The sequence below is a fragment of the Helianthus annuus genome, chromosome 14 (assembly GCF_002127325.2).
Source record: "Helianthus annuus cultivar XRQ/B chromosome 14, HanXRQr2.0-SUNRISE, whole genome shotgun sequence".
In the NCBI taxonomy this organism is placed as follows: Eukaryota; Viridiplantae; Streptophyta; class Magnoliopsida; order Asterales; family Asteraceae; genus Helianthus; species Helianthus annuus.
Window position 1 is genome coordinate 155,764,349 of NC_035446.2, and position 72,089 is coordinate 155,836,437.

General features: G+C 36.2%; 4 protein-coding genes and 4 long non-coding RNA genes across 13 annotated transcripts; 2 read left to right on the forward strand and 6 right to left on the reverse strand.

The window, feature by feature from the left end:
- Window positions 1-18,532: 18,532 nt before the first annotated feature.
- Window positions 18,533-20,840, reverse strand: LOC110904523 (probable low-specificity L-threonine aldolase 1). Of its 3 annotated transcripts, none has more exons than XM_022150361.2 (10): window positions 20,704-20,840; window positions 19,994-20,441; window positions 19,815-19,926; window positions 19,676-19,726; window positions 19,505-19,576; window positions 19,278-19,410; window positions 19,130-19,188; window positions 18,958-19,058; window positions 18,775-18,841; window positions 18,533-18,698 (listed from the first exon to the last, which is right to left on the reverse strand). In XM_022150361.2, exons 2-10 carry the CDS (start codon window positions 20,434-20,436, stop codon window positions 18,657-18,659), a joined length of 1,080 nt encoding a protein of 359 aa, XP_022006053.1. In that variant the 5' UTR covers window positions 20,437-20,441; window positions 20,704-20,840; the 3' UTR covers window positions 18,533-18,656. The 3 variants fall into 3 exon arrangements, with proteins under 3 accessions (XP_022006053.1, XP_022006055.1, XP_022006054.1); XM_022150363.2 differs by lacking the exon at window positions 20,704-20,840 and adding an exon at window positions 20,519-20,687 and having other exon boundaries at window positions 19,994-20,438; XM_022150362.2 differs by lacking the exon at window positions 20,704-20,840 and adding an exon at window positions 20,519-20,670.
- A 4,678-nt stretch (window positions 20,841-25,518) lies between these two features.
- On the reverse strand, window positions 25,519-26,529 carry LOC118486739. The gene is made up of 2 exons (XR_004879699.1): window positions 26,288-26,529; window positions 25,519-26,100 (listed from the first exon to the last, which is right to left on the reverse strand). It is a non-coding gene; the product is annotated as an uncharacterized LOC118486739 (long non-coding RNA).
- A 1,433-nt stretch (window positions 26,530-27,962) lies between these two features.
- Window positions 27,963-29,110, reverse strand: LOC110906144. The gene is made up of 3 exons (XR_002573697.2): window positions 29,007-29,110; window positions 28,653-28,924; window positions 27,963-28,107 (listed from the first exon to the last, which is right to left on the reverse strand). It is a non-coding gene; the product is annotated as an uncharacterized LOC110906144 (long non-coding RNA).
- Window positions 29,111-30,717: 1,607 nt separating this feature from the next.
- LOC110904522 lies at window positions 30,718-35,247 on the reverse strand. Of its 4 annotated transcripts, none has more exons than XR_002572588.2 (6): window positions 34,880-35,246; window positions 34,217-34,446; window positions 34,055-34,119; window positions 33,910-33,990; window positions 32,599-33,793; window positions 30,718-31,296 (listed from the first exon to the last, which is right to left on the reverse strand). It is a non-coding gene; the product is annotated as an uncharacterized LOC110904522 (long non-coding RNA). The 4 variants fall into 4 exon arrangements; XR_004879700.1 differs by having other exon boundaries at window positions 33,910-33,917; window positions 34,032-34,119; XR_002572586.2 differs by having other exon boundaries at window positions 33,910-34,119; window positions 34,880-35,247.
- A 2,026-nt stretch (window positions 35,248-37,273) lies between these two features.
- LOC110906143 lies at window positions 37,274-37,896 on the reverse strand. Its single transcript, XR_004879701.1, has 3 exons — window positions 37,827-37,896; window positions 37,574-37,745; window positions 37,274-37,307 (listed from the first exon to the last, which is right to left on the reverse strand). It is a non-coding gene; the product is annotated as an uncharacterized LOC110906143 (long non-coding RNA).
- A 2,803-nt stretch (window positions 37,897-40,699) lies between these two features.
- On the reverse strand, window positions 40,700-42,451 carry LOC110906142 (histone H3.v1-like). The gene is made up of 2 exons (XM_022151407.2): window positions 41,699-42,451; window positions 40,700-41,335 (listed from the first exon to the last, which is right to left on the reverse strand). Exons 1-2 carry the CDS (start codon window positions 42,398-42,400, stop codon window positions 40,700-40,702), a joined length of 1,338 nt encoding a protein of 445 aa, XP_022007099.2. The 5' UTR covers window positions 42,401-42,451.
- A 319-nt stretch (window positions 42,452-42,770) lies between these two features.
- LOC110904520 lies at window positions 42,771-47,355 on the forward strand. The gene is made up of 10 exons (XM_022150360.2): window positions 42,771-43,063; window positions 43,148-43,238; window positions 43,307-43,411; window positions 43,528-43,605; window positions 46,065-46,120; window positions 46,345-46,402; window positions 46,513-46,632; window positions 46,716-46,811; window positions 46,919-46,990; window positions 47,104-47,355. The coding sequence occupies exons 1-10, from the start codon at window positions 42,963-42,965 to the stop codon at window positions 47,164-47,166; spliced, it is 840 nt and encodes a 279-aa protein (XP_022006052.1). The 5' UTR covers window positions 42,771-42,962; the 3' UTR covers window positions 47,167-47,355.
- A 16,078-nt stretch (window positions 47,356-63,433) lies between these two features.
- On the forward strand, window positions 63,434-64,837 carry LOC110904519 (phosphoenolpyruvate carboxylase kinase 2). The gene is made up of 2 exons (XM_022150359.2): window positions 63,434-64,329; window positions 64,410-64,837. The coding sequence occupies exons 1-2, from the start codon at window positions 63,540-63,542 to the stop codon at window positions 64,463-64,465; spliced, it is 846 nt and encodes a 281-aa protein (XP_022006051.1). The 5' UTR covers window positions 63,434-63,539; the 3' UTR covers window positions 64,466-64,837.
- Window positions 64,838-72,089: the final 7,252 nt, after the last annotated feature.

Genomic DNA, 72,089 nt, shown 5'->3' on the forward strand with positions numbered 1-72,089 from the left:
TTTGGAAAAGCTCTGACCGACCAGCCTCTTCTTCTCACTAAATCTCAGATTTCTCTCAAACCGGTAAGTATTTCGCTCTAATCCTTGTACGTTTTTGTTCATTAATCGATTCTCCATCTTTCTATCTTTCAAAATCTGAATTTCATCCATGAAATCACCAAGATCTAGGTGTTCTTGAGTGATGTCATCATGGTGTTCTTGGTGTTCATCAAGAACTTCATGTTCTTGACTTCATTCAACCATGAATAAGCTAGATCTAACCGATTTCCACATCAATAACTTAAAATCTACCTAAGATCTTAACATTTCACGGTGGAAAAGGAGTGGAAGATGGGTTTTCATCTATCTTTCAACTCTTTTACACTCAAACCGGTGAAAACGAAGCTTGAACCGATTTATAAACCATCCTAAACAAACACATGGTTCAAGATTCGGGTTCTACCGAGAGATATACCGATTTCGGGTTAAACGTTAAACTTGGGTTCCAAACCGTCTCTGACCGAGTTTGGGTGATTCCTGCTCGAGTCAGTAGACTAAGTAGGGACTTCAGCTTTGTGGTTCAACTCGTAGTCAAAATATCTCTAAAACATCAACAATCAACGGGAATAACCAAGTGTTAAGTGAAAGGTTAACCGAATCGAGAAGCTGGCCGAACGGCTAGGCTGTTCGATCGAACAGCCCAACCGAACGACTATGCCAGCCGATCGACTAGGCTAACCGATCGACTAGCACTTAGTCCCACAAACTCATGAAGTGTAGTATTGACGAGGTACTGTTCGATCGACTACGCCACTCGATTGTAATCATTACTGCTCGAATCATGAGATACTATACTTCAAAACACTTAGACCTTTCGAAACATTGGAATGTCACCGATCGAGCATGCCAACCGATCGAGTGACATATTTGAAAACAATGAAGTGCTAGCCGATCGGTTGGGCTAACCGATCGAACAGCTGTTCGATCGGCCAACCTGAAAGGTAGTGCAAACCATCATACACAAACACATCCTTCACATCAAAGGAAGAAACAATCCACTTGAAGGAACCAGCCGATCGAGCCAGCCGACCGATCGAATGGATGTTCGAACGGACTTTCAAACCAATCGAACAGCCCACTCGATCGAACTGCTGTCCGATCGAATGGCCTACTCGATCCAAGTACATTGTTTACTTTTCCGCGTTACTCATCGTTGTGTTATCGAACTATTCAGGCTAAACTATTCTCAGTGCTCCCTTCAATCCACAACCAACCACTGTGAGTATACTCGATCCCTTTTTGCTTTCAGCACTTTTGGGTGTTACATACGTAGTCTATCAAATTCACAAACAACACAAACTATTTGAACGCTAACCTACTTGCATGTATTACTTGTCTAAATGATTGCTGTTTATTATGTTTACACGTGGAGTGCTATCTGCCTGCTTTAGCAACGTAGTACTATAGTTTGGACTCAGCACCCGTTCACACGGGGGTTGCTAAGGACAATTACTTGCATGGATTACGGTGGTAATCATGTATCGCGAACTGTCTCGGACAGTCAACTCGAAGTCATTGGTATCGATGGTCCCATGTTGATAATTTACATGCATCGTTTGCCCTTGTGTACGTGCTTGGTTATGCGTAAACTATTCGAACTTTATATGCTATATCAAACTTGTGTACTCACCTTTACATTATATGTATTGACTTTTATTTTAACGTATGTGACAGGTGTTTAAGCTACTAGCGTGCTAGGGAAGCGAGGCAATAATAAGCTTCTAGGAGCCTGTGACCTTAGGACAGTGTCCACATACCTGCTCCAGGGTCATAATTATCTGTAGATCTTGTACTGGCACCTGTAGTCAGTAAGATTTGCAGTTAGTCGTCTAGAAGTCTTAAAACAATATTTAAATTCGGTCTGTAATAATTAAACTTGAGTTGTCGGAACAGTTCCCATATTGTTTAGCTGATTTCTATGATAACTTGTTATTGTTTGGGACACGGTATGGGACGTGTTATATAACTGAATTGTATGATAGTTGTTGTGGAAACTTCTGAACAATCTGTTTCGCTCAGTGCCGCGCCCCGATGATTCCGCCATCGGTTGGGGTGTGACAGATTGGTATCAGAGCCATAACTATAGGGAATTAGGTTAGACACGATCTAGTCCGGATCGCTGTCTTAGAAACCTAGACTATAGTTAGGAACCAAGAGACCAAGTTTATGTGCTTATTTTGTGTTGTTTCCTTCTATTCTATCATTACATCCGAACTCCGAGCCAAATTTTGTAATTTGGACGGGATTAGGAGTGAAACCCGCGAATTCCTGCCTAGATTACAAATTTTGCCAATTACTTTGTGCAAATTTCTATCAACAAACGGGGGAGAATTATACCAAATCAGGGCTGAAACCCTTAATTTGATGAAAACTTTCCTCTAAATTTTCTTAAAACAAGGAAGAGATTGCTGAGCTAGGGGTGAAACCCTAACCTTGGCAGTTATTCCAACTTTAATTTTATCTCGCCAAGGCAATTGACGGACTCCAACGACCTGAACTCACGAGTATGACCTAGAATGCGCATGCATAATGCCCAAGAATCGAGGCAGGAACATGTCCCCTAGAGTCGAAAGTGACGACAAGTCAACTGTGAATAGTTAAATTGCCATGGTTAGTCAAAGTCTAGTAGCCGCAGACAATCCATTTTCCGATTTTGAGTGTTGTTTTGTTGAATTTATATGATTTACCTGTTTACGTGTTTTAAGATTTGTTGGTTACTCCATTTGTTATCAATCTGCGTGACCTTTGTTGCTATCCTATCTCGATTCAAATCCCTGTTGATGTGATCTAAACGAAACCAGTGTGCTATGCTACGCTATACGACTAAGATAGACGATACAATGTGGTGCTATCCGATACGCAAAACGAACGGCACTCGACTTGTGGTTATAGGTTTCTGTTTTCTGACTACCTCTGTGATAAAATTGCGTACGTGTTTAGGAAATTAAGTGCTCTATTTGCTTAATTGCTTATGTGCCCTAATTGCTTCTGTGCTTATGTGCCTCTATGATTATGTGCTTATGTGATTATATGTGTTACGTGACGAGAGATGCGACGTGATTCTAAGCTTTAGAGATCTAAGAACGTGTGAGACTCGAATTCGTTGTGTTGAGCCTGTGATGATGTCTATTGCAGACCATGTCGTCATCTGGACAACCTAGATCACGCTCGCGTCTTACCCGCCAGGAGAAAAGAGATCGACGTCTGGCTGCTATCATCTCTAAGACCGTGGCGAAGGCCGTGAGTGAGGTTTATGAGAACGCCAGCAAATCATCTGAGATGTCACAAGCTGATGCTCCGAAAGAATCCAGCAAGACTGCTTTTAGCTTCAAGCAATTTAAGGCATGTGGGCCAAAAGAGTTCACCGGCGAGGATGGTCCAACGGCTATGTTTCACTGGTTTGACTCGATAGAAGTCACCTTTCGTCAAAGTGGATGCCCAGATAATCTCCGGACTCTCAATGCTACTGGCGTCTTCCAGTCCCGTGCTTTGGACTGGTGGACTGCTGAAAGAAACAAGCGCGGAAACGACGCAGCCTATGCTCTGTCATGGAAGAAGCTGAAGGAAATCATGATCGAAGAATACTGTCCCTCCCATGAGCGTCATAAGTTGGAGGATGAATTCTGGGGTATTAAACAAGACAAGGGTGACAACGCCGGTCTCACTGCTCGCTTCAAGCAGTTAAGCATCATCTGTCCAGACCAGGTCAAGACTCCCGACATGACCATCAAAAAATACATCCGCGCTCTTCCTGACTGTGTAGCGGATTTTGTCCTAGCTTCAAAGCCCGCAACGATTGAGGAGACCTACCTGCTCGCCGCTGAGATTAATGACAAGCGGGTGAAGGCTGGTTTCTGGGATAAGCAAGTCAAGCCCCTGCATCAAGTCACCGCCGCATCAACCGACAACACCACCACTCAAGCCTCCAAGTCTTCGAGAAGAAGAAAGAAGAACAAAAGTTGCGCTGCCGCAACCACTGCTGCTCCACTACAGTCTGTACCAGCCCAACAGCAACAGCCACAGCGTTCAGCGCCAGTGATCAATGCGCCGCCAGCGAAGCGTGCGTACACCGGCCCCCACCCACTCTGTGCTACATGTTCTTATCATCATCCGGTGGGTGTGGCCTGCCGTTTCTGTGTCCACTGCAACGTTTACGGGCATTTCACTGCAAACTGCCGCTATGGTCCTCGTCAAACGCAAGCTCAAGCCGCTGTTAACCAAGCCCTGCTACCTGCTCCTCAAGCTCCTCAAGCTCATCAAGCTGCACAGGCCCCGGCAAACAATGTTCGGACCTGCTTTGCATGTGGTGACCCTAACCACTTCGCAAACCGGTGCCCGAACAGGGTGGTGAAACAAGAAGCTCAACAACCCCAGCAACAACAACAGCAGCCTCAACAACAAGCCGCTCACGCCAGAACTTTCAACATCAATGCACGCCAGGCTCAAGCTGATAACAACGTGGTCAATGGTACGTTCCTTGTGAATGGTATATATGCATCATGTTTGTTTGATACTGGAGCCGATAACTGCTTTGTGTCATTTGAATTTGAGAAGCTTCTTAGACGTAAGCGCTCTTATCTTTTGACACCCTTCGAAGTAGAAATCGCTACCGGAAGAACCATTGCTGTCAATTCTGTGCTCCGTGATTGTACTCTCGAGCTCAACAATCATATATTCCCAATTAATCTCATTCCAATGCAGCTCGGAAGTTTCGATGTCATAGTAGGCATGGACTTTCTTCGTGAAAACCGTGCTGAAGTTGTGTGTTCCGATAAGATGATTCGTTTTGTGCTAGCTAGTGGTGATATTTTATGTGTTTATGGTGAAACTACTGCAAAAGATCTCAAGCTCATGTCCTGTCTTCAAGCTCGCAAATATCTCCGCAAGGAATATCGAGCCTTCTTGGCCAACATTGTTGTAGCAGAGACGGACAAGAAAAAGAAAGTTGAAGTCAAGGATGTTCCTGTTGTCCGAGAATTTCCTCAGGTGTTCCCTGATGATCTTCCTGGATTACCTCCTAGTCGTGATATCGACTTTCGAATCGACCTTATTCCAGGAGCCAACCCAGTGGCCAAAGCTCCGTATCGACTCGCTCCATCTGAGATGCGAGAACTCTCAAACCAACTCCAAGAGTTACTTGAAAAAGGCTTCATTCGCCCGAGCACTTCTCCATGGGGCGCACCAGTCCTTTTCGTCAAAAAGAAGGACGGGTCGTTCCGAATGTGCATCGATTACCGGGAATTGAACAAGCTGACCATCAAGAACCGATACCCCTTACCAAGAATCGATGACCTGTTTGACCAATTACAAGGTGCTCAGTGTTTCTCCAAGATTGATCTACGTTCAGGCTACCATCAGTTGCGGATTCAGGAGGGAGACATACCCAAAACCGCTTTTCGAACCCGATACGGCCACTACGAATTTGTTGTCATGCCTTTTGGTTTGACCAACGCACCCGCGGTCTTCATGGATCTGATGAATCGCGTGTGTAAACCGTTCTTAGACCGTTTCGTCATTGTATTCATCGACGATGTCCTGATCTATTCCAGATCGAGGGCCGAACATGCGCAGCATTTGCGATTGGTTCTCGAGTTACTTCAGGGAAACCAACTCTACGCCAAATTCTCCAAGTGTGAGTTCTGGTTAGAGGAGGTTCAATTTCTGGGTCACATTGTGAATAGTCGAGGTATACACGTTGATCCTGCAAAGATTGAGGCAGTCAAGGGATGGGTTACGCCAAAGACTCCGTCAGAAGTTCGCTCTTTTCTCGGATTAGCTGGTTACTATCGGCGATTCATTGAAGGATTCTCAAAGATTGCTGTACCACTTACCTCCCTTACTCATAAAGACAAGCCTTTTGTGTGGGGAACCGCGCAGGAGACTGCTTTCCAAACCCTCAAACACATGCTGTGCCATGCACCAGTTCTTACACTGCCGGACGGAAGCGATGACTTCGTTGTCTATTGTGATGCTTCAAACCTTGGACTTGGCTGTGTGCTCATGCAACGAGACAAGGTTATAGCTTACGCATCTCGACAGCTCAAAATCCACGAGAAGAACTATACAACCCATGACCTTGAGCTAGGCGCAGTTGTCTTTGCCTTAAAGATTTGGCGACACTACCTGTATGGTACAAGGTGTACGATCTTCACCGATCACAAGAGCCTACAACATATCTTTAACCAGAGAGAACTCAATATGCGTCAACGCCGATGGGTAGAACTTCTCAACGATTACGACTGTGAGATCCGTTATCACCCGGGCAAGGCGAACGTAGTTGCAGACGCCCTCAGCAGAAAGAATTACGTGATAGGTGTTCGAAACATCCAGGCTCAGTATAACCTCGAAGCTCTCATCCGCGAAGCACAACACGCTTGCTTTAACGAGCGTACGTTGAAGAAAGAACGAATCTATCACGATGGAACTCAGCTCGTGAGCAAAGCCAATGGGATATTCTATTATCTGGACCGAATCTGGGTTCCGAAGAGGACAGATTTGCGAAAGATCATCATGAACGAAGCCCACAAATCCCGATATTCCATTCATCCCGGTGCGGACAAAATGTACCAGGACCTTCGCTACAAGTACTGGTGGCCTGGGATGAAAAGGGATATTGCTCTTTATGTTGGTAGCTGTTTAACTTGTGCAAGAGTCAAGGCTGAACACCAAAGACCTTCAGGCTTACTCGAACAACCGCCGATACCCGTATGGAAGTGGGAAAGCATAGCTATGGATTTCATAACTAAGCTTCCGACCACGCCATCAGGTCACGACAGTATTTGGGTTATAGTCGACCGTCTAACCAAATCAGCCCACTTTTTGCCAATACGAGAAGACTATAAGGTGGCCAAGCTAGCCCAAATCTACACCGACGAGATCATTAAGAATCATGGTACGCCTCGAGACATCATTTCGGATCGCGATGCTCGGTTTACATCGAGATTGTGGGAAACTTTTCAAGCAGCTCTTGGTACGACGCTGAATTTGAGTACCGCATTCCACCCGCAAACCGACGGGCAGACTGAAAGAACGATTCGTACTATTGAAGACATGCTCCGTGCGTGTGTTATCGATTTTGGTGGTAGTTGGAGCAAACACCTACCATTGGTCGAATTTTCGTACAATAATAGCTATCACTCCAGCATCGAAATGGCACCTTTCGAAGCCTTGTATGGTAGGAGATGTCGCTCGCCTATTGTATGGCACGAGGTCGGTCATTCACAATTGACTGGGCCCGAGATTCTGCAAGAAACGACTGACAAGATCCACCAGATAAGGGAAAACTTGGTAAAGGCCCGGGACAGACAAAAGATGTACGCCGATAAACGACGCAGGCCCCGCGAATTTGCAGTTGGCGACTACGTGCTCCTAAAGGTATCACCTTGGAAGGGAGTAGTCCGATTCGGCAAAAGAGGGAAACTTGCGCCTCGATTTGTTGGACCTTTTAAGATTCTGGAAAGGATCGGTAAAGTTGCCTACAAACTCGAATTACCGGAGGAACTCAGCAATGTCCACCCGACTTTCCATATTTCAAACCTTCGAAAATGCGTAGCCGACCACGACGCAATAATACCACTCAACGATCTTCAGGTCAATGAGACGCTACACTTCGTGGAAAAGCCTGTCGAAATCATGGACCGACAGACCAAGCAACTCAGACGCTCTCGCATTCCTATTGTAAAAGTACGATGGGAAGGCAAACGAGGCGCGGAGTTCACTTGGGAACTCGAAAGTGACATGAAGGCCAAGTACCCGCAGTTATTCAGATAGATCTGAAGCATCAAATTGGTAAAATCACACGGCGATGTACGGTTCTCGGCCTAATTTCGGGACGAAATTCCCTAAAGGAGGGGAGACTGTAACACCCCGTGTTTTCCAAAAGTCAAAGTCAAAGTCAAGTGTTGACTGTTATTGGAATTAAAGATTAATAAAGATTAATTTCATTTTAGTTTCATTTTGATTTTCGTATTATTTGGAGTAAGTGTTGTATAATCAAACTAATCGGACGATAATCGAACTGTGAATCAACGACCGACTGTGAATGATAGGAAGTAACAACGCAATAAAGCTAGTCAATCAATAATCAAGCTAGTCAAATCAATCATCAAACTCAAGTGTGGGGATTTTAGTACTTTTTATACGTGTGTGTGTGCCCTATGTGTTACTTGTGCATGTTTACTTTTATGTTAAAGTGTGTGGTGAATCAATCAAATCAATCAAGACTCAACGGTGAATCAAACTCAATGGAAATCGAACCCGAAATGGTTGTAAGGATGCTTGTATGTTAGATATAATAGTTGAGACTAAAAGTAATTTGATTAGGAATTCTATCATTCTCAAATCATCGTTCATCGAACTCGAAATATCGAAAATCGTCGCGAAACACTCTAAACCAGGCAAGCCGATCGAACAGGGCAACCTGATCGAACAGGCAAGCCGATCGAACAGGGCAACCTGATCGAACAGGCTAGCCGATCGAACAGGCTGTTCGATCGGACAGCTGCTCGATCAGGGATGCTGTTCGATCAGCTGACCCTTTCCTCTTTTAGAAGCCTATAAATAGGGCTGTCCTTGTCAAACCTTCCACTTTTGGAAAAGCTCTGACCGACCAGCCTCTTCTTCTCACTAAATCTCAGATTTCTCTCAAACCGGTAAGTATTTCGCTCTAATCCTTGTACGTTTTTGTTCATTAATCGATTCTCCATCTTTCTATCTTTCAAAATCTGAATTTCATCCATGAAATCACCAAGATCTAGGTGTTCTTGAGTGATGTCATCATGGTGTTCTTGGTGTTCATCAAGAACTTCATGTTCTTGACTTCATTCAACCATGAATAAGCTAGATCTAACCGATTTCCACATCAATAACTTAAAATCTACCTAAGATCTTAACATTTCACGGTGGAAAAGGAGTGGAAGATGGGTTTTCATCTATCTTTCAACTCTTTTACACTCAAACCGGTGAAAACGAAGCTTGAACCGATTTATAAACCATCCTAAACAAACACATGGTTCAAGATTCGGGTTCTACCGAGAGATATACCGATTTCGGGTTAAACGTTAAACTTGGGTTCCAAACCGTCTCTGACCGAGTTTGGGTGATTCCTGCTCGAGTCAGTAGACTAAGTAGGGACTTCAGCTTTGTGGTTCAACTCGTAGTCAAAATATCTCTAAAACATCAACAATCAACGGGAATAACCAAGTGTTAAGTGAAAGGTTAACCGAATCGAGAAGCTGGCCGAACGGCTAGGCTGTTCGATCGAACAGCCCAACCGAACGACTATGCCAGCCGATCGACTAGGCTAACCGATCGACTAGCACTTAGTCCCACAAACTCATGAAGTGTAGTATTGACGAGGTACTGTTCGATCGACTACGCCACTCGATTGTAATCATTACTGCTCGAATCATGAGATACTATACTTCAAAACACTTAGACCTTTCGAAACATTGGAATGTCACCGATCGAGCATGCCAACCGATCGAGTGACATATTTGAAAACAATGAAGTGCTAGCCGATCGGTTGGGCTAACCGATCGAACAGCTGTTCGATCGGCCAACCTGAAAGGTAGTGCAAACCATCATACACAAACACATCCTTCACATCAAAGGAAGAAACAATCCACTTGAAGGAACCAGCCGATCGAGCCAGCCGGCCGATCGAATGGATGTTCGAACGGACTTTCAAACCAATCGAACAGCCCACTCGATCGAACTGCTGTCCGATCGAATGGCCTACTCGATCCAAGTACATTGTTTACTTTTCCGCGTTACTCATCGTTGTGTTATCGAACTATTCAGGCTAAACTATTCTCAGTGCTCCCTTCAATCCACAACCAACCACTGTGAGTATACTCGATCCCTTTTTGCTTTCAGCACTTTTGGGTGTTACATACGTAGTCTATCAAATTCACAAACAACACAAACTATTTGAACGCTAACCTACTTGCATGTATTACTTGTCTAAATGATTGCTGTTTATTATGTTTACACGTGGAGTGCTATCTGCCTGCTTTAGCAACGTAGTACTATAGTTTGGACTCAGCACCCGTTCACACGGGGGTTGCTAAGGACAATTACTTGCATGGATTACGGTGGTAATCATGTATCGCGAACTGTCTCGGACAGTCAACTCGAAGTCATTGGTATCGATGGTCCCATGTTGATAATTTACATGCATCGTTTGCCCTTGTGTACGTGCTTGGTTATGCGTAAACTATTCGAACTTTATATGCTATATCAAACTTGTGTACTCACCTTTACATTATATGTATTGACTTTTATTTTAACGTATGTGACAGGTGTTTAAGCTACTAGCGTGCTAGGGAAGCGAGGCAATAATAAGCTTCTAGGAGCCTGTGACCTTAGGACAGTGTCCACATACCTGCTCCAGGGTCATAATTATCTGTAGATCTTGTACTGGCACCTGTAGTCAGTAAGATTTGCAGTTAGTCGTCTAGAAGTCTTAAAACAATATTTAAATTCGGTCTGTAATAATTAAACTTGAGTTGTCGGAACAGTTCCCATATTGTTTAGCTGATTTCTATGATAACTTGTTATTGTTTGGGACACGGTATGGGACGTGTTATATAACTGAATTGTATGATAGTTGTTGTGGAAACTTCTGAACAATCTGTTTCGCTCAGTGCCGCGCCCCGATGATTCCGCCATCGGTTGGGGTGTGACATCAAATGACCTTGAACTAATGATAGGGAAGAATAATGGTAGTAACCGAAGAAAATGGTAAAAAAGAAATTAGGCTTCTATAAGGGTTATAAGGGTAGAAAAGGAAGAATGGTGTAAAAATATAGGAATTTGTTCTAGCTTTTGGTATGCCATCTTAAAAAAAAAGGATACTATACAAAAATATTTAACTGATTTACCCCCAAAAAAATATATTTAACTGAAATTGTTAACTTGTTACTGCTAAAGGACGAAAGATGTAACGGGTTTTTCAAATAAAAGACTATGACTGTAATTATTGAAGTTAAATGTTATCTATTACAATCTGATACAAACATAAAGGACGAAAAGTGTAATTTACCAAAAAAAATTAGGAAGTGATAAGATATGTGTGAAAATGTTTATTTATTTGACTCTGTAGTGTAAATAATTAGATATCTGATGATGTATTTAAGTAACTGTGTATAAATGTTTTGTCTTTGTATGTGTAGAAAGCTTTAAAAAAGTGTTTTGAAAATCTGAAACTAAGTTAGCTTTAACCAATCAATGATTATACGAGAGGAAATTGTTGAAGTTAACATTGGTTTTACTTGTTGCAACCGCAACCGTTGAAAGTTGGTTTTCTATATTGAAGCTTGTCAAGACGGATTTACTCAATCGAAAGAGTGATGATTATCTGAACAATGCTCTGCTTTGTAACATCCAAAGAGAAACATTTGATAAAGTAACAGATAACAGTGATGTAATGGCTCGACTTCAAGGTTCAAAAAGCCTAAGAGGAAAATCTATTAGGTACTTGTTTACTTTATTTATTATCGTGTTTTTTTTTTTTTCATTTACATTGTATGAATGTACGGTAAAAAAAATTGGAATACCTCTGAATTTTTCTTCTAGTTTCGCCAGTAGTGAGTGGAACTATTAAGACTCGAAAGCCAATTAAACATACTGATATTTCCGACATGTGAGTTGGATTCTAATGGTGATGTTAATAATTTAAGTGTTCCGGGGTGTGGTTTTCTTTCTTTCTTTTCTTTTTTTTTTTTTTTTTTTTTTTTTTATCAAGAACAACTGAACTAATCTACTTGCTAAACTTTCACAACTTCAAATAATGCATCTTTCTTGTCTATGTCGAATGTAAAATAATGATGGCTGGAGATATTTATAACATGTAACGATATCGAAAAGATTAACATGGATCATTGTAACACCATAGGGAAATCCCACGTCGTCCGTGGACAAAAGAGATTCTTGGTTCATAAGGAATGCACTACCTCTTAAATCATCAACGCGTTTTGGACGCAATGGATATGGAGCACATGAAAACTCCACTATGAAACGTGCTTAGATGGGATATTACTGGGACATGTGACCTCTTGAGCAGTCTCTACCGGGGCAACCAAAAACAAATCTGTGAGTTTTTAGATGGGCAACCTATTGGGGGCAAAGCGGATAATATTAATGATATGAAAGGTTGAATGTTACACAATAAATGAGCATATTTTCTTTGGATGTGCTTTTAAAACTTAGTAGTTTTTTTTCAATAATAAGAACATACAAGAATAACAGAATCAATCGAATGAAACAAACAAATATTATATATGAAACTAACGATTACCAAATAAAAACATATCAAAATATAAATCAAATGGGTCAAATGGGTTAACACATTTGCACCACAAATTTAAGACCTGCTTGTAGCATTAAGAGTTTTATGCATGGTAAGTTTTTATATATTTTATTATATAGTGTAAGACTGTAAGTTAACTTTTATTGTAACCGTGTCAGGTGAGTGGTCCCATACTCCCATTTGTGTTATGAAATTGCTTATATTTAATCATAACATTTTGTTTTATTGTGTTTTCGAACCTGTAATATTTAATCGTGTTAAACGTGTTTATGTATCCCGCTTATTAAACATATTTGTATTATTGTTTTAAAAAATGGAATGTTTAGTCAATTGTTTTTTTTGTCGGGCACTGCCTAATTAATGCAACACAACATGCTTTGTCATCTCTATTTAGACCACCCGTAGTGGGGCGTGATTTTTTAAAAAAATTGAAAAAAAAACACCCCAAAACGCCCCTACTCCCACTACGCCCGGCGTTAGCCGGCGTTATTTTTGAAAAGTTTTGTTGGTGGCGTTTTAAATAAAACGCTCAAATTGGTTTGTACCACCTTTTGACCCACCAATCAAATTGCTTTATGCCTCTGACAACTTTTGATATAACCCTACTTTTGCAATAAAAAAATAATATGCACAGTGACCGAAATATGCACAGGGACATGCCCATTTTGTTTGTTTTTTTTTTCTAATTGGAAGGGCGTTATTGGATAATGCCCCACTACGCTACTTTTGCTATAATGCCCAACGATGACTAGGATGCCACGTGTCGGATAATGCCCCATGGTGGCAGCATTATGTTTGTTCACCACTACACATGGTCTTATGATTATTGCGTATCCTTAGGGGGTGGGTATTGCGCCCTCAGTACATGACCTAATCAATTAGAGCTAAGGTCTAACGTTTTTTTGTAGTATTGTATCGTGCAATTAGGGATAAAAATAGGTCAGGTATTAGTTTATTTTTTTGTAATCTCACTTTAAAACCATATGATCAAAACTCAACTCCAAACCTTATTCTAAACTCACTTAAAAAAACCGACTTAAAATATGAAAAAAAAAACCTACACTTTAAACAATTTGTTTAAATAAAATCAAGTTTCTAGAAACTTAAACAAAGTATTTATTGTTTTTCAAGATTATATATTATATATTAACAAATTCACTTCTAATGTAGACAAATGGGTTCGGTATCAACTAATATCAAACACCTATCAACATACAAATATTTTAAAATTATTCTTATATTCAGTCTCGTATCTTATCCGTATCCGTATCCGAGAACTGGTCGCAAATATTCCGCGTTCAAATTAGTTTGTCATATCAACCTTGAGGCTGCAAGCACATTTGTATTAGACATGTAAAGCCATAAAGGGCACGTGTAAGTGCATAAACCAAGGGAAGTTCACATTATGTTTCATATCTTATATGCACCAGTTGACATGCCCAAAAATTGACATGTTATCTTGCTTTTATGGAAGATTAATTCAGTCACCTACTTTGTTGTTATGGATCAGGTACGGGTCGTGTTCATGGTTATTCGGTGCCCACATCAACTAATTTCATCATTTTCAGTTTTTTCACACTTTAATTGACAATATCAAATTTCAATACCATTAAACATAGGTAGGAAGCAAGAGTCCAGTGGATCAACACCGACATATAAATAATTTATGTATATAAAATAATTCTTAATGAGATGATGTAGATGTATAGCCTAGTGGCATTTTGAGGGTGGGATAAGGATTTAGGACCAATAGGTCTTGGATCTTTTCAGAAGGGGGTTTTTCTCATATTTATTGGGTTTTCTCTTGAATTGGTGTATAAGCATTATGTCTACCGGAGATTGATATGATCGGATGGTTCTGCTCGTGGCACGATTATACTCTAGTGATCCGTCAGTGATCCAAATTTGTGGTTAACAAAATGATGTAGATGGCAATGCAAAGGCACCTTGATTTAATACTCTCGAACCGAATTGAATTGATGGGTAATTAATTGTTGTTGCCATGAAGGCATTAAAGATCTAAAACCAATAAGATTGCACTACATTATTATTCTTTTTTTAAACAGCCAACAAAACACAATTATATAAATAAACAACCTAACCAAGGTTAGCATAAATATTACATACACCGAAGATAAATTATAAAGCTAAAGCCCTTATTTCCCCAAAGACCTGCTCCCCAGTCATATGTTTACCATTGAAGACGAGCTCATTTCTACACTTTCATATGCTCCAAAGTGCAGTTTGTACAACCATGTGGATCACTTTTTTCCATTTTTTTGACCCGCTAAGATAGTCTTTTAACTGCAGCACATGCACATCCTTTGCTCCGAACACAATAACTGGGTAAATCTTACACCATTGCGCAATCAGCTCCCAAATTCTTTGTGCGAATTGGCATAAAGCGAAGAGATGGTCAGTTGTCTCCTCGTATATGCCACACAGGCTACATCGAACATCGCCCACAACAATATTTCTACGTGCACTCCTAGGTCATCCATCTACAAGGATTAACTCATTTTTTTTTTTTTTTTTAATTTCCTTCTAATAAAACCTTATATTTTATTGAGGGAGGTTATCGTACCAACCATTTTTTACATGTATTGGGGGCAAGGGATATACACGGGTCAATACAACCATAATTTATAATCAAGTACAAAATTACACAATATATATAAATAGTTATGCTTAAAACTACACAATATGTACAAAAAGTTTCACAAATAGTTATGTTACATAATTACGCATGGTATATAAATAATCATACAACGTATATTTGGTAACACATAAGTATTATACTAAACTTCAAGGCAATTAAATGTTACGAACCAAGTCGTAATCAAATGATCCAAGAAATCATAGAGAGATGCCAGCCTTACAATGAAAACCAAAACAAATAAAAACTACCCACTACTTAGCCTATCCACCACTAACTTACTGGAAAATAGGAAATACATAAACAATTACTAAAGACTTGGGTGGAAATCGTGGACTTACATGGCAATCAGAAGTGCACACATCATTAAACTTTGGATTTTATGGTATATTTCTAACAGAAAAATATCAAAATATATAAAATATTTGAGTTTTTAAAAGGTATAATTATGGTATATTTCTAACAGAAAAATATCAAATATATAAAATATCTGAGTTTTTAAAAGGTGTAATCAGATTTAAACAAAAAAAGTCAACAACATAAGATTATTCCAATTTACACATCTTTTAACCATTTGTCACTTTCTTTTATTTACGGTTTTGTCACGTCTAAATCTTAATCATTTAAAAAGGTAAAATCAAAAGTTTAGATCACTTCCCACGCTTTATATGATACTTAAAGAATCCAACACCGACCCAATGGGTGAACCCTCTTGACCCCTAATTCCACTCCTTAAATCTGACAAGTGTATCGAAGCATAAATTTTGACATCGAAATTGTGGTGAGAAATAATTAGTTTTTGGATGATTCATAATTTCATATCATGGTATTAGTATTACGTGAGTTGTAAACGAACTAAACGTTCAACGAACAGTTCGTAAACCCTTCGGCAGGAAGTTTATTTATGTTCGTTCGTTTATTAAATGAACGAATACAAACAAGAAATGTTGTTCGTTAAGCTAAACGAACGAAAACGAACAAAGGATTTGTTCGTTCGTTTATGTTCATGAATGTCCGGTAAGGGTTCATTTATGTTCATTTGTGTTTGTTCACTTAAAGGTTTTTATATGTTACATTTTTATTTTATTAGTTTTAGTTTTTTAAAATTTTGACACACTAGTTATACTATACGTTTCCACAAACATCCTTCATTTGACTATTTCAATTTCACTTTGTATTAACGTTTGAGAAACTTCTTAATTTTTGTGTTAGTTATGTTTATGACAATTATGTTCGAATAATTAGGTTAAATATTTATTTATTTGTTTTTGATGGATTCTTCATAATCTTTGTGATGAGAAATGCAGATTTTATTATAAATGAATATTCGTTTGTGTTCATGAACATGTTTTTTGTGTGCTTGTGTTCGTTTGCGTTCGGTAAGTGCCCGTGAACAATTCATGAACACGTTCATTACGTTAGTTAATAAACACGAACAAGAAATCTCATTTGGTATGCGTTCGTGAACAGTTCATGAGCAAGTTGATTCCTTAACGAACGAATACGAACAAGGCCTTGTTCGTGATCGTGATCGTTCGGTTCGTTTACAGCCCTACGTTAATATTATGGGTTCACAACATATAGAATCATGCATTTTATAACATATCTACTGCATCAACGGACATGTCGTTTGATAAAAAACCTTAGTTTTATAAGTCTCTTAAACTGTTATAAGACCCTAGAAAGTTAAATAATTAAATTGTGGAAACATGAAATTATTTTTTAAGTCCAGTGGTTCATATATAATCTTCTAAACTTAGGTACCTCGCGGGCTTCTAGATGGCTGGCCTGACATCAACAAGAAAGCCCAATCACCTTGGCCCATTCAGAAAATTCATTTTACCTTCCTCAACTTAACATCAACATTTTTATTACTTTCCAAATTACCAAAAAAATATATGTGTGAATACAATAATTGGATTTTTCTTGATGCTTTAGTCTAGTCAGTTGACATTTAAAAAAAAATCAATGATATGTTTTTCTAAAAAAATATATACCAATATGAGTGTCATGTAGTAGAAATATATAGGTGTTAATATTTGGTTTCAAGATTAAAATGAAAACCAAATCGACCATTTAAAACCGAACCGAATTACATATTTGGTTTTGAACCCAATTTCGAATTTGGTTTTTGATCCAAAATTCTGCGTTTTGTTTGAACCAAATAACTATGTTTTGTCATTTAGTCAAAGCCAATTGCAATTTAACTCGATTCCATAACCCAAACTCAATCCAATAACAAATAATGGTTATTTTGTCAAAAACAAAAACTGAACCAAACTTGAATTCGGTTTTTGGTTCAGTTCTATTTAGTTGCTATACCCCGATACCTCCTATACATCTAGATTTCAACACTCGCTCCCAAGCCACCCATTTAATCTTGTTGTTTAAACCCGCACCACCCCAAATAAACCTTCTTCTAATCCCCTCAAGGTTCTTGATTATGGCATTCGGGGCTCTAAAAAGAGACAAATAGAAGTTGGAGATACTTCCAAGAGCCACCTTTGCCAATGTGATTCTTCCCGCGAGAGAAAGAGCTTTTTCTTTCCAAATGGATGCTTCCATACTTATTTTTTTGGTTTTCTATTTAGTTGCTCAGAACTTTTTCTTTCCAAACCGATACTGGCCGAAATCGAATTCCCGCCGCAATGAGCGGGGAATCCCACTAGTTGATTCTTATAAAACCCAATAACCAATTTGAAAAAATTAAGCACATTACTTCTTTAGCCCAATAACCTTATAACACAATACCCATATTAAACAATTAACTTCATAAACAATCAAATTATTATAATATTGTCATAATGAAGAAACATTAGAGTCGTCGTTGTCGGAGCTGCTTGGTGTTAGAGATGTAAACAAGCTGAGCCACTAGAGATCGGCTTGCTAAAAACTCAAACCGATTTTATCTGGTTTCATCTTTTGTTATACGACTCAAACCGACCGACCCAGACCGGAAAAATATAAAATGATCCTAGCAATTAGTGCAATGTAAGCAGGTTACGATTTGTGACGGGACACATGTTTGGAGATCGTTTTTTAAACCGAACCGGTTGCAGGTTAAATCTATTTGAACCGGTCGAGCTAGTTGAACCGAGGGACATGGTAGGGTGGTCAGACCGGATTTCAAATCTCTGTGTATCTTTTTTATAACGTTACAAACCACACCAAAAGATAAAAGGAGTTCTATATTTGTTTTAATTTAATTATATGCATTTAGTTTTAATTTTGAAGTTAATCATAAGGTCATCCGGTTTTTGAAACCAATCCGACCAGTAGAGTAGACCGGTAAGCTATTGGTTCGATGGCCGGTCCAGTTATGAAAACATTGGTTTATGGTCACTCATCAGACAGGGGTAGCTGTCACTCTTGATAAGTGTGACGAAACCATTGATCCACGATCATAAGCTTTACGGAATGTCTGAGGATGCTGCACGGCACTTGCAGGGCAATTTCATGACAACTTGCTCTCTTTGTTACTAGGTTTGAGCTTCAATGGTACATACTATATATTACTAGCTGCGGTATTAAAGTGAAACAACAGGTGTGATTTTAAAGAGATTGTCCACAGAAAACCAATTTCAACACAAATTCAAACTATTGTTTTACAACTGGAAGTGAAAATGATGTTCACAAAGATTAAGATTTGCCTCAGTTTCCGCCATTTTCATCAGTCCCTCCGGTCATAGCTTGCTGAAAGGTAAGGGCAACAAGTGAGAGAGCATGACGAATAGACTAACAAGAGAGGTTAGGCAGTGACGCGCTGTACCTTTATGCAGGCCAATGTGTACTGCACATCACTTGCAGAAACTTGGTGATGAATCACAATCCTAACCCTGAACCATATTTCTATGAACATTACTTATCAAGAGAACTGTGTACTATATATACTAAGTTATCAAAATAAGTAAATCTAATGACACAACTTAATTAATAGATTAATAATTCATACCTGGATGAGCTATCTGGCATCAAAAGTATACCATGCTCATCCAAAATTTTGCCTAACTTCAGTGCTGTAATATGTGACCCCTTTGCTATCTCAAAATAAACCTGCTCAATAACCGGCATTGTTTAAATGTGATCATGAAGCAATACTTAGTATTTTATCATATGCATCTTACAATATTTGTCTCCACGGAAGCTACATCCACACTCAGACCCTTGATTTTGTTTAGCCCTTCTGCAAAACAAGACTCATACAAACTTATGCACTTATGCTGATTGAGATATAATAATTATTATATAATAAATGATGAAAGATTTTGTTACCGGCTAACGTCTTGGCATTTTTGTGATCAGTCACAAGCTTTGGCACATTCTCTTGTAAAGCAACTAGAGCAGCAGCACATAAGATGCCAACCTGTCTCATCCCACCCCCTAATGTTTTCCTCAGAATCCTTGCCTATACAAATAAATTTTGAAATTTATAACTTAAAAAGACATAATCAACCAAAACTCCAAAACAAATGTTCCTTTCAAGTACTACAAGAAGATACCCTAGCAATGAAGCTTTTTGTCCCAACAATAACACTTCCGACCGGTGCACCAAGCCCTTTCGACAAGCACACCTAACAATTAAATTTGTGATTTTATATTATTTCTTGGTACCATGATTCTAAAAATAGAGATATTAAAAAAATCTCAAAACTAAGACAAGACAACCCTACCGAAACCGAATCAGCAGCCTGTACAAGCCTATCAACAGGAACATTAAGAGCCTGAATAAAATGACAAGTGAGTTCCAAACTTTTTTATCATAGAATTTAAAGCAGAGTAAAGTGTTACTTTAACAGTTTTTTAACTCACAGCAGACGCATTAAAGATGCGAGCCCCATCGATATGAAGCTTCAAACCATGTTTTTTCGCAAGAGCCCCAACCCGGTCTGTGTACTCAACAGAAAGACATCTACCACCAGAGCTGCATCAACAACTCATCTCTGTTAGCCACTGAACAACACTATACAAAACAACATCCAAATTCATACTTAGCATGCGAATTCTCGAGGCAAATAAGCCTAGTTTTCGGGTAACATATCTCAAAGTCCGGGTTCCGAATCGCAGCCTCGATCACATCAACATCAATACTCCCATCATCATTGTTCTTAACAGGTCTAGGATGAACACCCCCAATCGTCGAAATCCCCCCGTTTTCGTAAATATGGACGTGAGAATTGTTACCAAGGATGACTTCACTCCCCCTAATCTCACAGTGTACAAGAACACTGATCAGATTACCCATTGTCCCTGAAGGAACAAAGAGTGCAGCCTCTTTGCCCGTAATTCGGGCCATTTCGGTCTCCAGTTGTCGGGCCGTTGGGTCGTAGATCAAAACATCGTCATCCACATCCGCCTTTGCCATTGCTAATCGCATCGTTTCGGTCGGTTTCGTCACCGTGTCGGACCGGAGATCTATTGTTTTGGTCACCATGGCTACTGCAATCAATGTAAACAAAAATAATAACAATCAAATATATTAATTTAAATTATATTGAACGATGGATCCTAATTACCAGGGGTATATATATGAGAATGTAATTGATTGAAACTGAAACGGAATTTATGGAATATTTAAAGAAGAAAGGGAGTTATTTGATTGAATGAGAATCAAACACGACAACACAAAACAAAAAAATGGGAAAGAAATGGAATGGAATCAAAGAGACAAAAGAATGAAACAAAGTGAGATGATTAGTACCTGTAGGTGAATCCAAAAGGGGGTGTAAGTATCGGAATTGCGACACCCGTCAAGAGAAAGAGAGATGAATAGACGGCTCACGAGAAAGACTGAAAGTTGGCGTGATATGAGGCGGCCACATGGTTCTATACATTAATACACCATGCATAACCTAGAGTCCCCCCCCTTTTTGACTAATTCAAATTTATTTAAAAATAAATTAAATTCTCATACTCAAATTAGTTGCAAAACGTGTTTTTTTTTCTTTCTAAATCCTTGTGGTTACTGCTTGAGTCAAATGATTTGGATTTGAAAATTCGGTTTTTATTCAGCCATCATATGTAAATGGTTAGGCTTTGAAAATTTACTTTTTATTCAATCATAAATGGTTAGGCTTTGAAAATTCAGTTTTTAATACTATTTTGGTGGTTAGTAAAAATAATTAACGTCAAAATTTTTGTCACCCTAACTATGAAAGCTACGATATAATAGGCTACAATACAGTATGCCATAAACTACTGTTTTATTTCATATGATTTGAGTATAAAGTTACATACTAGCCTCTTAACTATTAAGTTAGTAAGTTTTTTTTAATGACAAATGTTATTTTTACATTAATATATTAAATTTTTTCATTGCCTAGATTTAAACCCAAGACCTACTCTTTAATTGATCCAGATGCGTCTCTAAGAATTCACGTACCCTGTTCGAGCTCGAAAAAATGCGCTCTTTCGTAATGTTTTATTATTATTTAAAAAAAATTAAATTAGTATCGGGCTCAATAAACCTAATATCAAGTGTGCTAAATAGACCTATACTGGTATGTGTTTACTATTTAAAAATAAATAAATAACATATTATATATCGGATTTTTTTTTAAATTCGTGTACCCCTCTAAATCACGGGTCTTGTCATTGTGCGGAGGTCCTCCTCGCACACCATCATAGCCGCCACTGAATAGACCATGTGTAGGGGAAGACACAACTAATGCCCCACCTTTGGCGTTTTGCGCCATGCGGCGGTCCAGTCAGCATTGGGGCATTATGGAGCGTTTTTTTTCTAAAATGGGTGTAGTGAGGATGTGAGCATTGTGGGACATTTTATGTTAAAAGAGGTGTAATAGAATTAAATAAAAAAACCATCAAAAAAAATATATTGGACAGACAAAAAGAAAAATACTGGTGGTGATTGGCCAAAGATCTTTAACACCGGTGTGGAAAAAAGAAAGCTTTATGCATTTAAAAAAAACGCCCAAAGGGCGATAATTAGACTTGATGAGGTGTTTTTTAAGGGAAAATGCCTAAAAAAACCACCACACATAGTCTAAGTGAATAATAGAAGTGATTTTGATGACGATTATATGACTAGGCAAACTTCTATCTATAGATGAATCACCCAACCTCATCTTTTCGGCCTAACTTGAGATGTGATCCACAAATTCCCTTTTCCTTCAATCATCACTTTTAAATTATTGCCCCAATTTTCAACAACACAAATAAGAATTATAAGAGCATCACCAATACATATGTATTTGGGGGATGTTTTTAGTTGTCATATGGGCTTTGTCCAACTAATAGAATAGTTTCTCTCACTTACCTTACTCACACTACTTAAAAACATAACTTCTCTCTCCTTTCTCCTCCCTTACACTCGGATCATTCCCATCCAATCCATCAAATTATACACACATTCCACTAAAAACAACTCCTATATCAATATATTTTCACTAAAAACAAATACTTTTTCTCTCTCTTTTTCAATTAAATAATATTATCATCACATTTTTCTCTTTCCTTCACTCACAACCACTTTCAATATATATTAAAAAAATTATACTGGGTGGACAGTGTCCCCCCAAATATACAGATGAACAGTAACATTTTCTCTCTCCTCCACTCGCAACCACTTTTTATACCCTTTACAATATAAAAACTCACCCTCATAAGTTTTGATGGATTGGATGAGAATGCTCTCACATACCTTATTTTTCCTCATTCTTTCTCACATACACATTCATACTCTCTTTCCTCCATATCATCATCTCTTTCCTCCACCTCATCTTTTTCTCTCTTTAAAAACATACAAACACATCCTATTGTGGACGGTCTAAGAACTTCTAATAGGAAACTATTTTTTAATTTTATATATTTAAATAGTACGTGAGAGTACTTTTGTCAGTTATTATAATTAATTTTGTGATTACATATATAATCACAAGTTTACATATGTCTAATAATCAAACTAAATATATGTATACTAACCAAGGGAGCCGCTAAAATGAAAACCACCACCATTTGTAAGAACCATAAGAACCACTCTCCGCCAATCAGATTATGCCAACCAAAAGAGTATTTTGATCATTTACCCCAAATGTCAAATCCCTCGTTCTCTTCATTTAAAGCCAACAGAGATTTTAAAAATCTCTCACCTTTCTCTCTCTTCAAAATATAAACTCTCACCCTCTTTTAAGAATCATTCACCTTCTCTATCTGTCTCTGCATTTTTCTCCGGCGACTATGCCGGCCCATTCTTCATCCCCCTCCCCCCGTGATTACCCAACGACGACAACTGCCGTTGCGGCGGCGGCGGTGCCGGTTGATGTTTCAAGCAGGAGAAAGAGAGAGAGAGTGGACATAGAGAGTAGACAGAGAAAGAGAGAGAGGAGAGAGAGAGGGAGACCGGCGGAGTAGTCCAGCGGCGGTGATGATGATGCAACGATGATGATGATGGGGACATGCTGATCGGGCTGTAAAGAGAGAAAGATTCCGGTTGTGTCTCCGCCGTAAGCGACAGCAATGATGTTCTTCTCTGGTAAACCTTTCAACTCCTTTTCTTTCTCTCTTAGTTCATTTTTCTTTTTCTGGATCCGAGTCTCCTGCTTGCTTCGTTGTTCAGGTGAGTGGGAGGAGGTTGAAGAGGTAGCGGCAGTGGTTGTTATTTTGGGTTGTTTTGAGATTTTGTTTGATTCAGTTTTGGATATGGGGATTTTCGAGTTGGCAGTAATAGGACGAGAAATTTTTTTTCCGACAGTTTGATGACGATGGCGCGGCAATGACAGTGGAAGGTAGGTTTTTCACCTGCAACCCCGCTTTTGCAGCAAGAGTATTTGGAACTTTGAGCCAAACCCCGTTTTTTTCAATACCCCACACATGTTTTTTGAGTTGTTTTTTTTTTGTTTGGTTTTTGATTTTTGTTTGTTGGTTTTTTATATTTTTTCCCCAGTCGATGATGATAACAATCTATCTGAGACACCTACCGAGTTGCGATTTCTGGGTGCGTTCGTTTTGCGTAAAAAAGTTCTTATAAAAAAAGTTAAAACCATAAACTTTTTAACGTAAACCGTAAACTTTTTAACGTTTACGTAAACTTTTTAACGTAAAACGTAAATTTTTTAATGTAAAACGTAAAAAGTTTAACGTAAAACGTAAAAAGTTTAACATAAAATGTAAAAACGTAAAAAGTTTAACATAAAACGTAACACGTATAAAGTTTAACGTAAAATGTAAAACGCAAAAAGTTTAACGTAAAACGTAAAAAGTTTAAAAAATATGTGTAAAAAATCTGAATTTAAAAAGCTTCTAATAAAAAAAATTGTTTAAAAAATAAAAACTAATATAATAATACAAAAAAGTAATAAAAATAATAAATACAAAAAGACAAAAAGAAGTAATTTTACTAAACTACCCTTTTGCATTAAAATATTAAAAATATAATAAGACAAAAAATATTTAATAGTATTTTTAATTATTTTTAATCTTATCCATCAATTTTGTTGATCTAGTGGCTAGAAAGTGGTTCTCTCGGTTCTTACAACTGAAGGTGGTTTTTATTTTAGCGGTCTCCAACTAACCAATATACATTTATGTAAAAATCTACTAGGGGTGTGCACGGTTCGGTTATTAGCATTATCCGTAACCGTAACCGAAGTCATCGGTTAATCGGTTCGGTTAATTTGTCGGTTTTCGGTTCGGTTCGGTTAATTTTCGGTTAATAACCAATTCAAACAAGGGCTAATGTTTTTTAAATACATGAAATGGATGTATAAATAAATGAAATGGAGGTATAATGCATGAATAGATGTTTAAATACATAAAATGAAGGTATAAATAAATGAAATGAAGGCATAAATAAGTGAAACAGATGTATTATTACATGAAATGAAAGTATAAAACATGAAATACATGAAATAGAGGTATAAAAGCTAGAAATATATAAAAAAAATGATTTGGTTCGGTTCGGTTAATTTTGGTTAACCGATGGTAAAAAAATATCCGTTAACCAACTTTCGGTTAATTCGGTTTCGATTAATTTCGGTTTAGTTTTGTTGGTTTTTCGGTTAACGGTTCGGTTATTGCACACCCCTAAAATCTACATATGTGTGATCTAAATTGCATTTTTAATTAATATTTGACAAAAACTACTCTCAAATAGTTTTGGTCATATAAAATATACTAGCCTAAGACCCCGCGACTTTCGCGGGTGGCTAAACATCAACTAAACACATAAAATAATTTAAACGTAGAACCGTTAAACTTTGATTGTTAAACCTAATATTTTGAGACACTTGAGAACGTCCCAAAAGTACATCGACATAATGTTCGTTACACATTGATTTAATAAATTACACTCACAATTGGTTACCTTTTTATGAATATCCAAAACCATGTGAGGAACAACTTTTTCATCATCAAAACCATCCAACAAACAAAAGCAAAAATTACATACAACACACCCTTAAATCTTTCAAATAGGCTGAGTTGGGTTAATCTAACCAGGAAGTCACAACCATGATCACATTAAGACTTTTTCATCATCACAACCACAAAATTTTGAAAGCAACCAAATAACAAAATACATCATTCTATTAAAACAGTTTATAAACAAAAAATATTTAAACTTCAATTCCTTTTGACATCTAATCTGACTAAAGCAATTGGAATGAAAGTTTAATCAAATAAGAAAAACAAACATCTGATGAATTCCAAATCTCCAAACAAAGTTTGACATTTTTCCTCAAACTACAATTGTTCATTTAAAAGACTTTATTAAAAAACTTTGAGTCATCAAGCAAAGCACTACAATAAGTCCAATTAAATCATAAGAGAATAAGGTACCTTAATCACAAAATAACCATCTCAAACCTTCGGCAAAGAAAAGCACCAGTATTTAACGCCACAAAAACAACTAATAAAAACATCCGGCAATCGATCCTAATTAACCGAACGCCAGCTACAAAAAACGCTAAATCGAATAGAATCAAGAGCAGGTACAAAGACGAAGTTAATCGACGAAGAAACCTCCACCACCATGGTCGCCTCTCCCCATAAAATTGCAATATGGCTCATTCACATCTCACAAAGCTTCCCTATTTTTCAATCACAACTGCGCCTTCCTTAAAACTTCAACAGATGCTGCCAACTGAAACAAAGGAATGGTTATGAATGAAGATAAAATGATGTGAGATGGAGTATTGGTAATGATTAACTAAATTATACATTTGTTTCAACTTAGCATTTACCTTGGTAATGTAGCACTGCATTAAAAGATATATATGAAATTTTTAAGAGTATTAAATCGGTCTTTTAAAAATAAGAAGTATCATTACCATGTAAAAAGGATAAGCAAGCATTGAAAAAGGGAGGGTGAAGCATAGTGTTTGTGCCATCCAATCCAAAGTCTTGAATGTTGTCTCGGTTAACTATAGAAGAAAATCAGGAAAATTAAATAAATTGATCGTAAATTTTCAACATAATGCTGCAACTAACCATAAGAAAGATACCGGGTGCCATCATTCATCGTTTTTCAACATGTCCATGGTTTTGGTTATGCTTCTATGACAATTTCTCTTGTAATGAGGAAATATTAATGCAGGGCCAGCTTGATTAGTGATGTTAATTATATGAAATACATTATCATTTCAGAATTCTATTTAGACAACAACATCAAATATATGTAGAAATTCTTTACGTATGTGAAATACTGATTCATGTTGTGAAATAGTGAGCAAATTAGTGAACCAAAGTGGAGTTAGTTAAAACGTACCATCTATGATAAGGCATAAGAATTGAAGAATGTAGAAGATGCCCAACCACACTATTATTGTTTGGATTGTTGGAGAAGCTTCCATGGCCACTACAAATCAATACAGCATAATCAAGATCAAAAATTGAAAAATTCAACCATGCCCCTTTTGAGTTTTGTAGTCAAAACAATATTCTGGTTGAATCCAAAACTAATGAGCATTCTTATTTTATCTAGTTTGGTCATTATACTTCAAGTGGTGTATAAATTTTGGAACTCTACAATAAATAGCAAGTTAGCAACACATTCACGTCATCTCTAATTTGGTCATTAATTGATATAAACTTGTTTATAATTTCCAAAAAGAACTCCATAACGACAAACGTATCTTTTATCCGGTAAGCGTCTAAACGACCGAAAAATCAAGAAGGGTTTGGAGGTTTACCTCAACAATCTACCTTCTTTAATTTACACACATAGTCACATTCATATTACTGGCAACAAAGTAAAATAACGATGAAATTAAGCAAAACTTCTACTAAACCAAACACATATAGAAGATTTATAGAGAAATTGGGAAAATTACATACCTAGAAGTGTTTAATAAAGCTTTCATTCCCCTTCTCTACACAAACCATAAGATGATTACTTCTCCTTTCTCCGCTGGAAACTCTATTGCTTTCTTCTCCTTTCTTTTTTCACTACATACCTAGAAGTGTTTAATAAAGCTTTTGTTCCCCATTAAAAACTAAGTTAAGTAGTAAAACCAACAGCAACAATTCTGCACCAAACAAAAATTTTCAACTCTCCAATTCATTATTCACAACTCAAGAAAGCCTAATATTGGAAGCCCAAAATCAAAATGAAAAGTAAAAGGCGTAATAGTATTGGCATTTGGTAAGTCCTTATTTAAGAGCGCCTCGCACTTTTCATAACACCTCACACTTTTGAAACTGATATTTAAAAACTGAATAGAGTTTACCTTGCTATATTTTGTCATAGTATTCCAGGTGGTAGGTACTTATTTAAGAGCTCTTTGGCAATCTTTGTTGGAAGATCAGAAACCGCTCCGTGAACCTGATAAAACAAATAAATGTAATAAAATATTGCAAAAGTTAAAAAAAATTACATAGCTCACAAGTATGAATAGTGAGTACACACCCTTTCATCTGCAATAATATGTATTTTTCCCAGTTCAAAAGCCGCGGTTGCATAAACATCAGCTAAGAATCCCATAACGGTTCTAGCTAACATGAATCCTCTTCATAGAGCAGGATCCCTAATCAATTGTAATTTTTCGCGGTACTCGTCAGTCGAGTGATTGATACATCTTTGTAATACACCACATCCGTGTTGATGGGTTGCTATTTCAACACAGAATTTTGTAGCAGCTTCATAGATGAACTGTGATCAGTAAGGAAATGGGTCAGATTAGGGTCATATTTTAACTCCAAAAGGTCAAATGGCCAAATTAAAGGTCAAACATTTTATTTTCCATTACATTTTGTAAATTTGAGATCAAACTTTTTACTTTCCGTATCGAAACCCCATACATAATTTGTATTAAAATCAACATTAACAATTCCTAATTCATTAACAAAAAAAAAAATCAATGTCGGGTTGACCCCAAAACCTCTTCTCTAGTTCTGTTAAAACAACTTTGTAAATAATAATTGCACTAAATGTGATTACCAAAGCTATATTCTTACAATAATATAAAAAAGACTTTAGTTGCATCAAGTCTAGATAGTTAGTGAACTCTTACTATGTGATCCGTTAGAGATAAAATACGACCAAATCAATCCATCATAGGAATGAGATCGGTACCGAAAATACTGGTAACGAAAATCCCAAAAATTGGTGCCGGTACCGGTAGCAAAAATACCAGTTACGGTACGGTTAGGTACCAGTATCGATACGGACTGGTATTTGAAAGTAAAAATCCGTACCGAAAACAATGGACCTCAGAAACACGAAGGGCGGTTTGTATAACATAATTTGCATGTGGATCTTGAAGCAGTTGTTCAAACTGAGTAGCCGAGATCAGTTCACGGATGATGGTTGACCTGATTTGAGCATCTAACACGGCTAAACATTTCTCGACCACATGGCTACTAAACTTTTGGGTGGCAAGGTGCGATAGTTACCCTTAAACTGAGAGGTCATCTTCGACACAGCCGATGGAATCTGCAGCTCAAGAATGTACTGTACAGCATAGTTTCTACATTGTACGTTTAAAAAATATTAGCCGAAAAAATATAAAAGTGTAAACGACAAAACGGGATTTTTTTTCTTAGCATTACCCGTATGCATCTTGTGCAAGAAGGATGCCATTTTTTATATTTCCAAGACTAAATTCGAACTCGCAACACATTGACTTCCACCACCATAAACTCTATCAAAGTCCATGTAAATTAAGCAAAACGCACAAATTTATTAACAAAACTATACTAAAAAACAAATGAAATAAACCTAAAAATACCTAGTACATACCGGTTTGGCATGTTCATGACCCACTTGACCATTGATCGTTTTCCATCTTGTGGTTCCATCTCATCCATTAAAATCTCCAATCACTTGTGTGTCCCTGCTCATTTGTAAAGCAAACCAATAAATTAGAATCTTGAACATATAATTTGTTGCTACAGGGTTGTATGAGAACATATGATATCGATAAAATACTTAGCAAGTGAAGAAAACGATATGGAAACGGGTCACGCTGAAACACTTTTTTCAAAGCATTTTAGGTTTTTTTTTTTTTTTTTTTTTTTTGAAACAGCTTGAATTATAGAAAATCTGCCTTCGACGGGTTTGAACCCTTGAACTCAAGGGGAGCAATACCTTAACTCCAACGCGTTTACCAATTGGACCTAACTCTAAGCATTTTATGTAGATAGTTATAGTCTAAATTCAGTATAAACACAATTAACATTTAGATTTAAGGAAAGAAAACAAAGAATGCAGATTATAAAAACATGCCAATAAGCTTTCAGCCAAGTGATGACGGCGGACCAAATCACTAAATCACTGGAAGGCTGTAAGGGTATTATCTTTTTTGTAGCCTATCTAGAAGAAAGAAAGAAAGATACAGACTACAAACATTGCAACGACATTATTCATTTAAGCCTACATCTTCATTTGTCTATTTAATTTTGTCTTTTCATGTGTGAGTCAATGAATTTGGTATAGTAAACTTGTACAACATTTACTTTTTATAGAGAAGCAAGTAAATTAGGGATGATCAAAAGTGACATTTTAATTTAGACATTTTGTTATGAAAAACTTTATAGTATCTATTTTTTATAAAAGTGATTGGATTAGTAGTAATATCTCTTAATAAAATTTCATTACTTTGATAATTTTACTTTCTCACAAATCATCATGATGTGGGTTTTCTATAGAAGATTTGCGTCAACATATACGAACATAATTTTACAAAAGTGATTGGATTAGTAGTAATATCTCTTAATAAAATTTCATTACTTTGATAATTTTACAAAAGTGATTGGATTAGTAGTAATATATCCATGTAACATACGACGCGGGGGGGGGGGGGGGTGTTTGGTTGGTAAATGAGTTGTGGTATTCGAGACCGGTTGAGTTAAAATGACCTCGAGCTCGGTCCTCTACTTAAGCTCATTTAAAAAGAGCTTGAGCCTAACCTTCACCTATTGAACTCGAATTGGCTCGCGAGCCCATGATTTATATAGCTTTTAATGAATATATTAAATATATATTTACATAATTTATAAATAAACTTATGATCAAGAAAACTTATAAAATATACATTATGTTATATATAAAAAATTATAATTATAAATAATATAACTAAGTTATATCTCTTCTAACATGTATATGAGACAATATGATAAAAATGCAAAAGCTATTCAAACACTCAAATCTCCTAAACTAAAAGTACACGTGGGTAGGTATGTGAAATTTAAGGCAATAAAGTGACATGTAAATTAAATTCATACAAACATCATTAGCATTTCATTTTGGGTTCACTAAAAAAGTATCAAGTAAATCTTTTATATTATACTAGTGGGAAAGTCCGCGCGTTGCGGCGGGTGTCCCAACTGATATCAAATTCAATTATGATGCCTATTCCGAACCACAACCCATTCCAAGTTTCTAACATTTTATTCCATTTAACGAAAAATCCGTAAGAAGTTATACACATGTTTGCCCAATCTTCTCAGCAGCTTTGATACCAATCTTAACCACAACCCCTTTGACACCGATGCTCCATCATCTAGCCCAACATCAGCTTTAAATCCAAACTAAAATCTAGTATTCAACACAATATTGTATTGAATCTTTTACCTTTTTAAATCAATAGTTCAAACATTAGTCTTTAAATTCTTCAGATCGGCACCGACTGGCACCTGTGACCACATTCTTCATATCATCCATCATATTCTACCAGTTACTTCCCATATCCGCTCAAACGTTCCCTGCTTATAAGGTTTATCAACCACATCCTTGAACCTGACCACCACTGTGATTTGTGCCGAAATCCTTTACTGTAGCAAATTGTCACCGCTGGCCACCGACGGGAGTCGTCAGTTTCTCTCATTGAAAAATTATCACCTGGCCACCCATTTGAGACGTTCCTTCATAGCAATTATATATATAACTTGCTTGAAATAAGACACATCCCAGATCATTCCAATCAAAATCAGTTAATTCAGTACGGGTCACGTTGACCTAACAAACATTTTTGTCCATTTTAAGCATTTTGTCGTAATAAATAACGCTACAATTATGATTAAAATGTTATATACGTAAAGTTAAATTTTAAGTGACTTTAAACCTGTTTGACTCATTCGACTGATTACCCTTTTAACAAAAAATATTAAAAAAATAAAAAAAAACACTAAAAATATTTGACACGTTAAGAGATATAAAAAACACAACCAATTTATAAATGTGACGGTTTAATGGAACGAATGTTTCGAAGTAATACAAAACTCACCTGAACAAAATCCACATGATTAGATGTGCTATTCATATGTGAATAAATTAACTATAAGAAAAAAAAACACTAAAAATATTTGACACGTTAAGAGATATAAAAAACACAACCAATTTATAAATGTGACGGTTTAATGGAACGAATGTAATACAAAACTCACCTGAACAAAATCCACATGATTAGATGTGCTATTCATATGTGAATAAATTAACTATAAGAAAAAAAAGTTTTGGACAAAATGTGTTTTGGGGCAACCCTAACTGAATCCAGCAAAAATTTGTCTGTTTTTGACCCGTTACCGACCCGCCCACTTAGCCACCTTTAGCAAATGTTATATTTAGGTCATTGTGGTTTTCTTGTATTATGAATTAATAACAACTATCGTAATAAACTATATATATAAAATCATAACACAGATTGCAATTAACAAAGTGAATCTGGTATCACAAGTAAGCCCACAAATGTGAGAAACAATAAAAAGACCCCTCTAACTAACTTAGAAAAAATGAGTGATGAACATATGTTAAGAAAATATACTACATAATGTTCAAAGCTACTTCTAATACAACTACTTTCTAACCATAGATCAGAGGCCTTCATTAAATAAAGAACTAAGTAACTAACAACTCTAGAGGTGTAGGCACAAGTGCCGTGAGTGAAAATGATTAAAGCATCGGTCTAGTTCGCTTAAACTACAAGACGAATAAATATAAAAAAGCACTAATAAAAGCTACATGTACAAAACAATAAAAAAAAGTATAGCACTACACTTGCTGTATCAGCAGGTATGGAAACTATAAAGCTATAAAAGTTCCAACAGAAAAAGGTCCGGTTCACATACAGACTACTGAAAACCCGACACAGTAAAAAAGTATATACAGCTGAATACAAAAATAATAGATTTCAAGTTTCAGTACCTGCGCACCTCATGACGGTCATGCACAAACTTCAGATCATGTAGGATTAGGCGTATGTATGAGGCAACTTGACAATGTTGAAGATGGTATGTTTGATAGAGACTTAGAAGGGAACCTTTTGTTACAAGCTCATAAAATGTATACAATTTTGAGTCATCCTGAAGGGCACATATGTATAAAAAACTTCACTGTACAGGTATATCTTGGACAAAAAAACTTACAAAATAGTATATCTTGAGGACAAACAAACTTCTTTTTTGTAAAAAATTCTGCAACAAATATCTAAGTGGGCTTCACTCCTACCTTGTATGCATCCCAATTCCCAATGCTTAAAAGCATCAACTATAACTAACAACTTGATGTTGGTCTCATGAGGAATAGACAGCTAGTCCCATAAAAACTTTGCAAAGATGGTCACATACCATCTCTTCTAGAAGATGGTCCCATCGTTTAACTTATGAGAATTCAAGCTCATTTAACTTATGAATCAATAATATTTAAAATAAAATAAAATAAAAATAATCCAACTAAGGAAAAAATCAGCACCCGCAAAACAGCAGGGTGATTTAAAAAAGTAGTCACAATCATAAACCCTAGAAAGTCGTCGTTTTGAAATTCATAAACCCTAGAATCACCTGACTGACGGCGTCATTTTGAAAAAGATATTCTCGAAACAGATCTGATACGCCCCAATCTTTACCGTCAAACGATGTCGGATCTGCACCAAATGCCACCGCCTTATCAAACGTTTATCGGATGGCCCCGAGAGGGTTAATCAAGCAATTGTATTGACGTCCCACCATATCCAGATACAGCAGATTTCTTCTCACATAAACACACTTCAAACTGAGACCGAATGAGATCAGAGTCGGTTACACATGTTCATCGGATTCCCGCGTTAATACTTAAAGGAGGCTCATTTTCCGCCAAAAGTGCGTTGGATTGCCGCCAAGGTCATGACACGCCCCCCGTTGACACGTCAGCTCCTTACTTCTCCTCACTTTCTTTCACTCAATATCACCAACTGTATCATTTTGAAGTTGGTTGAATTCGTCGAATAACCCCTAAGGTTTGTAGAATGAAGGGACATGGAATACCAACAAATTTCAGATTACTCCTCATTGTTCTCCTCCCTATTTCCACCACTTCCTTTCCTCAGCATAGCAGCAAATTTCCCATAATCAACCTGTCAATCCTGCACCACCATGTTTAATCTATCATCAGTTTGCCGAATTAATGACGGCGCTTGTGTAATTATTAACAGCAACCACAGTAAATCAAAAATTCAAAAAGTCATAAATCCAAACTTACAAATCTTTCTTTTGTTCCAATGAATCAAAACGTTAATAAATACGGAAAGAACGATTAAAGATGTTTGTGATCAACAGTATTCTGCACAAAAAGAACATTTAGAGACTATAGTTATGACTGACCCATTACTGAAAGAAACAACAACCGCAGATGGCGTCTAAGCAGTAGTGGCTGTAACAGTTGAATTGGTTGTCAAGGAAGCATAAGCACCTACAAAAAGATTTTAGCCAAAAAAAACATAATAGTCAAATGAGTGATCAACAGTATTAGGTTGAACAACATTGGCTCTAACTTGCTTAGCATAGACCTTGAATCCAGGTGACATGGATTGTTTCAATGCAACAGCTAGTGCACCGATCTGGTGGTTGTGTGAACCACCCTACAGAGTTGGGAAGACAGCAAAACTGATCTTGTCATAAACTGCATCTTCTTCTGTGGTTTTGACAGATCATACCGGCTCTCGGTCCCCTAAGACTCTTGTAGGTGGTGGTTGTGACCACATCATAGTACTCAAACGAATCTGTAGGTTGTAGCTACCTATCAAACCTCAAAGAAATTTCTATCAGGATAATCAAATGAATGAAAGTAAAGATTCAACATACCATGTTCTAGTCCCAAATCATTATTATAACTTAACATAAATTTCACATAACAGAATCTTAAACTATTTGAGGGGAATAAAATATTTACATTACCCTAAAATGATTGCATCTAGGTTTTTAACTTCACATTCACGATAAAACTGAATCAATAAAGCTACCCAACAAAAGTCAAACATGGTCATCTAGCAATCAAACTTTTAGGTCAAGAACATGAACTGAAAGTGCACAAAAATCAGCAGATTAGAGATCGATTTTAGCAACCATCAAGATGCATTTGTGATTAACAACACACAAATCCTTAAAACACACCCAAACCCAGAAATCAAATAAAATATGATTCCAAAACGCAAAAAAAAAAAAATAATTACCAGCAATCTGCTTGGAGAACTCATACCACCAATCATTAGAATCCTCTTCAGAAGACCTAGAAGCCAAACCATTTTCACCCTTGGTTTTCTTCTTCGCTTTGCTTCTTTGATTTACGAAATTTGAGAAGAATGCTCTGATGAATGTTGTGCCAAAGAGTCAGGAGAGGAAAATAAATGGTGTGCGTCAAAAGGAGACAATAATCAATTGTATTAATGTTCCATCCGACCTTTGGCTTCCTCCGACTTATCATTGGCGTCTGCTTTCAATTGCATTCGGTTGCTGTGGTGTGAATGACGATCACTTGAGGGAGAGAGGGGCATGATGGGAAGAAAAAGTGTTAAAATTGGAGATTTGTTCTTGCCTTTTGGGCTGCCATCTTAAAAATTAGGGGTTAAATTACTTTTGTGTCTATTGGAAATGTATTATATAGTTAGAGTAAACTGCCATTTTGGTCCCTGTGGTTTGGGCACTTTTGCCATTTTAGTCCAAATCTCAAACTTTTTACATCTGGGTCCCTGTGGTTTGCATTTTGTTGCCATTTTAGTCCAAAATCCAAAAACCCTCTATTTTGACTGTTGAAAACTGATCATTTTGTCCTTTAGTGCAGGGGTATTTTGGTCATTTTTTAAATCTTTTTCTATTTAATGTCACTAGATAGAAAAACCCTAACACACATTTCTCAAGTCCAGCAGCACACAAAGACCATGTTCTCTCTCAGATTCAGATCCGGCGACCAGACTCGCTGTCGAGGATCTCCGGCGCCACACCTCCGACGAACCACCACACCACAACCCTCTGCTCTTCCCTCTCTTCATTGGTCACCGGAAAACAGCCGGTTCCGGTCGTAAACCCGACAACAAACACCCACGACAGCCCCCCCCCCCCCCGATCCTTGTTATTCTGGTCACTGCTCTCCCCTCCCCTCGGCCTCTCTCTCACTGCTCTCCCTCCCCTCAGTGGAGCCGGCGACCTGCAGATGATGAGCTCGATGGCACCGCCCCCATCTACCACCACCGCCCCCATCTCTCTACATCATTCAAGCACTCCGGTGATCAATCTCGACAACTCCAACAACGGTTCATCCACTTCCGGCAGTAGATTTAGCAACCACAAGAAAGCTAGGGTTCATCCACTTCTGGTAAGTGAAAATGTGAGTATTTGGGGATTTTGGGTGTTTTATGAAGTTTCTAGTGAATATTTGGGGATTTTGAGTTTTTGTTTCTAGTGAATATTTTGGGATTTTGGGTGGTTACGGTGGTGGATTTGAGGGTTTTTCATGGTGGGTTTTCGGATTTGAGGGGTTTTCACGATGGTTGTGGTGGCAGGTGGCGGGATTGAGAGGTGGTCGACAGAGCTATGGCGGCGTTGCCGGCGGTGGATCTGTATATATGAGAGAGAATTTGTAGAGAGAGTTAAGGAATTGGTTTGGTGGTGGAAGTGGTCTGGTGGTGGTGGTGTATAGCAGGAACGAGAGAGAAAGGTAGAGAGGGGTGTATATTTGGGGTTTTTTAATAAAAGGAATTGATTTAATGAAAATTAAATGACCAAACTACCCCTGCAGATAAAGACAAAAAAGGGACCTTAAAACAGTAAAAAATGAGATATTTTGAGTTTTGGACTAAAATGGCAACAAAATGCAAACCGCAGGGACCTAGATGTAAAAAGTTTGAGATTTGGACTAAAATGGTAAAAGTGTCCAAACCACAGGGACCAAAATGGCAGTTTACTCATATAGTTATATAGATATATAGATAATTTATAATTGCTTTTACATTTTTTATAGGAAATGACTACTTTCTAAAATGAAAATTAAAGATAAATACAGGTGTGGCTTATAAATTTTTGTGTTAGTTACTTTTAGAAAGATTTGGAAAAAAAAGTGTTTTACTCAACCCGCCAACTTGACCGGTACCAAAACCCATTTTGACCCGTACCCATATTGCAACATATTGACCAGAAAAGTCTCATTTTTTTACACACAGTTGATCAGAAAGAATTACTTGGTTGAAAATAGCAGAGGGTGTACCTTAACTGTATTTCTAAAGTAGAAATCAGAGAATCTGATGCAAGAAAGCAGTTGATATTACACTGCAAGGAGGTTAGATCCTTTTTCCACCAAAGACACAATCACCGCCACATTATCCAGCTTGCCACCAGCATATCCAGTGTATCCAGCAGCATGTGCAACGTCTGAGAACGAACTTCTTACAAATGAAGACTTCCCTACCTCTTGTGCATCCATGTCTTCGATATTTGGCCAAAATTCGCAACCACCGAACAAAGACACTAAATATCATACATTCATTAGCATGACACAAAAATTATAAAATATAGTTTGAATGCATATAATGGAATTTAAGATAGATATCTCTCTTAAAAATGAAAAAAAATACCTTTAACTAAGCCGTTCATTCACTAATCACTACCCTGCACATATATGAACATCATATACATATTAGTATATTACAAAATTTGGCTGGTTCTAAAATATTAATCGATTTGACTCATCACCAACGCATATTAATCCATTAATTAAGAATAAAAAATGATTTAGTGATCAAATAAACGACCCAGTAATAAGACTGATTGATCACTACGTCTTGAAAGTGTTAAAAGTATCATGTATGTTAAATATTATACTTATACTAATACACTCATACTAAACAAAAAAAAAATTAAATCTAACAACAAACCTTCTGGAGTTAATTGCAGCCAACGTCATCGCGATGCTTCGACCAAAATCCACTCAATGATACAAATCTATAAAACATTGTCGTATCGCCGTCACTGAACCTACAATCTGACGCTGGTCCCGGCATCGCTTTCCAATCAACCTCTCGTATTCACCGATTTCGTCGTCAAATACTCCATAACCGATAACAGTTTCCAATTAAAATCAAAAGTTCTTCACAAAATCTGTAGAAGAAAATAATATACGGAACCTACCAAGAACAAAAACTCATCCCACGAAAGAAAACACGAAAAGAAGCGTAGCCTACTACTCAATTCACAACCCACTGGAACCTTTATCTCACAACCGAACCTTTATCTCACAACTGAGCGTCCCAGCATTATATATATTTAATGTTAGGGTGACTAATCTTTAGAATACTCAAGAAATTGTAAAGTTAGGGTTACTAATCTTTAGAATAAACCCCAAATTTGGCAACCTCTGCCTTGAACCACTTGTTCGACCCAGCTGACTCTAATGGTGAACCCTGTCCACTTTTCACCGAAAACCCATTGGTTTTGGTTTTAGGACTCTGGGATGTTGTTTTTTTCTCCTGAAAATGCAAAGACAAAATTATACTCAACAACTAAGAAAGTAAAGATCATTTTTTTTGCCAAATTCAAGAAACATAAATTTAGTTACCTGGTGTAACTGACTGCTTTTAAGAGACGGGCACCCCCGCGAGAGGTGGGATCCCTGAAGAAATCCAATAAGGAATACTTCTGTCGGGCTCATGCAATAGAGATCTTAATTAACCAAATACATACATCACACCACTATTTTGCACAACATTCATAATATTTAGAGTTCATTGGACTGAGAGCTTTTCAAGATGCTATTTTTTGCCCAAATTATTAGATCTATGTTTCAAAATCAACTATAAATTATTACTAACACTAATCACTGAAAAACATATAAAAGTATGATAACTCAACCAGCAAGGGTCCATATAAGCTACTTGAGTCCCGATATAATTGTGAGCACGTCATGAAGCGAAACATAAATTATAACAAAATATAAATTTACCAAAGTTTTTCTTCTTTATATATTCTGCGACATCCTTCTCCACACTACAATTCTCAAACACCTGCACAAACGTAGCCAAATTATACAAAAGATAATTTCATTGGGACTGAAGTAATATGAGATCATGAATTTAATGAAACAAAAGCGATCAATCACATAATTAATGACGATCTTGACGACTCTATATTGAGTTTCTTCCTTCATACCAGTACCCTTGATTATCACTTTTCTGCTGCCGAAATTAGAGGTGGATAATGCTCATCTGATGAAAAATGTAACAACCAACACAGATTTCTACCCCTCTTAACTCATCTCTAATGCTAACAGAGGAGTTATATTTATTTGCAATAAAAAATTTAAGAAAAAACATAAAACCCCAAACATAGTGATTATACTTATCAATTGATTACTCAGGGTTTCTAATAAAATAGAGATACGCCCCTCCACATTGTATCTAATAATCTCAAATAAAACATGAACATACAATAATGCGTAATGAAGAACCTGCTTACCTATTGATTCTTCACAACTTTCCGGTCATGTGTTTCCTAAGATAAGCTTTAGGGAGAACCTGCGTTATTAAATGTAAATATATCAACACGAATTATAACATAAGTAGCGTTAACATATAATTATGCATTGATTGTCCAGGTTCATTGAATCCACCTCTTTAAGAACATATCATCTTTATCTACAATCAAATCATGCAGCTAATCAATACCTAATTACATCAAATCTTTGACCCCATAATTAATTCAAATTTGAAATTTGAATTTAAAATTATGAATCATCAATCAAGAGAATCATGGTACCCACATGGAAAGTCTATCAAATAACCTCATATACGGATTGAACCCGACCCACTAACATGTTCTATATTTAGTTCTCTTCAAAATCAAGATTAAAAACCAAACTCTCAACCTCTATATCATAATCTCGATGAACACTAATAGCATAAAATACAGAACCATATTATATAGATTTGAAATAAGAAAACTAATGAAAACAAAAAGCAAAACATATTGAATAAAAGGCAATCTTTGAATTAGGGTTTGTAATCGAATCGCCATAGTCTACTGTACATTGTATAGCATATTTGTTGTTGATAATCTTCGAAAACAGGGGATTTAATGTTTCACATAGCAAATGATGTATAACCTAAAATAATTTATATCAATTAAAAATGGAAATACAAATTACCTAAAATCGAAGATAGATGAAATTGTATACTTGATTGAGGTTATCTTCAGCGGCTTTTCGTTCAGCACGATTGGGACTCTGTTGCTTGCAGAACAACAACGACATTTGAAAGATCCATTATTCCATCGGATTGAATCAGTAATCCTCGAAGAACTGGTGTAGATTCCTTTAGGGTTTACAGAGGATAATGAAGGGGGAAGACAAAAGAAACTCGATGATAAAGAAAAGGGGAGATGATCGAAGGAAATGAAGAGTTAGGGTTTTTTTATTAAAGAGGGAGAGAGAGAGAGAGAGAGAGAGAGAGAGAGAGAGAGAGAGAGAGAGCGTGTTAATAAAAAGGAAAATGAATTGCCGCCCAAAGCTAATTCTCTGCCTAAGAGGGTGTCCACATCATCAAAATGATTGGCTAAGAATAGCCCTTGTAGCCTAAGAGAATTCATTTAGTATAATAGATAGATAAATAAAACGATTGGTTGTTGAAAGTTTAAAAAGTTGTCAAATTATTTGTAACTTGTGAAATGATCTCATCATATGTATTAACCCGTTAAACCTAAAAAAAACATCAGCCTATTCTTTTAAACGGCCTAAGGGGACTAGGGGTGGAATCACTAGTGATGGATTCTATCACTCCCACTCTCCAATCAAAGCATGACATGTCATCAACCATATTTCTATCACTAGTGATAGAAATGGACTAGGGGTGGAATCACTAGTGATGGATTCTATCACTCCCATTTTTTTTAATTTTCATTTTAAAATTAGAAAATAAAAATAAAACACTAAATTATAAATTTCATTAAACTTTAAAAAAAATTACATAACCAAATAAAAAAAACAACTAAACCGATTTAAAAAAAAACAACTAAACCGATGGCATCTCCCAACCCCACTTTGCGCAAATCGCGCGCTTTTGTTCGATGACAATTGACTTGAACGGTTCGTCGAGATGGGCGTGTTTTTCACACAAGATTTTTAAATCATTTTGTCTTTCGATCGTTTTCAAGTGTTCCTTGTACGCCTGCTCCCGTTCAACTTTTAGGGTCATCATTGTTTCTTTTCTTTGTTCGGCCATCTTGTATTGGGTCATTTTCTCCTCTTCGATTCTAAAGATCGACTCCGCCACCGCCTCCTTCCCTTTGCTTGACGAATCACCACCTCGTCTGCGTCGTGGCCTTGTGGGTGTATTTTCCTCAACGGGCTCGTCAAGGGGTTCGTCTAGAGGCTCGTCGTTTAAGTTCATTTGGGGCAAGTTATCCGACGCGGAAGTCGTGTAGTTCCCCGAATCGGATGTCTTTGTTCTTTTCGAACCGCCTTGATTTTTTGGAGCCGTAGGACCATGCGTGTCAACCAACTCAACGGGGACCCACTTCGGGTGATGTCTCGCAACTTGCCATGCCGCAACGTGTGGAAAAGTTCTCTTATGGTACGTTGTGCAATACATTTCGGTGGCTTGTTGCATGATCGTCGCCTCGCTCGCTCCACTTTGTGGGTTTCGGCTCTACAAAAAAAATAAAATGTTTATAAACTGTTTTTTATAAAAAAAACTGTTTTTTTTAACTGTTTTTAATAAACTGTTTTTTAAAAAAAAACTGTTTTTTTAACTGTTTTTAATAAACTGTTTTTAAAAAAAAAAACTGTTTTTTTATAAACTGTTTAATAAACTGTTTTTTATAAAATAAACTGTTTTTTATAAAAAAACTGTTTTTATTAATAAACTGTTTTTTATAAAAAAAAACTGTTTTTTTTTAACTGTTTTTTATAAAAAAAAACTCTTTTTTTTTATAAACAGTTTTTATAAACTGTTTTTTTATAAAAAAAACTCTTTTTTTTTAATAAACTGTTTTTTAATAAAAAAACATACCTTTTGAATGAAACAAGCGTTGAACCGGCTCATTTTTCGGTTCAAATCCGACCACTTCGACGTCATTTTGTCCATGTTTCGGACCCTTGCACCGGGAAGTTTCATAAAATGACTAATAACCCGTCTCCAAAACGCTTCCTTTCGTTGCTCGTTCCCGTGTTTCCTACTCTCCGAGATGTGCAAATACGCCTTCGTCAACGAGACCTCCTCCTCGCTCGTCCAAGGTTGTCGGCCGATTGGAACGATTTCTTGAACCTCAACATTTTGTTCTTCTTCCTCTTCCTCTTCCTCTTCCTCCGCTTCTTCTTCCTCTTCCTCTTCCTCGTCCTCGTCAACACTTTGTTGTGGTTCACGTGGTTCATGCCATGCTTTTGCAAAATGATGAAGGAGGGTGTTGTCTTCTAGTAGTGGGTCGAGTGCGTGGGGTTGGGTTTGATACGTTTGCGATTGAAATTGGTGAGGTTGAAACGGTGGAACGAACGGTTGGTTATGGTACGTTTGCGATTGAAAGGGTGGATATTGTTGGGTTTGAAAGGGTGGGTATTGTTGGGTTTGAAAGAGTGGGACTTGGTCGGGTTCGTCTTGCAACCTAAATCGATCGGGCTCACCAAGATTCGCTCGAACCTTGGGCCTTATTTTCTTCGTACCCGAACCGCCACCTCTTTTTTTCGATCCACCACCTCTCTTGCTTGAACCTTCCATATTTCTTGTAAAAAAATGAGTGTGAAAATAGTTGAGAGTTTTTTGAAGTTTTTGTGAGAATTGTTGAGAGTTGTATGAGTTGTGTATTGAAATATTTGGATTTTATATAAAAAAACCCATTTACCAACGTTCAAAAAAAAAAAAAAAACGGTCAAAAATAAACGGTCAAAACCCCCAACGTTCATATTCTCAACGCGTTATCTACTCCACGCGTTATGTTTATAACGCGTTACAAAATGAGTGGCGGCGGTGTACAAATGGCCCATCACGCGTGATGGGTGGCCGAACACGGACCACCCCGGGTCCTCTAATGGGTTACTGTACTACCAAGTTGGACTTGTTAAAATTTTGGGCCAACAAGCATTGCAATAATCTCTGGGTGTTGGTCTTTCATAGTATGGGGCTTTGGTGGTCTGGTTTGGTCTAACCCACATTCAAGTCCTGTTGCAGTGTTGCCTGTTGGCACCGGAACACCCACCCACACTCCGCCTGCAAACCAAAAAGAACCCTAAAAGGATCAAACAAACAAACAATTATCATCTATCTCATCCATCCATCAATAATGGCTTTCGCTATATCCAACGTCCTACAGTTCCCCAATTCTCGTTCATATGCCAAGAAGAATTGCCTCAATCATGCCTCACTTCCTCCCTCTTTTGTAAGGTACCTTTCAAATTCCCTTCTTAATTTCAGTCATAACTTAACTATTTTCGTTTATTTTCCAACTGGCCCGTGTGGAAATTGCAGGTTTTCTACAGGTCGTGTGAATCAGAGGATAATTTGTGCTGCTTCCTCTGCTGCTGGTTCAAGTTCAGACAATGACTTGAATCCGTACGAGGTAACTGCTTTTTAACAACCTTAAAATTGATGGAACTGGAGGTGATAAAAAGATGATGCACTTGACAGGTTCTTGGAGTGAACCCCATTGAGGGGTTTGATATGGTGAAAGCGGCTTATACGAGAAAGCGAAAGGATGCTGAGCGAAGAGGGGACGAGGCCGCTGCAGCTCGTGTATTTTTGCTTTTGTTTTGTTAAAGTTTTACTAGTTAGTTAGTTAGTGTACAAGAATATGCATTGTTATTGATGAGGTTGTTAGTTAATGAATGAATACATTGGGTTGTTTTCAGTTGGAGAAGGCATATGATAAACTCATGATGGCTCAATTGTCAAACCGAAAGAAGGGAGTCACGTTTGGTTCGTTTCAGGTACATCTCGTGTCTTTTAAGCTACTTTAGTAGTGGTAAACAACATGACATGGTCTTTCTTCCATTGTAAAAGTTTGTAGTACAAGGGCTTGATAGTTAAGGCCGTAAGAAGGTTAGTGTCGGTTGGTGTAGTTAAGTCAATTAGTAAGTGGTCTATGATGCAGAGTCGGTCTATGCGAGGTTGTTGACCCGCATCAATTTGCTCTAGAGTTTCTTGTGTGCCTATAAGTGATAAGCACGTAAATTCTTAGTAGATGTTAGATTTGGTTTCAAAGTTAAACCATACCTTACATACTTATGTAACTAAACAAGTGAAATATGCCTACCGCAATGTATTCATATTTAATGACAAGAGGTTTTTTTTTTTTTTTTTTTTTTTTTTTTTTTTTTTTCTGGTGTCTGTTGCTTATATATGGTTAAACTGCCAGTCTGCCACTTATGTGGTATTAACTTTTATCTCATACTCGAATTTGCTGCCTCATACGGAACATATGCTTGGTTTATTTATTTATTTTTTTTTGGATAAAGGGCAGGGCCCGGCAAACAATATATTAATCACAACACAAAAATACATCAATCTAAGGGGCATACCCCTGTACAACGTCACCCAAAACAAGCTTTGGGGACCAAAAATATGAGACCAAACACCCCATTCTCGGGGCCCTACGAGTTCTAAACACACATTTTGTGCTATAACCTAGAGTGCCATTACAAATAAACAACATAAGCATGGTACACCGAGCGACAACATTGCCTATGTAATTCTTGTATCCCGAGCTCTTTTGGGCGAACACAGGGTTAATACACCTTGACCCAGTATAGCATTTCCGCCTCTTAATGTCACCCTTATGATGGTGACCCCAACCCCACATGTCCAAACCCGCCTTCTTTGTAATTATATCCGTAATTAACCGCCATAGAAACAAACTAGCATTTTTAATTAAATTAACCCGAAGGAGGGCCTTCCACGAGCTCCTGATGGACCAGCCCATAGCAAAATTAACTTGGACTCCATAATACAAATTAACACATCTGGGCCCGTGTTGGATCATAGTTGAAGCCCATCTAACTACATAGCGCACCCAGGCTGATTGGTGGGCCTTTGCAACCTTTGAGAATTTACCCAGCAACACCCCAGCTCTCGAAAAAGACTTCAACATGTTGTGGGCCTTCAAAATTAAATACCAACCATCTGGGAACCGTTTTATCTGCATGCTGGACCTGGCCTTCATACTCTTGGACAAGATTTTTAATTTGTACATAAGCCACTGCAAGCAGCATGCCTGTATCCAGAACTGGGCCTTTCGCAAAGTATAAACCGCATATAAAGATAAACCCAGCTGCATTGGGCCTTCACCGAAATGAAACTTGGCAAACACACCCCAGCTCCTTCTGCCGATGCTGTAGACCCAGGACCAGACTACCCAAGCCATCCTCGGAAACCAGTTCCAAACACACCAAACCCTGCAGTCAAAAATCGGAGGACAGCAGCTGCAGCCACACTTGGAACCATCCGAATAACATAACCAGAGCCACTCGAAAAGAATCAACCTCAGATATGAGGCCTGGTACCAAGTAAACCGGTGACAGCAGCCACAAACCATAATCAGCAGCTTAATGGTCCACAAATCATAATTTTTACCAAGCCAACAAGTGATTAAAATGAGCCAGTTCCCAGCTAAACGCATGTGTAACAAAAAACCAGTATCCCAGACATGCCTTTCATAATCGAACACAATCCAGATGATCAACGAGTGAGGGGCAGAGTGGTCATTTTGCCTGCCCTGCTTCCACAAATGATGTAACCAGCTCTTGGCAGTCATATACTTGAAAGCAAACACAAAACCAAGATCCAGTAACATCATTCCTTTCATACAGAGCAAACGAGCACGCCATAACGTACAGAAACGCCAATTTGAAGCTGACCTGTACACATGATCCCAAACTTTGTACGACAGAATCCAATAGGCTCGAACACAAACCGTATTATCTTGCCACCTCTTGACAGCAATAACAGTATATAACAGCAGCAACATACAGGCACCATACACTAAATTCACACACTGTTGCGTACAGTTTCTAGTCCATATCTTGTATACGTAGCTAAGATCCAGATACATCAGGTACACAGTATCAGTCGTGATCCGATGATCCAAATGGTACAGCAACTGTAGCCAGTACTTGTCTCGAAATAACCTGTCCCAACCCAACAAGCCCATAAAAAACCCATAGTAATACAAAGAAAATTCCTGGTTAGTAGGTCGAAAATGCCAATACACGGGTTTGGACTTGGGGATAAGGTTCAAGTAAGGGTGCCACCGAAAAAACATCTCCCCAAGTCTCTCCATCTGGACTTGGTTTATATTTATATATAATAATATATTAGTGAGTTTGCAGTTCTATTATCAATCATGGTAATTAAATTTCAGTTTACTTACTGTATTTTATGACAAGTGAAGGTTTCAAAGGATATCAAATATGCTGATAAGCAGCCGATTGTTCCTTGGGGCCCAAGGTATATACTATATTTACAACTATTATTAGCCTCATGTCAGTTTTTAGCTTCATTTATCCTCTTAACAATATCTGAACTAAGTTTGCTTCACTAATTCTAAGCTTTATAAACAATAAACCTTCTATTGCCAAAACTAACCAGAATATGATTTTAGAAACCTTGCAAGAGACAAATTTGTATTGTTTATTTATTAATGACAACGGAGGATATTCTTCTTTTCTCAGGTTCACCAAGTCTGAAGTGAAGGACATTCGGATTAACCTGGCAATATCAGCTGCATTTGTAAGTGTAGATATTGCTTAATAATATGTAACTTTTAGATATTACAAGGTCTTTTTTTGCATCACATTTGGGCTGTTTTGAAAAAAGAAAACTTACCGTTCTTTCTGCAGATTGCTTGGATTTTTATTGCACGCAATGCAGAGTGGAAGCCTGTGCAGTTTTTATCCTTTGTATTTGTATACAGAATCTTTGAAAAGTTAAAAGCATTTGAACCACCCGCAACATTTACAGTATGTCAATTCCCCACCTCTCATTGCGTTTTTTTTTTTTTTTTTTTAATTTTATATTTTGATTTAGCTGATGTTGGATGCAGGAAGAAGGTGAAGATGAAGGACGCATGATGCGAATGGGCAAACGGTTGCTACGTTCCCTTGCACTGGCTTTTGGATGTATAGCCTTTGCATCTTTGGTATGTCATTGTTTGGATGCGAAACTGGTTTATTTTCAAATTATATAACAAGTGTATTTGTCATAGTTAGATACACCTTGACCATATTTGTTATTTTTTTATTTCAGGGATATACAGGTGTCGTGAATTTGATCGAATATTTTACCGGTTATGTCCCTATTGCTTTATACAACAACCAGGTATGACCAATAATTTTTTCATACACAAAATCAGATGTACGAAATACCCTTCAGGCTTCAACAATGACCTAATAACAGAATCTTCTGACTGATAAATTTCATGACGTGTGCAGGAATTCATCGTCACTGCTGTAACCTCTATAAGTTTATACTTCATGGCCTCATATTACAGATGAGTAAATCAAACCTATGCAGTTTAATTAGGAATTTCAATGTACTTGACACTGAATGGCCATCGAATTTTGGTAGTAGTCCTGAATCGTATATGTATGTATGATTTTAATTTTTAAGAGCTATGATTTGGTTGAAGCGGAATGAATACGATCTGAATATTGGCAAATAATGATTTCAGAATTTTGGAAATAGATGGTGATTGTATAAATTTTCAGTAGCATATACCAAAGTTGTGCAACATATACATCCGTATGTTTGGGTTAAGTATCGATTTTCCTCTGCTGTGCAGGTTTGGGTTCAGTTTAAATCGGTTTTTTTTTTTAACATAACTTAAACTGCTTGGCTGTTTTGTGATAAAAGTTTAACAATAAAAGAGAAACATGCATCCTTTAAACGTTATTCTATTATATGTATTAGCAATTTTTTGGTTAAAAGTTTGTGTATATATAGAGTCCTGAAACTTCATGTGCAAAAAATTAATATAGGTATTGAGCGGGCCATGTTTGTGTCTCAAATAAGCGTTGTCATGTTTGGGTTCATGGGCCTGTCATGATTTTTGGGTTCATGTCGCGTTTGACATGTCAACTTGTGATAATGACATGTTTCAAAATTTGAATTGAATATTTTGAATTTAGTTTCAAAATTTTTAAATTTTGTTAACCCGGTTATAGACCGATCCGATGAATAACGCACGTAAAACACCAAAATATTCCACAAGTGAGGCAAGATGTTCAAAGTTTCAAACTCGGTAGACCACTTGAATTTTGGACGCTTAGTCTTGGCCCAGCATTTTGGTGTTGGACTTCAACTGTTGGTAATTTGGTTTAATGCAAAACAAAAGTTCAAGAAACGAGAAACTGAGCCTAAAGCCCACTTCAACAAGTCCAAAAACACACATTTGGACTCTTTTAACATACATGATGAGAATTATTATATATCACTAAGGGGCTGTTTTGTAACTTTTAAATGGTTAAGTGTTGAATTAGTAAGAGATCTGAACCATTAACTGCTGAATCGGTAAGAGATCTGAATCATTAAGAGTCAGTATAATGCTTAATCGTTCAAAGACAAATGTCTGACTAATTCAGATTAGAGGTCTTAACTATCCAGACTCAGTATAATGCTTAACTATTCAGAGGCGAATGTCTAAACCCTTCAGACATCTGCTCACGAAACAAACACTCTGAATAGTTAAGTGCTAAACAAAAAGCCCATAAATCATTGTAGAAGAAAAAAGAAGTATATTATTTTTTTTAACAATTGTTTATATCGTTTGAATTTTGCATTTCTTGCACACACATTAGGTAAATAAAAAATCATCAAACGAATTTATTCTTATATGTTTTAATTTTATAAAGTTTACCTACACATGAAGAGCAATCAAACAAATTTTATCATTTATTTTTAATTCTAGAAGTAAAGAGTGAGTAACAATAAACATTACCTTTAAATTATGAATAATTTATTTATTATTCTTGCGATATTCTATACTCCGCCAATATCTCTCCCCTTTGCATAGATCCAATGATCCATATAGATCTTCATATATGAAAACTTAACTGGGTCATTGTTACACTTAAACATATCCTAACAATTCTAACGATAAACAATTTTAGAAGTTTAGAATTGAACCTTCGGTTTTCATAAGGTTGCGCATGAATGGGTCAGTGAGTTTCATTACGGTTTAGTTTTTCAATTTTCATGCTTACCGCTAGACTTGGTATTCTGGTATATTTCTCTTGGTCTTTTAGACGTCGTTATTTTACAAAGTATACTATTTAAAAAAGTAAAATTGGATTGCAAGCTTTTCCGCTAGATTTCAATCATAAAATGATTAATTTAACATGATAATGTTAAAACTCTTGTGGTTTATAAATGAGATAACCTCAGCATTCTTAATCATTGATTTTAAGGCGCCAAGTGTCTTAACAACAACCATTACAAATTTCTAATCAACACTCAATGGTTTAAAGCCGTAAAATTGGATTGCAAGCCACGAAACTATGGTTCCAAATAGGTAGTCAAGTTAGGTCAAATCATGCAACAGTTTGGTCTTATCTTGTCCTTTACGTTCAACTTTTACTTCCATGATTTTAGGATGAAAAGATGTGTGCTTTTGTTATCTAATACATGTAGCTTTCCTTTTACAATTATTGATATTAAATTAACGTATCCCTTAGTTGGCCACTTATGAAGATTTAATCATTAGCAAGTTTATCTTTTGAATGGTAATAAACATAAACTTGTTCTGTTACGATTCCATGCCGTTACTATTTTTATTGGGTAGTTTTGGTAAAATAAAAATAAATAAACGGTTAAGCGGTCAATAACCAATGAAAAGTAAAGAGGTCTACTTAGGGGCAAGTTTGGTTATTCATCAGAACTAAACATATGATTGATGTTTCGTTTTTTCATAGCCATTTGGTTTCACTTACAAAGATTAGATTTTTTTTCGGTTATTTGGGTAGACAGTACCGTTAACTGTTGGGTCTTACCTGAGTCAATTTAAGTTCATTACAGTTACAAGATTAGGTTACCCCATCCATGATATAGGTGCTACTAAACGTACCCCTCTCCTCTCTCTCAAACTTAGGCTATGTGTGTTACCATTTCTAAAGTTTTCACTACATCATAAATTGGCTGTTATGTCACTGACACATCATCAGGGGGCACAAGTTTTCACTACATCATAAATTGGCTGTTATATCACTGGCACATCATCAGGGGGCATTCACTCACGTATTTTCACTAGATTGTATGACGGTTTTCTTAGTTTTCACTATCCACCATTCTATTAAAATAATGTTTAAATTAAAAACAAATTTGTGATTTGTTGTTTTGTGATTGATTGGTTGAAAGAGTAAGTTTCACATGGTCTCAAGCCGTGAATGCCCTCACACCCTTTCTTTCACCCCTAGCAATGCCAGCCAAGGGATGGTGTTTAACGCCGACCGCTTATGGCACATGGCATGGGCGTTATTCCATAACGGGTGGTCTAGGGGTGAGACCCACTAGTAAAGCCTACTTTTCCTCTCATACATGAAGGTAGGTTACCACTTAGGTTTTGGTCTAGTAGTCAAGAGAAATTATTTTTTGTGAGAAGATTAAAAAATTAAACCTCAGAACGTGTAATTTAGTATATGATTTAAAAGAAAAAAAGCTTAGCAGGTAAAAAAAATCAACGTAGCCAATGTTCAGAAGAGAAAAGGGTGTTACGTTTAGCCTTAATTCATTTGTACAACTTGAAATGATATGTCTGGTAAGATGCCAAGTCATGGCAGTTGTTGACTGAGTAGTCCTGTCATAAACATGCATATCCCATATAAATTTGATCCACGTGGATATCATCTTATTATACGTCTATCCATTATTGCATATGGCCTACTAAAATTAAGTGACAAATTAAAGCTAGAATCGTGTAAATAAGCTTTCATCTACCAACTCAGGGTGTACGGAGTGTGTGCGGGTAGTGGGTTCGGTGAGTGTGGTTGTCACGCGGGAATTTCGCAGCCGATCTACTATGGTGTGTGGTGATTGAGTGAAGGCGAGGAGTAGTCACCGCGTAGGAAAGAGGAGAGAGGGGAGGGAGGGGGTTAATGGTAGGTCTCACTCTCCTTCAACCAATCACACTTTTATCATTTTAAAAAAAAAAATGTTTGAGTGAAATGCCGCCAATGTTTGAGTGTAGAAAGTTTACCACTCCCCACGGGGGAGCACCGCTTACACCCAACGTACAACGCACGTAAACTCATTTAGCTGTTATTATGAAAAAAACTACTATGTTTAAACACGTTATTACTCTTAATCTATAAGAGCACGTTATTATTCTTAATCTATGGTAGTGTTAGGGTCTGTTTGGTATAGTTTAATAGAATAGATGGGGGAATGAAATGGACAAAAAATGAAATGAATCATTCCATTCCATTGTGATGTTTGTTTACCCACATATGAATAGAATGAATCATTACTTTGTAGAATTTGATGAAGTAACGAAACACAATTGTATTAAAAACGACAAAAATATAATTGCCTCAATAATAATAATATATTGATGGTAAAAAAAGTTAATAATAAAATTTTTGGATCGTTCTTCTTCAGCCCCGTATCTATAATTTATTTGTTATTCAATTACCCCATCATTTTTGGATCGTTCTTCTTCAGCCCCGTATCTATACCAAATTTAGTTTAAAAGTGACATACGTTACAAGGGAAATCAATTTGTGAAAATGTAACATTTTAAATTTATTATATAGTGTCTTTAAGTTTTTGATGATTGTTGTTTTTTTTAGAAAGAGGTTGTTTGTCAATCTCTGAACTCGTAAGTGCTGAACTAGTAATAAGTGTGACCGAGTAAAAAAATGAACTAGTAAGCGCTCAGCTAGTAAGTGTTGTTTGGCTAAAACTCTTAATAACTACGCAAAATGACTATGATAGCCCCCGTTGAACTATTTTGTGTTGAATGAAATGTATCTGATGCTTTACGGGTGGTGATGGTGATTGCTGACGGTGGCACTTAACAATTTTTTTTTATTCTTTTCTCTCTAACAAACGCTAAAAGTTAGTGATATTATCAAAAGAAAATATTCTTAATGAGTATTTTATCTACAGTGTCTTTATTATTAATGAACATTAGAAATATACAAAATTTGAAAAGAGTGGATCATTTTAAAATAATGAACATTAGGAATGAGTTAAGTTATTTTACAAAGACTTCTAATTGTAAGAAGTGTAAGAAGTATTTATAGAGTGACAAGTGTTCAATAACCTAAACTAAGACCATGGGGTATGGTGGGGCATTTGTTGACACGTGGAATGGGAGCCCCCCCCCCCCCACCGCCTGGTTACGTGTCCGCTGGGTATGGCGGGGCGTGGGTTGGGCTCGGGTCGGGTGCACCGGAGGGAGAATATTAAAAAAAAAAATTTACAAAAAATTTATAAAAAATCACACAACATTTATAAAAAAACCTACAATTTCAAAAAGGTCGATCTTGTCGAACGCCTTTCGCTCCTTGCCTCGAAACTCTATGTTCGCCACCACCACCCGGTCCTCATGGCTCAACTCGCCGCTCGGAACGGCTTCGTAGTAAGCCTTGAAACGCTCGAGCTTGGGCCGTAGCTCGCGCCATTTATGTTGGCACGCGTTGAGGTTGTGGCGGTCGTTACCGACGTTATGTCGGTAGGCTGGGAATGCTTCCACCCAATATTTTGTTTGGCCCGGTGGCTGTCCCTTCATAGCGTCAACGACGCTTGTCACGAGAGTCATTTCTTCTTCATGGGTCCAGGATGCCATAGCGGGTTAGCCGGTGGGGTTGGGTTTGTGGGATGGGGGGACCAGTGGTGGGTAGCCGGTGGGGTTGGGTTCGTGGGATGGGGGGACCAGTGGGTTGGGGGTTACAATATATAGGGGTTATTGGGTGACCGGGTGGCGGTTTGCTTTTCCCCCAACCGTTTGAATTTTAAATTCAAAATTTGAAACTCCGCTATGACGTGGCGGGTGAGCGAATGGGAGGCAGCCAGCTAGCATGGCCATACCGCCCCACGCCTGGCTTGAAAGCCAAGCCCCAAGGGCCACGCCCCAACCCAAGCCCCATACCCCATGGCCTAAACTAGGGATGAGATCGGTACGATACTGGTACCGTACCGGTACCGATACCATAAATACCGTTACCGAAATTGAGGAAATGTGGATACCGATTACCGTACCGTATTTATAGATTCGGTACCGGTAAGGTATCGGTATCGGTACCGGTATTTCGGTACTTTACCATATTGGTACCGCTTTGGTGTCATCCATTGTTTTACCTAAAAAAAATTTCATGTGCAACCCATCCATCCATTATTAATTGAACTAGATTAATATATAGAGGAATGTAAATAAAGGGTAAACATATTAAGTAGAAAAAAAAATCAAAAGGTAAACATCCATGGGTTCGACTTTTAACATCCAAATTTCAACATGTCTAAAAAATCATCATAATTGATTAAAAATAACCAAACAAAAGAAATTTGATATTGGTTTTTGTAAAACAATGTTCAAGAAATATATAACTTCATAGTGAGATCTAAGATAATAGTAAAATACATAAGTCATTATTAAATTCGGTATTAATACCGGTATTTACCGAAAAATACCGGTACCGATACCGTTTTTACCGATACTGAATTTCGAAAAATCTATTACCGATACCGGTACCGTTTATGATGGGTACGGTACGGCATTGGAACGGTACCGGTATTTCGGTAAAAAATCTCATCCCTAGCCTAAACCCACTACATCACCATCCAAAACCTAAACACCCACCCCCACCACCACCCAAAAACCTAACCCCCCCCCCCAACCACCACCCAAAAACCTAAACCCCTCCACCCCCCACCCCTCGGGCAAAAAAAAAAAAAAAAAAAAACTATAACTCACAAAAAAAACCCCCAAAAAAACTAACCCCCACCCCCCAAAAACGTAAAAAAAAAAAATAACCCCCCCCCCCACCCCCCAAAAATCTAAAAAAACCCAACCCCCCCCCCCCCCCACCCCAAAAAAAATCTAAAAAAACTAAACACCCACCCTCACCCCCACCACCACTCAAAAACCTAAACCCCATCTCCCACCCCCGGTAAAATATATATATATATATATATAGAGGACCGCTAAAATGAAAACCACCTCCAGTTGTAAGAACCACGAGAACCACTTTCTAGCCATTAGATCAAGTAGATGGATGGATGAGATTGAAAGTATTAAAAAATAATATTAAGTATTTTTGTCTTATTATGTTTTTAATATTTTATTCTTAAAGGGTATATAAGTAAAATTGTCTTTTTTGTCTTTTTGTATATATTAATTTTAAATTACCTTTTTTGTCATATTCATTAATTACATTTTTTACTTAATTGTTTTTTATTTTATAAACTGATTTTTTTTGTTAAACAAATTTTTTGAAATCAAATTTTTAGTATATTTTTTTAAAGATTTGTTTAAAAAAAACGTTTTGAAGATCCGTTTTTTTACGCCCCGGTTTTTTTCGTTAACGTTTTTTTTTTTACATTTTACGCACCAATTTTTACGTTAACGTTATTTTACGTTTTATACGTCGGTTTTTTACGTTTTACGCCCCGGTTTTTTACGTTTTACGCGTCGGTTTTTTACGTCTTACGCCCCGGTTTTTTACGTTAACGTTTTTTTTTACATTTTACGCGCCAATTTTTACGTTAATGTTATTTTACGTTTTACGCCCCGGTTTTTTACGTTTTACGCGTCGGTTTTTTACGTTTTACACCCCGGTTTTTTTCGTTAACGTTTTTTTCATTTTGCGTTTTACGTAAAACATTTTACGTTTTACGTTAAACTTTTTATGTTTTTAAATTTTACGTTTTATGTAAAACTTTTTACGTTTTAAGTTTTACGTTAAACTTTTTACGTTTTACTTTTTTAAGTTTTACGTTAAACTTTTTACGTTTTACGTAAAAGTTTACGGTTGAACTTTTTTTCCACAAAAACTTTTTTACACGAAAACTTGTTTACGCAAGACGAACGCACCCATAAATCGCAAAGCCGGTAGGTGTCTCGGATAGATTTTTATCGTCATCGACGGGGGAAAAGAGTATAAAAAAACAACAACAACAACAAAACAAAAGTGTATCTAAAAAAAAAACGAAGTTTTGGCTCAGATTTTCCGATAAATCAGAGGCTGCAAAGTGGGGTTGCGGGTTCAAAAAACCCTACCCTCCGCCATCCTTGCCGCGCTATCGTCAGTTTTTTTTTCATCATCACAGCCGATTCAAATAAGGCACCATATTCAAACGATTTGAACATTCAAAACGAAACAAGAACAGCATTCAAACATATTTCAAACCCAGATTCACCATGAAACCCAGATTCAACATCAAACCCATATTCAAACATCAAACCCATATTCAATAAGGCAACAGAATCAAAAAGGTCCCCAAAAACTTCATTCAAACCCAGATTCAACATGTTCATCATTCAAACCCAGATTCAACAGAAAATCAAACCCAGAAGGAACATGAAAATCATTCAAACAAAACATGAACATGAACATCATTCAACCAAAACCCAGCAAAAGGAACATGAACATCACTGTTTTTCACAAAACCAGTAGCCACCACCCCTAAAACACACCCTCTTCCTTCACCCCCCAAAACCGGCACCACCTCTAGCCACCACCCAACCACCGGCACCACCGACATCGATCGCACCACCGGCACCACCTGACATCGCCGGCACCACCGACATCGACGGCATCACCGACATCTACGACACCACCGGGTTTAGAGACAAAAGGGTGTGGTGTTTGGGGGTAGCCGACAACCAAGGGGGCCTAATTTACAATTCAGAGACACAAGATCAAAAACCCAAAAAAACAGAGACACAAGATCCAAAAAAACATACCGTTAAAACCCATTTTTTCAGTTCAACCAGTAGCCAACACAAGAAGTTCGGCCGGTCATCAATGAAGGTGACCCGGCGATGGTGGAAGACGAAGCCGCCGCCGCACACGGCGGAGATGATAGAGACGGCGGTGGTGGAAGACAGCCGGTCATCACTGAAGGTGACCCGGATGGAGGGGTGGGTTGAGATCGGAGCAGGAGGATGGAGGATGGGTTGAGGTTTGGAGAGATGAACATCAGGAGAGAGAGAGAGGTTGATTTAATAAGGTGGGAGATAAAGGGGTCTGACAAATTTAATGGAGGAGAGAGGGTGTGAAATTGACATTTGGGGTAAAAAGACCTAAAAGCCCTTTTAGTTGGCACAATGTTATTGGTTGAGAATGGTTCTCGCGGTTCTTACAACTGGAGGTGGTTCCTATTTTAGCGCTCCCTATATATATATATATATATATATATATATATATATATATATATAAGGTAAATGATCCTGTACAAAGTCATACTTTTGTAAGAAGTGTGAGAAATAATTTGGTGATGACAAGTGTCCTCTATCTTAATTAATTGAAAAGAGTATATTAGTAATTTACCTTTCTTATCAATTAATTGAGTTTCAAGATAACTGAAAAAAAAACTGTCGTCCTATTTTTTTGCAAGATCCAATTCGATTTTCACCTACGTATCATTTCTTCATCATCTTAATCGCAACATCTTTTAATCGTATATTGTTCATATCTTCTTTCATCATCTTTAAATTGCAATACAATGTTTTTTGGATTCCAGATAAAACACCATGACTTGAATCATAGTCAATGTCTCCAGATGTTTTAAAACACCACGCCATGAACAATGTCTACAAAGAAAACACCATGACTTGAATCATACTCATGGTGTTTTAAATTCTGGGAATGTTTTTGTATTGATTCTCCAGATGTTAATACACCATGGATGTAATCACAATACAATGTTTTTTGGATTCCAGATAAAACACCATGACTTGAATCATAGTCATGGTGTTTTAAAATCTGGGAATGTTTTGTGTTGATAAAACACCATGACTTGAATCATAGATGTTTAAAACACCACGCAATGAACAATGTCTCCAAATAAAATACCATGACTTGAATCATAGTCATGGTGTTTTAAAATCTGGGAATGTTTTGTATTGATAAAACACCATGCCTTGAATCATAGATGTTTAAAACACCACGCCATGAACAATGTTTCCAGATAAAACACCATGACTTGAATCGTAGATGTTTAAAACACCACGCCATGAACAATGTCTCCAGATAAAACACCATGACTTGAATCATAGTCATGGTGTTTACGATTTTTATACGATGTCTCCAGATAAAACACCATGACTTGAATCATAGATGTTTAAAACACCACGCCATGAACAATGTCTCCAGATAAAACACCATGACTTGAATCATAGTCAATTTATCCAGTTGTTTTAAAACACTATGCCATGAATCTGATTACAGTTCTCGTTATGATAATGTATGACGAATATGCAACCAAAGACCTCCTACAATTAAGGTGAATCATTAATTCCGATATTTAAGGAAAAATGAGTAAATGTAGGAGTTTTTTGGTCGTGTATGATATGGTTACCATATTTCAAACATTGAAAAAGACACTATTGCCCTTCAATTTTACATAAGGTCCCTCTACTTAAAACATAATTTACATTTTTATACCCTATTGATCTCAACCATTAGATCAAATATCCAATGGTTTAAAACACTTCTTACCATTCTTACATTTTAGACACTTTTTACCATATCCCTACCCTATATATATATATATATATATATATATATATATATATATATATAGGTAGAGGATCCTGTAAAAAAGGCCTAAAGTGTGAGAAGGGTAAGAAAAAATCTCAGCCATTAGATCTTTTGATCTAATGGTTGAGATCAATAGGGACCAAATTGTAAAATATTTTCATTAATTTGGACTGATTTGAAATATCTAAGGGCAATATAGTCTTTTAAACCCACTAGAAATTAGGTAATGCACATGTAACTTCCCCCCGTCTTTTTTAAACGTCAATAACTTTTTATACGTAACTTTTTTTAAAAAAAAATTACACCATAATAACGAGCGTTTTTTTATCTTTAATATGAGTACCATATTGCTATACTTATATAGAGAAAAAAATATTTTTCGATCAGATGTTTAGTCAATGAATGGTGTTATATACTTGCTGAATGGTGTTATATACTTGCTGAATGGTTTATATACTTACTGAATGCTGAATGGTGTTATATACTTGCTGAATGGTGTTATATACTTGCTGAATGGTGTTATATACTTACTGAATGGTGTTATATAATTGCTGAATGCTGAATGGTGTTATATACTAGCTGAATGGTGTTATATACTTACTGAATGGTGTTATATACTTGCTGAATGCTGAGTGGTGTTATATACTTGCAGAATGCTGAATGGTGTTATATACTTGCTGAATGTTGAATGGTGTTATATACTTGTTGAATGGTGTTATATACTTCCTATAATTAAGGTGGCGGTTATGGGAAGTTTTTAATTAATTGAATTAATGATAAAATTACTTGTTTACCCTTTTCAATTAATTTAGATCTAATGTCTGAGATTTTTTCTTACCTTTCTCACAATTTTGGTCTTTTTTACAATAACCTTACCCTATATATATATATATATAGAGAGAGAGAGAGAGAGAGGAAGATTACCATACAAAAAGGCTTATCCTACTTCATGTACACGACGCGCGTAACCGTAGGATCAGGGCAAAAATCACGCATTGATAACATTATTATGCATGGGATCAGATTTTGGAAGATAATCACGCATGGGGACATTATTACGCACGTTCAGTTGGTCAAAACTTGGTGATAATCACGCATGGATCATAATTACGCACGTTCTATTTTGGTCGCGTACGTTAATGTAGGTTAAGCTGTTTTGTACATTATACTTTCTCTCTCTCTCTCTATATATATATATTTTGGGTGGGTGATGGGGGAGGGGGGTGGGGATTTAGGTTTTTGGTGGTAGTGGATGTTTAATATATTTTTTTTGTGTAGTGGGTTTTTTAAGTTATTAGACACTTGTCACTTTATAAATCCTTCTTATACTTCTTACAATAAGGATCCTTTGTATTTGATGCTAATCCCAATAGGAATATACGAAATTTGAAAAGAGTGGATCATGTTAAATATTATGTGGATGGTTAAAGACGATAGCGTACGAGAATACGACAGAATTGTAAGCATACATGAAGAATGAGGTGTCGAGAAGAGTGAGGCTTTGTCTCATGTGATATGTCAATCATTAGTATTTTTTAATGAACTTATTTTTATATAATTTTGTTATAAGTAAAAAATGGCACTGATTATGGTTTTTAAAATATATTAATACTTTACAAATAGAGTATATTGTAAGCTTACTAAAAAATAATATTAAAACGTATGAGTTCATATTCAAATTTGTCATGTTACCGTCAACAATAAGAAAATAAACTAGATACAGATGATTTGGCAAATAAAATATAAGAATTATTGTGCCCATCACATCATCTTAAACTTTTTTAATATCCGACCCTACTTGTGCTCTTGGAATCTATTGATTCCTTATATAATTCCTGTCACTTATAAGTTTTTTATTTTGATCCTTCAAAAAATATTATATTACTGAATCTTTTATTTTAATTTCTCCATAAAAAATAGACGTTCCATTTTCCTTTGTAATTCTATATTCTAGTTTACAATTGATAAGATTTTTATGGCTTTAACCGTTATTAAAAACATTCTTTACAGAAAATCCACAGTATTTAAATTAATTAAATGTTAGTTGAATATGCAAATGTTTATAGCAGAACAAATTTTAACACTGTGTTCCAGAGTTTACTAATGAAAGGAAAGGAAAAGAAACAAAAAGAAAGTAAAAATATTGTGTTTCAGAGTTTCATCTAAGGAAAGGAAAAGAAAGGAAAATAAAACATGTCGTGTTCATGAGTTTCATTTAAGAAAGAAAAAGAAAAGGAAAACTAGACTAAATTCTTTAGTTTTTCTTTCCTTCCGATTTGGAAGGAAATAGGAGGAAAGACATCTTTTTTTCCTTTCCTTTCTCACTTTTAATTTCTTTTCTTTTCCCTCGTTAAGTTAACTTAGGATCAGAGCGTAGCAAATAATTACAACAACATAAACCATTATAGCTTTTACTTTAAGTATGATACATTAGTCGGTTATATAACCATCTATTCATATATCTTTTTATTATATTTCTAAACACAGCGTACAAGCGTATTATATCGTTCCCACAATTCTCCGGTTATAATGTTCTTGCTCAAATAACTTTATTAAATTGAATATAAAATCTTACATGCTAAATGAGGCCATTATAATTGTTGTCATTGGTGGACTTATCACATGTGGTCGTTACTTATTTGTGGTGTTTGTGATGATTTCAACTACCAACAGTTCCCAGGGGCGGACCTACGTTACGAGGAACGGGGTCCCCGGACCCTAATTTTTTTTAAAAAGTAGTAGAAACGGTATATAAAATTGTGTATGGACCCCATAAAACAATTTAGTTGGACCTCATAACAATGAAAGTGAGCCTAGTGTAGTGGTAAAACCCCTTGTTAACACACAAAAGGTCATGGGTTCGATACCTGTTTCTTCGTTTTTTTGTGTGTTTTTTTTTTTGAACCCCATTGTCCAAAAATCCTGAGTCCGCCACTGACAGTTCCAACCATATAACCACACCGCATCACCATGAAGAATGGCCCCTCAGGTTAGTCAACGAACACACCAACAGATCCCTTGCCCCACTTCACCAGAAATCACGCGACATAACTGCCATTCCTATGTTACCCTATTTTATATCATGGCCCTTTACTCCTTTCACATGAAAAACTTTAACTCAAGACTCCAACTCATCAAATGTAAGTAAACATTTAACTCAAGACTCCAACTCATCAAATGTAAGTAAACAAACATACATAAGAAGCTTAATTAGTTCAATATCAACGATAATGACATGGTAAAATAATCTCGACTAGATTCGAAAACAATGGGTTTACTATTTTAAGTTTTTTCTGGTAGACATACGAGTTTAATCAAATCTAATCAACTAAAACCAGGTTGTTATAAGTTCCTTAAATGTAAAGACCAACCATTTGAAATGCGTCAAGATACTCTTGAACTAGGGGTGCAAACGAGCCGAGCTTAAACGAGCCCGAGCCTAAAAACTAGCATGTTTAGTAAACGAGGCCGAGCCTAAAATAAGCTCGTTTATTAAATGAGCCTAGTGTTTTTATAATTTTTTTATTAATAAATTATATATATATTTAAATAATAATAATTAACATCGATAAACTAATAAAAAATAAATTATATATAAAATATTAATTTTAATTAATATTAATTAAATAATAAATGTTAAACGAGCCGAGCCTAAGCCAAGCTCTATCTTGAAAAATTGCATACAAGTCGCACTCGAGCTTTACAAAACAAAGCTCGAATCAAGCCGAGCTTGAGCTTTCAAAAGTTAAAAGAGCTCGAGCCTAATCGAGCTCAGACTCGACTCGTTTGCACCCCTACAACTAACTATGTCCAAATAGTAAACACATTATTTGAGACTAATAGATGTTTGTAAACCTTTGTTGTGGTTATGGAGTTGGAAGTTAAAGATAACTATTATTATCACACTTATAAAGAGGAAAACTTTAAAAGGGTAAAAATGAACCTAAGGCAAACTAGGAGGGGCAGATGACGTAATTGGTTACGATGTGCAGTGTGAGTGTGTGACCCACCACGTGTGGATTCTAGATCCTTCATTTTTGTCCAAAACTCCAAAAGGAACCGAAAAAAACACATCAACCGCTGGGATACGGTTTCGTACACTATCCTTTCTGTCACAAAAACTTTTCATCGTATCCACGTCAATATTCAAATTTATACCTTGTTATATGAAAAAAAAAAAAAAAATCTATAATACAACTTGTACACAAATGAGAAATAAGATTTAGGTGTTTTCCATTGAGGTATTTAACAAGATTTATATGTAATCAGTTTCACAAAACTTTATTATCATTATTAGTTAGGTAAATAGACAAAATCAAATTGATTTCTCTATTTGAAAAGAAATATATACAAATTCAAAATCCAAGTGCTGTACACAGTTTAGATGTTTGAGAATGATCAAGTGTTTTTGTAGTTGTAGCAAAATCTAATGGCTAATAAAAAGAAGTTATACACATGCAAAATCCAAGTGCTGTACATAGTTTAGATGTTTGAGAAAGATTAAACTGTTTTTTGATTTTCTAAACCAAACCTAATGGCCTTATAAAAGTAGTAAATGTAGGTTTTATTACCACCGAGTATGTCAAATCATGTTCAATATTTAGGTTTAGACTAGGGTGAGGTCTAATCTAACACGCCTAACGCATAATTTAAAGGGTGTGCGCTATTGAAAAAGAGGTCCCCGCTTACATTATGTCCGGGAATCTCATACTCTAGAAACTCCATTACTATTACTTTCTATTTTTCACTTCGCTTTCTCTCGTTACATTAATCATCTGGGTTCTTTATAATACATATATGTATATGCATTATTATATACGACATATTCATCTACCTCAAATATTGACTTGACCATTTAATGCTACACTCCAAGCTACAACCTCATAACTCTTCTAACACGTTTTTTTTTTTTTTTCATGTTGCAGCTCATGACGAATCGGTTGTGGTTGATATGACTTCAAGACGGACCACGACAACGAATGTATCAACCAATGTTTTAAAATCCGGTTTTTATATCGTATCAGATTTGCATCAGAAATAGTTTAACCGGGTGTATCGGGCGGTTCAACCGGGTGTATCGGGTAGTTTAACCGGTTCTACCGGATGGTTCAACCGGTACAACCGACCGATTTAAACCAGTTTTTAAAACATTGGTATCAACAACTAATATGTGTGGAATTCGTTAAATATAGTAATGTGTTTCTTAAATTTTTATTTGATGTCTAGTTTACACTATGTTCCCGAGTCATTTAACAGGGGGGGGGGTTGAGGGGAGGGGAGGGGAAGGAAAATTTTCTCTCCTAATCTCTCCAATTTGGGAGGATGAATATATGGTCATATTTGGTCATATTTTCTCCCCTTTTCCCTCCCCTCCCCCTATTAAATGAAACTCGGGAACATGATTTTTCATATTTTCATCTCTTTTCCCTCCCCTCCCCCTGTTAAATGAGTCTCGGGAACAGAACGTAATGTTCATATAGTAGTTATTCAAAATAACAATGAATTAAATGTTTTTAAATGAAAATAGAAGTTTTAAATTTTAATATAGTACAACAAAATCCCAACCCAATAAACGGTGAGTTATAATTTTTATTTTAATCAATAAATTTTTGGGAAAAATTGTTTCACAATGAATCACATTTATAACATTTTCTAAAAAAAAAAACTCATGAAAAACATACATAGGCATTATAGCCACTGACATCTTGAGGGTGAAATGATGTTAAGGGACCATTAGGTCCTGGGTTCAATTCCCAAAGTGGGTTTTTTTCCCAAATTTATTGGTTTCGAATACTCTCAAATTGGTACATAGGCGTTATTGTTTAGTGAAAATGAATATGATCGAATGGTTCAATTAGCGACACGACGATAATGCTCTAATGATATGTGAGTAATCCAATTTGCCATGAAAAAGAACGTCATAGATTGGAAAAAGCCAAATCCAAAACTCTAATATTCTTCAATATACAATATCCAAGGCAAGATGTACATACAATGATTCCACATCACACAGCAAAACTTCTTTCACCTTCCCAAATACGAATATTCGCATCTAGTAACCCAAAATCCAGGGCCCAAAGTTTCCGTTATAAACCCCCCTACACCCTCATCCCTCTGTAACCACCATCCAACAAACAAACCAACCAACCAACAACCCATCATCCAAACACATGAAGGAACTTATAAACAACGACTACCAACTCACCGACGAGATCGGCCGAGGCCGCTTCGGAATCGTCTACCGCTGCTACTCCACCATCACCGGCGACTCATTCGCCTGCAAATCCATCGACAAACGCCTCCTGTCCGACCCCACTGACCGCGAGTGCCTCCAGAAAGAACCAAAAATCCTCCACATCCTCGGCGGAAACCCCAACATCGTCCAGATTCATCGTCTTTACGAAGATGAGAATCATCTTCACATGATCATTGATCTCTGCGAATCTCCAGACCTCTTCGACCGCATCGCCGCACGTGGAGGTGTTTTTTCTGAACCCGAAGCAGCGTTGATCTTCTCGCCGTTAATTTCTTCCATTGGATATTGCCATCGGTTGGGGATTGCGCACAGGGATATAAAACCGGATAATATATTGTTTGATTGTAGGGGGAATTTGAAGCTGGCGGATTTTGGATCTGCTGAGTGGTTTGGGATGAATGAGAGGGGGGTAATGACTGGAGTTGTTGGGACTCCGTACTATGTTGCGCCAGAGGTTTTGTCTGGCAGGGAGTATAATGAGAAAGTTGATGTATGGAGTGCGGGTGTTATCTTGTATGTAATGTTGGCTGGAGTTCCGCCTTTTTATGGCGAAACTCCAGCTGATACTTTTGAGGCGGTTTTACGAGGGAATTTACGATTTCCTCCGAAGATTTTTAGGTCTGTTTCTCCTGAAGCTAAGGATTTGTTGAAGAAAATGTTGTGCAAAGATGTGTATAGACGATTTTCTGCGGAACAAGTACTGAGTAAGTAGTAATTTTCTAAACCTGTTTTTATTTGATTTTTTTAGGATTTTATTCTGAAATTGTTTTGGTGAATTTTATAGGGCATCCGTGGGTTGTAAGTGGAGGCGAAACTCGATCTATGGCGGATCTAACCTAGACGAAAGCGGGTTCGAACTTGTGGAGGTGGAATCAACACTGGTTTTTTCATCTGTTGATTTTAGTCCTTGATGATGAATCAACAGAAAGAAAGAGAGCGGAAGTTCAATGAATCTTTTGAAGTTGAGGATGTTTGCATTTTTTTTTCTACTTGTTTTCCTTTTTTTTTTTAATCTAGATGATGATTCTTGTTATTCTCCCACTAGTATATTTGGGGAATGAATGAATCAAGTAGAAAATCTTGTAAATATCGTGAATATTTAGTGAGCTAAAATGAGTGAAGTGCTGGTGTAAATGATAATGTCCTCATCCCTGTTTTCCTTTGAATTTGAATAAGAGTGTTATAACTTATAAATATCCTTTGTGAAGGTTATCTGAATATGTTTGCATATGAAATTCAAAGGAAAAAAAACTTGATTATCATTTTGGGAGGGGCCTTTTTTTTTTTTTTTTTTTTTTTTTTTTTTTTTTTTGTGGTTGAGAAAACTTTGCTATAATGTTCTAGATTATCAAGTAATTTTAAGGATCATGCTATTTACACACGGAGAAAATTATTTTCACACCCCAAAGCGCCGCACTATGGCCAAAGCTGGGCGCTTTGGTGTAAAGTCAACCGACAAGGACTGACCGCGTCAGACCTTGTCTGTTGCTTTACATCAAAGCGCCCCGCTATAGCCAAAGAGGGGCGCTTTGAGGTTTTTTTTTTTTTTTTTTTTTACATTTTTAAATTTTCGGGCAAAACTCCCCTCTTAGGTCAAAGCGCAGCGCTATGGGTCTTTTTTAAATTTTTTAAAATTATTTTTAATTCACAAACGCATCGATAATAGTCTAAATTTTACGCTTTTTCCATTATACATTATTTTTTAATATATATGGACTATACTGCAAGTTCCGGATCAAATCGGTTACGTGTGATGTCGTATTCCATTATATCGTATCATTTCGTTTTGAAAGCACAAGTACTCCTATGAGTAGTGTTATGTGTATTAGCCGCCTACCGTACATGTACATGACGTATTTTTTCATTAATTGTAGTATTATGATGTATATTGTCATTTGGGTCATACAAGTGCGTATTGAATCTGATTGGGTCGTGTCAGTGACATTCGGCTTTTAACGTGATGTAACGCATATATTGAACAAACACAAACGTACTCTTGGATTGTAAAAGAATTAACCTGATTATTATTAAACACATTTAATATACATCTTGAATGTGTAATATATGCCTGTATAATATATGCCTGGCTGCTGCGCGCTCTGTCCCACCCCCTTGAAATTGATCCGTCTAACTAGCGCATCATAATGTCCTATGTTTTCCGGTGAAAGAGACTATACAAAAATCTAAAATAAGACATCTCCTTTCACGAATTCCAACTATAATAAGCTCATCCAATTATTTTTAACCTTGGCTTTTTAAAACTTATTTTAACTTTTCCTGAAATATTATCTTTTCCCACATTATAAGCTTATCCAATTATTTTTTAAAACAACTTAATGACTTTTCCAACCTAATAAGCTCATCCAAACACATTTTTAGAATTGCTTTTGGATAAGTTTTCCGTCTAACTAGCGCATCATAATGTCCTATGTTTTCCGGTGAAAGAGACTATACAAAAATCTAAAATAAGACATCTCCTTTCACGAATTCCAACTATAATAAGCTCATCCAATTATTTTTAACCTTGGCTTTTTAAAACTTATTTTAACTTTTCCTGAAATATTATCTTTTCCCACATTATAAGCTTATCCAATTATTTTTTAAAACAACTTAATGACTTTTCCAACCTAATAAGCTCATCCAAACACATTTTTAGAATTGCTTTTGGATAAGTTATAACTAAATAAGTTGTTTTGCCAAAAAGTATTTTTTAAGTTAAATAAGTAATTACAAACACCCTCTATAAAAAAAAAAGTAAAAAGTGAGACTATAATACACAAACAAACAATTTTGTTTGGGCGGGAATTAATTGAACAGTGGAAAGGTACTCTAGTCTTTCCCTGCAACACTGCAAGGCTGTACCGTGTTGTCCTATTTACACTCATTACATGAATTGTTAATAAGAAAAGTAAAAAAAGGACAGTAAATGATGTTGATCTAACATACACATTTACATTAACTTGTATCTTATGCGTTGAGAGTTGTACAATGCTTTGGCTTTAGATATTTTAGTTTTGTACAAACAAGCCCTCCACACATAAACCAAACTTCATCTATTAAATTAAAATACGCCCAAAATGTAAAAAAAAAAAAAAAAAAAAAAAAACCAAAGCGCCCAGCTTAGGCCAAAGCGGGGCGCTTTGGTGTAAAGTTAACAGACAAGGACTGAACCTGTCAGACCTTGTCTGTTGACTTTACACCAAAGCGCCCAGCTTTGGCCATAGCCGGGCGCTTTGGAGTGTTTAAATAGACTAAGGGCGTGTGCGAACAGACCCCACCAATTTTAAAGATTCATCATTTGAGATGACATAATCTATCATGTTTGGTTTGGATTGGATATCTATTTTATCCCTTCATTCGAAATAGTCGAATAGCTAAAATATACTTTAATAAATAAACATAACTATTTTTAAATTAAAATAATTCGTATAAAATATATTATAAGAAGTAATAATGGTATGTTTAAAGAAACCCTACTTGTTGGAGAATATTGTATTTTTTTTTCGATTAATAACAACTTTATATTGTTTAATTTTATTTTTAATTATTGTTGATGATTCCTCTTGCCTGCCCTCTGGTTTTTAAGAATATTCAGTATTTATTATTTTAAGTCATTTTAATTTTGTATGATGCATATTCATATGCTAATTTTTTTTTATAATAACAGACATTTTTATTATACGAGTAGCATTTTATACTGTTTTGAAAAGGTCTAGAAATCATTTTACAAATATTACATAAATAATAGAAAATGATAAGGGCGGTTTCAAGATCACACATGTCACATATCATATATATATTTTTTTCATTGATAAACCATTCTAGATATTAAAAAAAAGTGTTTTCTCTTTTATAAAATTGACTCTACATGAAAATGTTCCTTTCAACACTTTAAATTCAAGTTGAATCTAGAAAGAGACAGATATAATAAGGTAAATGTCAAACGAATGAAATGATGCATGTGCAACGGCAAATTGTAAAAATATATGAATAATAAAAACTAAATAAAAAAATAAGTAAAATAAACCCCCGCCGGTTACGGATAAATAATATTGGAGTTTAATGTCAAACCGAAAATTAAAACACGGAACTTCTGTTGATGGGGGGATATTTTGAGCATATTACCATCACATTCTATACTATACTCCTTTTATTATATTTTCTTTAGGGTATCCGGGGCGGTTGCGAGGAGCTGAGCGGGTAAGGGGTTGTAAGGGAGTTGCCGCACGGGGAATGTGCCGCCAACACTTCAAGTGCTGCGCGGAGGGGGGTGAGTGGTGACTACTCACTGCATGCGGAAGAGGAAGGAGAGAGGGTTAGGAGTTGACATGAACGAATTTGATTGATTCCGGAGAGGAAAGTTGAGGGGAGCGCCCCTCTCATCATACAGTTTGAGGAACTGCTTTTGGATTGTTAGTGGAGTATCTTTAATTGTACCTTGGTTTTGCCTTTAGGAATCATGAAAGCTTAATCCACAAGTTATCATGATCCTTTTCCTATGAAAAAATCTTACATAACAAAGTTGTTGTTTCAAAAAAAAAAAAAAAAATGAAAATATTACGAGCATATATACATAAATAATTATCCTCATATAAGAGTTTATTATAAATTTTGTTTTCTACACAATAATCATAACCATAATATTGAAGAAAAAGTTAGGTTGTGATAAATTCACTATAAAGATGTTGCAAATTTTACCACACAAGTTTTATCAAGTTGGGTGGTCCTCACCATCGGAGGGTACGTCTTTTTCTCTTATGGTACGGTGAAGTGGGGCTTTGAAAAGAATGAATAGACAAGCACCATCATCCTTCTCACTAAAGCAAAAGTGCAAACCAATGTGGAATCAAGTATCGTTATTATGTAAAGGGTCACCTAACTGTTTTTTTTTTATGATTGTATACATCTTTTTGTAATGAACTAATTAGAGTATTTTCTTTATTAAAAATTTAGCGCCCTTAAAAAAATCAGCAACAAAAAATACTCAAATGTCTGGTTTATAACCTTATTTATGTTTGATTATGGGAAAATTAAATACCATTCTTAGTCTCGTCTCCCAGTAAAAATAAGTATGAGAATGTTTCTAGATAGAGAATTCTAAGTAACAATTATGTGAAAATTATCTAGTTTTTTTTTTCCTCACAGAATTCATCATTAAATTTGTATCATGAAGTGATAAGGAAAGCATTGCCGCATGTGTTGTGTCACACGACCACTTCGAATTAACCTATGCTCCTCAAGATGATGAGCAAATTTGACACCTTTTCTCATACGAACATGTTATCATCATTGTCATTGTCATTGTTAAGGATTAAGAAACATGAATCTGTGATTTTGGTTTTCTTTTGCTTTCAAACAAATTTTGTTTAGCCTTTTGAAATGATGTGAGATTTATACATAAATAAGAGATGTGAGAAGATATGCAGAATGTATAGTAGTTTAGATGAATGTTAAGAAACTTATTACAAACATGTTTTATTCCTAAAGTGATTTGAATTAACATCATTTCAACTTTATAGTTTTAAAATATAACAATTTAATTAGTAAAGTATATACACTGAGTGAAAAGAAAATTTTTAAATATGTTATTCAACTTGTACTTTTATATTACCTTTTGTTTCTAAACGATGATCACACATGACATTTTCAGAAAATAATATAGTTTTTGTTTTTGTCATATATTCCTTTAAATAAATATAAGTCAACACATAATTAAGTTCTTTATGCTATATATATAAATAAATAAATGTTTTATCTGTAGTTAATTAGTACATCAAAGTAAATATACAAATAAAAATGACACAAAACAATGAAAACCTTAAACATATGATTATTACTTTCTGTAAGTAGGAGAGTTTCTTTTTTATTTTTATTTTTTGTTATAAAAAGTTACAATTTTCAGGACTTAATTTTATACTTTTTATTATAAAAAAATAACCACATTAAAAATATCCTCCCCAAATGATTTAAAATCTATAGATATACTATATTTTATTGTCAAGTTAGAGTTGCATCCAATCAAAAAACAAGAGTAAGTAAATAACTATGGCCATTTAGGCCTTGGCCTAACGATAAAGAGGAATTATCTCTTGTAGAAAGATCAAGGTTAAATCCTTGTGAGAAGTAACTTAGTATAAAATTTAAGGAGAGAAAACTTAGTTAAAAAAAAAAAAAACTAAAAAACTATGATCCAAACACATAAACAATTATAAAATTTAAAGTGTAACTTATAAGACGGTCCGGTTCCATTAAATTAAGAAAGCACTTTGTATAAGTATATTATCTGGTTTTCATTGTTATATACTTTAAAATAGCTATGTATTAAACGTACTCCATGAAATCATATCTTCGGTTAGTACATAAGTCACATTTGAATGAGCCATTTATTCTGCTTTTACATTTTTATGTACCGAACGTTGAGATAAAGTAATATGGCCCATAAAGAAAAAAACGGCTCATACGATGTACATTAATAAGTGATGGAGAAGGTTTGAATTTTGGAAGGATCAGTCAAGTAACATATCATTTTTATTCACATGACACATGGTATCACATGGTCTACTATCCCATGTTCTCTCTACCAAAAAAAAACTTTTATTTATTGTTTAAAAAGTAATATGATTTAAACTATTCTTTTAAAAGTGATCTAGAAGGCGTGGACGTGTGCCATGCCGTAGTGATTTAAGTTTCGTCGACTTCAGGCCTTTTAAAGGTTGACCAAAATTCCTCCCTTCATTGTATGTTATACGATTGTCCGGTTGTTGAAATAAAATAAATAAATATAAAAAAAAGTTTCCTATTGCTAGAAGGCTGACTTGACATGTGGCTACAATTAAAGGAAATGTCGTTTTTCAACAATAATTATTGTTTGTTTTCACAACGATACCGGTCATTAAGTTATACTAACTAAGGGTGAAGGGGGCACAATACCAGAATAGAGCGGGTTGTTATGAGTGAAAGCGGGTTGAATGGGTATATACCGTCGCAACCCTTGCGAGTAGAGGGAGCTAGTACCATGCCTGGGTGAAGATTTCAAAAGCTGAATGTTGGCCACATCATTTTACAACCTATTCATTTTACACAATCAAATTAAAAATTTTACCCATCAAATTCTACTCATTCTTGAACGTCCCCGATTTAACACAAAGATTACAGTTTTCGGTCATTTATTATTTTTTTAAATTCAATTTTATTTATGTATTCTGTTTTTTAATTAATGAAAATGAGTTTTAATACATTTGATTAAGTTATTTTGTTTTAAATTAATAAAAATGTAAGGGTAATTGGTTAAGCTAGAAGCCCCCTCCTATTTGGATTAAATTGTGTTTATATTTCTATTGGGTTAATTTTTTAACGGCTAAAATCACATCATGTTTGTCATTTTACAAAATTTGAACCTATAATTGGTTGGAAAACACTTTATCACCATACTATCCCTTTAAGGCTTGAAATATTCACGAGCTGTGTAAGACTAATTTGTTTTTGCTAGATTGGGTTTGATTAGTTGAACTTAATTTTTACTCGTAAAAATCTTGTAGTCATTTTTTTTAATTATATTTATTTATGTATATGGTAAGTTAGAAGCTACTATATTACACACTAGCTTACAACCCTGTGTATTACACGGGTTAAATGACAAAAAAAATGTAAATTTATTAGGAAGTTGGACCATTTCTTAAGATGAAAACATACTGATAGTAACATAAATTTAAAACTGGAAGAAAATATCGAACACATGTATTACACGGCTTAAGTAATATAATGTTATATACTTAATAGCAAAAAAAATCTTGAAAGGAAACACGCCCCGCAAAAGGATGTTTTTCTCGACTACAGTCGATCGACGGAAGGCATCTCTGATCCACCGATTCACCACTGAATGGCTTTGGATAAGCAAGAATATGTCTTTTAAAAACCATTTATTGTTCGCTTTAAATATAATTTGGTACTTTATTTAGATAATCCGCTTGTAATTTTAGTCTTCTATGTTATATACTATAAGTACTTGTACATGTGATTTGATAATTTATTAGTAATTATTGTTTATATCCATATAATATATTTTATCTTAACAAATATATATGGTTAGGGTAAATTGAAAATTTCGACAAGTTGTGAGAACTTAGAGAACTTGGCCTTACAAAAGGTTTTTGAATTTTTTTTTACTGGGGGTGTGAATGAGTGGTTAGAGACTCACGACGTTAAACTTTTTAATTTTGGATTCAAATGGTTAAAACCACTAAAACATAGGGACTCAAAAAGTAATTTACTATTAATTAAATTTGAAATTATACGTTTGATCTCTAACTATATTAAATAATATTATACTTATTATATTATTTGATACATTTATATTTGTTATAGATAATTATTAATTAAATTTGAATTTATATGTTTATCTCTAACTATATTAATTAATATTATATTATATTTTGTGTATAAAAATTAATATGTAATATTATTA

Coding starts and splice junctions, on each gene's coding strand:
- LOC110904523 (XM_022150361.2), bottom strand. CDS start 20,436: ATGGTGACCAAAACAATAGATCTCCGGTCCGACACGGTGACGAAACCG. Junction 19,727..19,814: donor GCATCTTTAATGCGTCTGCT/GTGAGTTAAAAA, acceptor CATTTTATTCAG/GCTCTTAATGTTCCTGTTGA. Junction 19,059..19,129: donor CTTCCGTGGAGACAAATATT/GTAAGATGCATA, acceptor GTTATTGAGCAG/GTTTATTTTGAGATAGCAAA.
- LOC110904519 (XM_022150359.2), top strand. CDS start 63,540: ATGAAGGAACTTATAAACAACGACTACCAACTCACCGACGAGATCGGC. Junction 64,330..64,409: donor TTCTGCGGAACAAGTACTGA/GTAAGTAGTAAT, acceptor TGAATTTTATAG/GGCATCCGTGGGTTGTAAGT.
- LOC110904520 (XM_022150360.2), top strand. CDS start 42,963: ATGGCTTTCGCTATATCCAACGTCCTACAGTTCCCCAATTCTCGTTCA. Junction 43,606..46,064: donor TCACGTTTGGTTCGTTTCAG/GTACATCTCGTG, acceptor TGACAAGTGAAG/GTTTCAAAGGATATCAAATA. Junction 46,403..46,512: donor TGGCAATATCAGCTGCATTT/GTAAGTGTAGAT, acceptor TTCTTTCTGCAG/ATTGCTTGGATTTTTATTGC.
- LOC110906142 (XM_022151407.2), bottom strand. CDS start 42,400: ATGGAAGGTTCAAGCAAGAGAGGTGGTGGATCGAAAAAAAGAGGTGGC. Junction 41,336..41,698: donor ACGCTTGTTTCATTCAAAAG/GTATGTTTTTTT, acceptor TTTTTTTTGTAG/AGCCGAAACCCACAAAGTGG.